At 38.9% G+C, this 72,089-nt stretch overlaps 1 protein-coding gene across 1 annotated transcript; it reads right to left on the minus strand.

The window, feature by feature from the left end:
• Positions 1-22,381: 22,381 nt before the first annotated feature.
• SLC10A2 (solute carrier family 10 member 2) lies at positions 22,382-44,678 on the minus strand. The gene is given in 6 exon segments (NM_001131608.1): positions 22,382-24,638; positions 27,660-27,817; positions 29,603-29,778; positions 30,967-31,055; positions 36,608-36,726; positions 44,222-44,678. Coding segments are annotated over 6 exon segments (1,080 nt in total). The 5' UTR covers positions 44,632-44,678; the 3' UTR covers positions 22,382-24,510.
• Between the last annotated feature and the right edge of the window lie 27,411 nt (positions 44,679-72,089).

Genomic DNA, 72,089 nt, shown 5'->3' on the forward strand with positions numbered 1-72,089 from the left:
GCACAGGGCACGAGGCCAGGGGTGCCAGCCTGGAGAAGTTTCAAATCCTAGGACTCTGTGGGCCAACCTAGTTCTGGGCTGTTCTAAAATCTTGGGCAGGCCTAGAGTTTGGAGCCACAGGGACTTGCATGTTGCTAGGTGTGCCTGGTGCCTTTATACACAGGTGGGCCAATGATAATCTTGAAAGACACAATCTCAAATGCCATAATCTCAAATGTTTAAAATTCTGAAAGATCAAAATCCCAAAAATATAATTCTGAAAAAAATTAAGAAATTCTTTAAAAGACATTTTTTACATTTTAAAAGGCGATTTACTTTACAAACACATAAAAACATGACAGAACACTTCATAGGCCATTTTACAGAATAAAATAGAAAATAATAACTTACATATTATTGCAAGAGACTTATTGCAAGTGCTTATTGCAGCATAAGCACTCAAGTATACTACTGACAGTAGCATGAGTAGAACAGTTAGGAGCAGACAATCATATTCATAAAGAATTAGATCAAAAAGCTAAATGTATGAACACACATCACTATGGTTGGTAATTGTGTGCGCCCAGCTTTATAACTGCAGTGATCTAAAATATCATGATGAACAATCTAAGTCTTTTGGCAAGATCAATCAAAAACCACAATGGGTTACTACTGCATATGCAGTTGCCCAAAGAGCTGAGATCTCGAGAATTTTATATTTCACAAATGCAGGTGTATAAAAAAGGACATCTCTTCATTTATTGAAGGAAATTTCAATGCTTTTACGTTGAGAGTCAGGGAAGCTGATGGTGTTACTCTCAGTCCAAGCCTGAAAGCCTCAGGACCTAGGTGTCTGCTAGTATAAGTCCTGGAGTCCAAAAGCTGGCAAGCCTGGAGTTCTGATGTCCAAGGAAGCAGAAGAAAAGCCTTTCCCAGCTCTCAGAGAGACCAGTTCACCTTCTGTATTTGTTCTTCCTGGGACCCTTGCTGATTTGATGGTGTCCGTCAAAGCTGAGGGCAGATCTTCACCACCTAGCCCACACAGACTCACACATTAATCTACTCTGGAAACACTCTCACAGACACACCCCAAATAATTTTCTACTAGGTTTCTAGATATTCCTTAATTCAGTCAAGTTGACTCTAAAAGTAAGTCCACAAGTCTACACTTTGTCAACTCGTACCCATACATAGCTCCTTAAACCATACTCAACTTTCAAACAAAGGCAAAAACAAGATATATTTCATCTAAAATGACACAATTATCCTGTGATTGTGATGTTTGAAATTTTATTTATTTATTTATTTTTGTGACAGAGTCTTGCTCTGTCACCCAGGCTGGAGTGTAGTGGCATGATCTTGGCTCACTCCGCTTCCTGGGTTCAAGCGATTCTCCTGCCTCAGTCTCCCGAGTGGCTGGGACTAGAGGCGTGTGCCACCACAACCGGCTAATTTTTGTGCTTTTAGTAGAGTTGGGGTTTCACTATGTTGTCCAGGCTGATCTTGAACTCCTGACCTTGGGGGATCCGCCTGCCTTGGCCTCCCAAAGTGCTGGGAATACAGGAGTGAGCCTGTATTTTAGATGTTAGGGATTTTTGATATTTCAGCATTTGGGATTATGACATTCAGGATTGTATCTTTTGGGATTGTGGTCCAAACTTGCAGGGGCCAACCTGGAGGATGGGTCTGAGGGTGCTGGCCGAATGACTAGGGCTACAGGAACTGGCCTGGTGCTTGGGTGGACCTGAAGCCTGGGCCTGTGGAGCCCAGCCCTGTGATACCTAGTCCATCAGACTGGCCTGGAACCTGGGGTTGCAAGATCCTATTTGTGGCTGGTGCAGACTTAGAGGCTCAGTCCATGGTTACTGGCCTGGAGCCTATGGCCGCAGGGGCTGGTCTGGTGCTGAGAAAATCTGGTGCCTGTATCTCAACTGATGGGTCCCTGGCCTGCTGGTGTTGGTTTGATGGCATGGGCTCTGGGTGCCAGCCTGGTGCTGGGCCATTCCTGAATCCTGGTGCTGTGGGGGTCAGCCTGGTGCTGGCGGTGTTCTAGAGACTGGGTTGGCTGGGGTTGGCTTAGTGGTGGGGCAGTTCAGAGACTGTGTCTACATTACAGGCCTGGAGCTTGGGCCTATGGGATCCAGTCTGGTGCCTGGGTGGGCCTGGAAGTTTTGTCTGTGGGTATTGAGCCAGAGTCTGTGTCCATCTGCACCTGCCCAGTGCTGGGTTTTACTGGAGTGGGCTGGGTGTTGGGATTCAAGGCAAAGTCCTATGCTCTCCTTCTTTTCCTTCCCCCAAGCCAAAGGTATCTCCTCTCCAGCCTGTGCTGCCTGGACACGGGGGAGAGGTGACATGGGTAATGTGAAACTGTCCTTCTGACCCTCTCCAATGTGCCTTTTCTCATTTCTGTGCCACACCCAGGTGCTGTAATCTCTTACTTGGTTTCCTTGCCTCTTGTAAGGTATTTTCATGCATGGATAGTTGTTCAAATCAGTGTTTCTGTGGGAGGCATGAGTGCTGGAAAATTCAATTCCACCATCTTGCCAACATTTTTTCCCATAATTTTTCTTAATATTGCTAATGGTCTTTATAACTTTGTAATTGATTTATTTTCCTGTTTGGAGTGTTAAAATGTACAGTGATAGAAAATGATGGTATATTGGAAAGACTTCATCTAAAGATGTGAGAAATTAAAGGGAATTTTATGCATTCACCAGATATTAATTATATAGCTGCTCTGTGCAAGGTGCATAATAAATGAATATTTACCAAGGACATTTATATTTCAGAATGATCTAGATATTGTATGACATTGATTGGAATGTCGTTTATTTGAGTGGACATCATTACTCGAGCCATGCTAAAAAGATTTCCTGGAGAAATGAATCTATTGCTTGAGTTTGAGAAAAGCAGTCTTGATTTAGTGGAGATATAGTGGAAAGAATCATTTCTAAGAATGGGAAGAATGGCAACAAAATAGAGAAAAGAAAGTTTTAAAAGGGCTAAATCAAGCATGCACTTACAGCTTAGAAGCTTTGCCCTAATTGACTTTACATAAGACAATATATTTAATATCCTGAAAAATGGGGATAATGAAATAATGATGTTAGGGAGGCACTGTACTGAAAAGCTTTAAAGACCATGGCTAGGAAGTCTGATTTTTACACTCTTTTCTTTATGTTTAGACCAATCTTCTGTAGTGGCAATGTTTTCCTCTTTGAGTTGTTAATTAGATCATCTTGATTAAGGATCAAAAATGTGAAAGACAATATATAGTATTCTTAAGAAAAGCAATTGATCTACTCTCAGTGCCCAGTGAAGTGCCTGGAATGTGATATTTGCTCAATAAGCAAGGAATGTTCAGATGAATGGCAGATCCCGAGCAAGTTCAACTCTTCACTTCCCTGAGCATTTATTGCACATACTCATTGTTGATCATAAATTCCTCTTTAACTGAATAGTCACTGCTCCTTATATGTTGAAATCTCACCCTTGACCAACTCACAGAAACTCAGAAACTTTCCTACGTAGGAATAGTCCATTTGAACGGAGGTAAACAAGATACTAAAGTTTGCATAATGGAAAACAAATGATGCATAAAAGCTGTGTGCAATGACTTAGAACGAAAAAAAACTTGACAATTTTTAACCTACATCTGCTTCTTTAATTATTTTGGCATGTGAGAATCAGAGTCATGCAGGCATGCAAATATTAGCACATCAGAAGACTGCCACGTGTCTGCTCAGATGCCTTTTTGGTATACCTCTATGCTGCAGAATAGACTCAAAATAGCAAAAAGCAAGTCAGTGTTGTCATATTTGAAATGACTGAAGGTAGTTTTGAACTTTCTCACTGAAGCGACTGTCATGGGGTTAAAGACTTCTACTAAGGCGGCAATGAACCATAAAATCATCCCCACATCTGACATATGGTTCATAACTGAGGTTGAACACCCATGAAAGATTACAAAGTGATATTTGACAGCAAATACTTTTGTGATATCATTTGTTTGGGTTTTTAAGAGTGAACATATATATTATTAATATTTCCTTTCCTTTGTGTTTATTGCCTTCCCATACATTTTTTAGGAGTCTGAAAGAAAAACTTCAGAAAAATACAATGACAAGTGTCAATACATTTTTTGAAGAGAGTTTAATGACATAGTTAAGATTTTTTTTTTTTGATGGAGTCTCGCTCCATCACTCAGACAGGAGTGCGGTGGCGCGATCTTGGCTCATTGCAACCTCCACCTCCCAGGTTCAAGTGATTCTTCTGCCTCAGCCTCCCAAGTAGCTGGTATTACAAGCATGCACCACCATGTCCAGCTAATTGTTGTATTTTTAGTAGAGATGGGGTTTTGCCATGTTGGCCAGGCTGGTCTTGAACTCTTGACCTCAAGTGATCTGCCCGCTTTGGCCTCCCAAAGTGCTGGGATTACAGGTATGAGCCACCATGCCTGGCTGTGATGTGATCTCGGCTCATTGCCTCCCTCCTGGTTTCCAGCCATTCTCCTGCCTCAGCCTCACGAGTAGCTGGGATTACAGGCATGCACCAGCCCGCCCAGACAATTTTTGTATTGTTAGTAGAGATGGGGTTTCACTATGTTGGCCAGGCTGGTCTTGAACAACTGACCTCAGATGATCCGCCTGCCTCGGCCTCCCAAAGTGCTGGGATTACAGGTGTGAGCCACCATGCCCGGCAAGATTTCTTAAATAAAAAATTGTCTCTTGTCACAGACATGGATGTTCTTCCAGTTATTGAGTAAAAGGAGACTGCCGACACCACCACAACCACATCAACAATACTGACAACAGCAGAGAACAACCACATTTTACAGATGCAGCAAGTGAGGCTGGTGAAGGGTAAATAGCAAAACCAAGGTTACATCACTATGGCTAGTAAATGGCAAAGCTATGATTTGATTCCAGGATTTTCCAACTCTCTAGACTACTGTTGAGTTCCCAATTACGTCTTATTACATATACAGTTGTATATCTACTATTCATGAGGTGTCTATGGGAGATTGGTTCCGGGACCCTCCACAGATACCAAAATCCAAGGATACTAAAGTCCCTTGTATAATATGGTGTAGTATTTGCAAATAACCTATGTACATCCTCCTGTATACTTTAAATCACCTCTAGATTACTGAAAACACCTACTACAAAGCCTACACATGACTTCATTTATGTGGATTCAAAGTAGTACTTGGCATGCAGCAAATTCAAGTTTTGCTTTTTGGAACTTTGTAGCATGTCTTTTTTTCTGAATATTTTCAATCCATGGTTGGTTGAATCTACAGACATGGAACCCACTGATATGGAGAGCAGACTGCCTATGATGGTGCTAGTCTTGGTGGTTGAGTCATACAATATAAGACAGATCCCTGCTCTTTTGAGGATTATACTCTTGTCAGGAAGATAAGAAATGTTTAAACAGGCCAGGCGCCGTGGCTCACGCCTGTAATCCCAGCACTTTGGGAGGCCGAGGTGGGTGGATCACCTGAGGTCAGGAGTTTGAGACCAGCCTGGTCAACATGGAGAAACCTTGTCTCTACTAAAAATACAAAAAAACTAGCCAGGCGTGTTGATGCATGCCTGTAATCCCAGCCACTCGGGGGACTGAAGCAGGAGAATTGCTTGAACCAGGGAGGCGGAGGTTCCAGTGAGCTGAGATTGTGCCACTGCACTCCAGCCTGGGCGACAGAGTGAGACTCCATCTGAAAAAAACAAAACAAAACAAAGCAAAGCAAAAAAAAAAAAAAAAGAAAGAAAAGAAAGAAAAGAAATGTTTAAATAAGCACTCATCAAAATACAGGGCAATAAACAAGATGTGAAAACTTACAGAACTCTACACAGGAAAGTGGAGGAGAGAGTTAAAAGAATAGGTAGTCATTTTTGTCAAGAGAGATGTATGTTTTGGTCCAAATCAGTTGTTTTCTGTAATATAAAACATGCTATTATTTACCAGGACATGCAAATCTGCTTGAGGAGAGAAGACACAGCATTTGCCTGAATGTTACAGCTCTGTATAGTTTCAGAAGATACTGATGTGATCAGGGAGGGCTATACAGAAAAGGTGGGGCTTGAATGGGACCTTGAAAGATGAGTGAGATCTGGATGGGAAGAGGAAAATGTTCTGGGCCACTGCAATGGTTCACATAAAAGCATGGAGTTGAGTGTGTATGAGGAGTGACTGTAACACACTGAGTGAATTGGCCTTTTTAGAAAATAGGTTTTCTGGGGAAGTGGTACAAGATAAGACTAGAAACTTATAATAACCAACAGAGAACACCTGGCAGGAAGAGGGAAGCTGACTGCAGGGGAAAAAGAAGATACACGATTCATCTCTCAAAATTGCCTCGGGTTGGTTTTGTTTATATATTAATGTTTTTGCCTGAGATCTTTCCTCAAAAACTCTTATTTTACCATTAAGCACCAAAACCAAATGAATACTGAAAAAATTATCTGAAAAAAGAAGAAGTAAAAGTTGGGAAATTATTTCCGTAACAGCAGAGTATTTCCTTAGGTGAAAAAATATGAGTTATATCTTTTATTATTTTTAATACTTTACTAAAAGTAAAGTCCTTGGAGGGTCAAAAATAAACTCTTATCTTCAGTCATTCTTCTTATCTTTGAAACTTATCTGATAAGAGTATTTTCAACTTTTGAGTTGCAGGAACAAACATTCTTAATAAAATTATATGGTACTTTCTTTGATATCTGATTTCTAGCTCTGTTTATTGTCTTTCTTTTGGCATTAATATTACTATTACTGTGCTTTTAAAAACAGGTCATTCAGATTTGTTACTTTTAAGTACATAGAAAACCTTCGAATGAAATATTTTTCTAGACATTTCTTTTATAAGAACAGGAACAAGTGTATGTGCTTTTTCTCATTTTAACTGACTACTAATATGCAGTATTAGCAAGTCAATTTTGGGCATTTCAGGAAACAATAATAAAAAAAGTAAGATATTCTTATCCTGATATTTTCCTTTTTTTTTCTATTTCATGGTTATAAATGAAAAACATTTAGGGAGTTTTACTTATAAAGGTCCTCTTGAGTTATATACTCCTTGTTAATAAATTGATGTAGAACGTGCTTTTCTCTCCTTTCAGGAACCCGTTATGTGTAGATTTTGTTCTGCTTTAAAGTTAGTTTCCCTTTTTATTCTTCACAGGAAGTATACAAAGGCAAAATGAAGTATGTAGACATTAAAGAAATAGCCAGTCCTTTAAATCATTGCAGTCAGTCAAGCAAAGACCTTAAGACACAGTCTCAGGCCTCCCAGATTATGTAAATCTCTCTGAGGGAAAAAGACTTATGTGCAAGAAGTTGTGAAGTGACATTGCAGATAGGATGTCAAAATTTATTACTATTATGTAGAGAATATTAGAAGAATTCAGAGAAGATGAGAGGCCAATGAGCAGCACAAGTCATTCTTGACCTATTCACGGAGGTAATAGGGCAAATTTTACATATATGAAAAGTGTGAGAGGTGCTCTTCAGGGCTAGAGAAACTTGAGTCTGGACTGATGCGGGTAAACTACCTGGGACAGTGGGGTTCGTTTAGACATGGTGGACAAAAGTTGGAGTCAGGTTATGAACAGATTTGAAGTCTAGGTTGAAATGTATGGGGGCAGACATCCCCTGTGATAAATTCAGCATCTAAGGCATGTTATATGGTGCAACATTTATCCATTAAATAATTCTTTCATTTATTCATTGAACAAATAGTACTTGACCCCTAATATTCACTGAACATGTAGTCAAGTATGGGGTGTATAAGGCTTTAGAGAAAGGAGAGACTAGAATAAGAGAAACCAAGATGCTGATGTAGTTGTCCAGATACGAGAAAATGATAACTATTACTAGAATAAAGTAATGAAAACAAAGAGGAAGAACTGGATTTAGGAGACTTTTTGAACTAGGATTAAACAGATCATTTTAACTGGTTGGCTATCGGGCATAAAGGAAAGGAAAGAGTAGAAGACAGCTTCAGATTTTCAGTGGGCTGACTGAGAGAATCCTATTGATAGAAAGAATGGAATTAAGTAAGTGGATCCAATTTTAGTGTGAAGAGGACAGGTATCACCTTAAAATACTAGGGTCTTGTATGCAATTAGAGATATAGGACTGAAGCTTAAATTAAAGATCAGGATTGGAAATAGATATTAGAGTCATTAACAGTATAAAGTTAAGGTCAATACATCTAATTTAATAAGGCAAATTACTTATTTTATATGCTTGATATCACAGAGGCAAGAAATAAATATCACACATGTTCACAACTGCTAGGAGAGACCACAGAAAGATGAAGAGAAGACTTACAAGGGGCAGAAAAATGGGAGGAAAATGGGAGCAGCCAAGTGTCACATGTGTTGAGGTTTTCAATATTAATTTTGATAGACTTCATATTAACAAATATTGTTGCGTGTCTACTATGAGCTAGGTACTATTTTAGTCACTAAGCTTATAAGACTGAGTATAAAAGTCCCTGACTTTATGGAGGTCACCTGTCGGTGGGGTGAGTGCAAGAGAGGTTGAAATACTATAACATTGTGTGATACAATACACAGGCATTTTAACTAAATGACATAGATATGAAGATTCATACTATGAGTGTAACCCGCAAATAGTATAAAATATATTTTAAAATGGAACATTTTTCCTCTTAGGTTTATGATTCAGTAATCTCAATGAAAATAAAATAGAGTCAGAAAATAAAGATAAGATGAAATGTGGAATGAACAGAACCTGAGGTGTATGACTTACGCCAATCACCGTCATATATAACACAGCTTCTTTCCAAGTCTATACAGTGTTCAAGTCCTTGAAAGAGGGGGTCGGTAAAGGGACAGGGCAGGACTAGGCACTTGAGACGTGTTTGTTACTCTGGGGAATGAAGCTGCTGACAGACCTTTTCTGCATTGTTAGAAAAGTGTGTAATAAACAAAGGGAAGAAGCTTCAGTAAGCTGGACAACACACACAAGTGATAATCAGAAGGTCTGTCCTTTTCAAATACACATCTTGCTTTTGCAAGGATAGTGTTGTATCTCATGGAAAACTGTGTAAATATCAGGATCCTGTTTATACTAGTTAGACACATGAAACATGCTTGCACATGCTCACATACATACACACAAACACAGTCACACAGTTGGCTCTTGGGTAACTGTCATCATTTCTCATAAGTTTTTCCATGGAATTGATGATAATTCAGGTAATGGTTAAGTATGGCCCTACATAAATGCTTGCTTGTTTAGCCAGGAAACATTTGGTATGAACAGCAAGGTGTGACTGTGAAAGGGTTGCTGATATGTATTTGTGGAGTCAATGTATATTTCATGAGTTAAGAGATGATTTGTTGCAGGGCTAATGATATTTTGAAAGACAAGAATAAGATACAACACTATCCTTGCAAAAGCAAGATGTGTATTTGCAAAGGAGAGACCTTCTGATTATCACTTGTGTGTGTTGTCCAGCATACTGAAGCTTCTTCCCTTTGTTTATTACACACTTAGTTCTAACAATGCAGAAAAGGCCTACTCAGCAGCTTCATTCCCCAAAGTAAAGAAAGAAGCTGTATTATATATGATGGTGATGGGCGTAAGTCATACACCTCAGGTTCTGTTCATTCCACATTTCAACAAGAATAAGAATGGCTTTGCTAGGTGGCATGGAAAAGGAATAAAGACAATTTGAAACTTTTAAACGCCTATATGATAGGTCTCTGATACAGTCATTAAAATCATCACTAATTTACTGAATAGTCATCAAACCATAACTATTTATGAAGTTTGGAGAGGGTGAAAGAAAACTAACAAAATAAGCCTTTGCAAAGTGCCAAGTGATAGCGCAGAAAATAAAAATTATGGGAGTTTAGAAAGGGTGGAGAATAATGAGATAACCAAATACGAAAAATAATTGACAGTATCTTAATCAGTATGGTTGTGTGTCATGTAAGATAAAGTGAATCCTGTAGAGATAGCAGTTCATGCTGGACAAGTGATTTTCTTCTCACCTCCTTGGCCCTAGGGAGGTGAGAGATTCTTTTGAAGGGAGGCTGGATTTAGGGGCAACTTTAAGCACAGGACCTTATTGAGTATTAATAAGATACATCCTCAGGGAAGTATCAGTGTTTGGCTTGAGGGAATTTCTCTGTTCAACAGTAGACTTTTCAGGTGAAGAAGAAAGAAACCAAATTTCCTAGTATGAGTAGAGAGGCGAGAGCTGAAAATGTTGGAAGAGACAACATATGGGGGATTTCGTGACCAAAGGCAGCAAAACCCTGCAATGCTGGTGATTCATTCATGGTCCTTTATATCATAAGAATTAACACCCAGGCTATAAAGTTAATTATATTATATCACTTGAGCATTTGGGAGAACATAATTTGACACAGCACATTAAAAATCCCTGGCATAATGAATATATTACTCTAGGATTCTAGCAAGGTCTAACGAATAAATATTTAAAGTTTAAGCACATTCCCATGAACTTAGTCTAGATTCACTTGATAAACTACATAAGCTTACAGTTAATGAATTTGTTCTGGTTGACTGAGTTAATAATGAGTGCTTAAAACTCGCCTAATGCATATTTACTCAGAAGTCTTACGAAGGTATGAGTGATGACTCTATGTGCAGTTGGAAGCCCAATGTAATAAATACGTATTCAAAAGCTTTAAAAACTATTACTACACGTTAGAATTACATAATTTTTATTTTGTTTTCTGCTCTCTACCCCCACCTAATTGCTATATGGCAGGACTTTATTTTTATTACTGCAAATAAATAGTGTAATTATCCTTTAAAGAAATTTGTAACGGTCTGGTGGAGAATTAATAAAAATCATTATAATTGCACTGTGTACAAATGAAATATTTTTAACACATAGCTTGGCAGTAACTATTTGGAAATTTAACAAGTAATTTTTATTCTCTATCTCTGCAACTTCTATGTTTATTACTTTTAAATTGAAGTCTATGGGGAAGATTCTTTTGGCTTGGAAATGAGCAACGTTTTAAATATTCTGATTCAGGGCCAATATGAATATAAGTATGCAATAAGTTTCCTTTGTGATAATGAGAGATATGGCAAATCAAATGTTGTAGTCATCGTCTTTATGGAACTTTCCACCTTGTTGTGCCCCAAGCCAAAAGCTGTATGGAGAGACTGCCTTGATATTCCTCTTAGCCTTTTAAGTTTTCTGTTGTTCACCATTACTGATTCCTCAGGCATTTTTGTGGGTACCTTACACCTAAGGAAATTCCAGTGACAGGGATCAACAGGTCTGTAAATTAGGAATCCTTCTAGCTGCAAGTGATAACATATCTGGGTAACAACAGATTAAGTAAGTAGGTGTTTGTTTTGCTTAGTTGTCAAGTTTACAGGCTGGCAGCTGTTGGCTTTGCTTCAGTGGCTCAACACTGCTAGAGCTGGTTCTGTGCTGTCCTATAGTCGCTGTTGCAGCACCAGGCAACCCTTTGTCTTTAAGGCAGGAGGAGGTGGGAGAAGGGTCAATGACGGGTGTCTCTATTACCTCGATAGCAACATCAACAAAAAATTACCAAAGGCTTTGCTAGAATCTTCCTGAAGAGATTTCCGCTTCTATGTAATTGTCTAGAAAGGTGTCACATGGCTACCTAGCTGCAAATGAAGGTTGACATGTGAGTTTTTAGTTGAGGTGGGAATCAGAGAGGGGGTTGGAAATGAGTGCGTTAACCAGACAATAGTATCTGCTACACCTGAAAAGCCTGTGCCTTACTGGTGAGGGGCAGAGATTCTTAGGGCCAGTGGGAAGGAAGAAGGTACAAATGGCAGAAATTGCAAGACCAATGGAGAGGTTCATTTCTCTCCACTCCATCCATACTCACCAGACCCGTACATTGACCCTGGGGAAGCCATGTTAACCCTTGAAGCCACTTTTAATATTTCTTTCTCTTGATTTTATTGTCTGATATATCATATGATAGTAAAGAAAAATATTGAAAAAGCAACCTCACAGTCTCATTTCCTTAAAAACCCCTTTAATGTTTCCCCTCCTGTTTATTCCCTATCATTTGCAAGGATTGCAATATAAATATAATTAATTACCAATTTGCTTTTTTCACTTTACATGATTTCATAACCCTTTTCCTTCTCTGTCTCATTTTGTTCTTAATGAATGTCTGTATTGTCTTCATTGACTCCTTTAAAGGATTGACATTAGCGATACAGCGTAGAAGCCTTAGCCTTATGTTTCTTATGCCACGAGGCATAAAAGAGTCATTATGTCCCAGTAGCAAAAGGACAGAATCGTATTTGTTATTTTTCAAAGCTATTCTTTTAAAATTCTTCTGATTTGAGAACAGTAACCACAATGACTTAAGAATTCACTTATATTGTATAAATCAATCAATCAGCTGAAAACCCTACTGGTTTGACATGCAAGTAATCTTTGTATTTCAACATCCTAAACTACTATTTTTAATTTTAAATGATGATACTGTCTCTCTTATTACTTACATGTATATTTGTTGGTATGTACTTATTCCCAGCAAAGGCAATGATCATTTCTTAGAATTAATTTTTCCGTACCAGCTTTATAACACCGAACAGGCTTTTAAATGTACCACTTAGCAAATTAATAGAAGGTCAAACCACTGGAATTTAGAAAAAAAAGAAACTTGATTATATAACTCCAAATAATTTTTAAAACTGATGTATACTTTTTACATTCTTAGTTGATATTTAACATTTGTTATCATAAGGTTAAATAATTACAAGTTCAATTTCTGACAAAAGCTGAAAATACAATTTGGTAAAAATGGAAATTTAAAATTAAAGTGATACGTCACTTTTAAATATGTCCATTGAAATCTACACACCTCATAGATATTTATTACCAATTTTTAAAAAATGAGAAGTTCTGCCTTCATTTTTGAGAATTTTACATTGTTTTTCTTTTGACTTGAATTTATGTTAATCCATTCTCCATTATAGAATTTTATTCTAATGTAATGTATTTATGAAAATTTGGACACTTTGTGTATTTTTGGATAAATATTATATAGTTTAGTGCTGTGGTCAACAGTACAGAATATATAGCTAAACTTCTGGAGTTCAAGTTTCACCCTTTGCAAGCTGAGTGACATTGGGAAAGTTACTTAACCGTTCTGTGCCTAAGTTCCCTCAATTGTAAAAGTGGGAGAAATATTACATATCCCGTAGAGTTATTGTGAGGACTAAATGAGTTCACATGTGTAAATAACTTAGACGAAAGCCTGGAATGCAATACACACTATCCTGTTATCATTAGACTGAGACACAGCAACAACTGTTTTGTGTCTGTTTTTTATGGATTTAAGTGCTTATAAACCTTGTTTACATAAAGAGGAAGATGATAACGAGAGGATTTTTGGTATATATTGTCCCTCAAATTTCCAAGTTACACACAAAAACAATATCACATAGTGGTCTATCATCAAAACTTTTTTAAAATACAAGGATTAACAACTTGATGGGATCCTCTTTCAGTTTTCTTGAAAGTAAAGAATTGGAGGGGGAGGAGCCAAGATGGCCGAATAGGAACAGCTCCGGTCTACAGCTCCGGTCTACAGCTCCCAGCGCGAGCGACGCAGAAGACGGGTTTCCATCTGAGGTACCGTGTTCATCTCACTAGGGAGTGCCAGAGAGTGGGCGCAGGTCAGTGGGTGAGTGCATCATGCGCCAGCCGAAGCAGGGGCGAGGCATTGCCTCACTCGGGAAGCGCAAGGGGTCAGGGAGTTCCCTTTCCAGGGGTGACAGACGGCACCTGGAAAATCGGGCCACTCCCACCCGAATACTGTGCTTTTCCGACGGGCTTAGGAAACGGTGCCCCAGGAGAGTATAGCCCGCACCTGGCTCAGAGGGTCCTACGCCCACGGAGTCTCGCTGATTGCTAGCACAGCAGTCTGAGATCAAACAGCAAGTCGGCAGCGAGGCTGGGGGAGGGGCGCCCGCCATTGCCCAGGCTCGCTTAGGTAAACAAAGCAGCCTGGAAGCTTGAACTGGGTGGAGCCCACCACAGCTCAAGGAGGCCTGCCTGCCTCTGTAGGCTCCACCTCTGGGGGCAGGGCACAGACAAACAAAAAGACAGCAGTAACCTCTGCAGACTTAAATGTCCCTGTCTGACAGCTTTGAGGAGAGCAGTGGTTCTCCCAGCACGCAGCTGGAGATCTGAGAACGGGCTGACTGCCTCCTCAAGTGGGTCTCTGACCCCTGACCCCCGAGCAGCCTAACTGGGAGGCACCCCCCAGCAGGGGCAGACTGACACCTCACACGGCCGGCCAGGTACTCCAACAGACCTGCAGCTGAGGGTCCTGTCTGTTAGAAGGAAAACTAACAGAAAGGACACCCACACCAAAAACCCATCTGTACATCACCATCATCAAAGACCAAAAGTAGATAAAACCACAAAGACGGGGAAAAAACAGAGCAGAAAAACTGGAAACTCTAAAAAGCAGAGTACCTCTCCTCCTTCAAAGGAACGCAGTTCCTCACAAGCAACGGAACAAAGCTGGACGGAGAATGACTTTGACGAGCTGAGAGAAGAAGGCTTCAGACGATCAAATTACTCCGAGCTACGGGAGGATATTCAAACCAAAGGCAAAGAAGTTGAAAACTTTAAAAAAAATTTAGAAGAATGTATAACTAGAATAACCAATACAGAGAAGTGCTTAAAGGAGCTGATGGAGCTGAAAACCAAGGCTCAAGAACTACGTGAAGAATGCAGAAGCCTCAGGAGCCGATGCGATCAAATGGAAGAAAGGGTATCAGCCCTGGAAGACGAAATGAATGAAATGAAGCGAGAAGGGAAGTTTAGAGAAAAAAGAATAAAAAGAAATGAGCAAAGCCTCCAAGAAATGTGGGACTATGTGAAAAGACCAAATCTACGTCTGATTGGTGTACCTGAAAGTGACGGGGAAAATGGAAACAAGTTGGAAAACACTCTGCAGGATATTATCCAGGAGAACTTCCCCAATCTAGCAAGGCAGGCCAACATTCAGATTCAGGAAATACAGAGAACGCCACAAAGATACTCCTCGAGAAGAGCAACTCCAAGACACATAATTGTCAGATTCACCAAAGTTGAAATGAAGGAAAAAATGTTAAGGGCAGCCAGAGAGAAAGGTCGGGTTACCATCAAAGGGAAGCCCATCAGACTAACAGCGGATCTCTCGGCAGAAACCCTACAAGCCAGAAGAGAGTGGGGGCCAATATTCAACATTCTTAAAGAAAAGAATTTTAAACCCAGAATTTCATATCCTGCCAAACTAAGCTTCATAAGTGAAGGAGAAATAAAATACTTTACAGACAAGCAAATGCTGAGAGATTTTGTCACCACCAGGCCTGCCCTAAAAGAGCTCCTGAAGGAAGCGCTAAACATGGAAAGGCACAACCGGTACCAGCCACTGCAAAATCATACCGAAATGTAAAGACCATCGAGACTAGGAAGAGACTGCATCAACTAACGAGCAAAATAACCAGCTAACATCATAATGACAGGCTCAAATTCACACATAACAATATTAACTTTAAATGTAAATGGACTAAATGCTCCAATTAAAAGACACAGACTGGCAAATTGGATAAAGACTCAAGACCCATCAGTGTGTTGTATTCAGGAAACCCATCTCACGTGCAGAGACACACATAGGCTCAAAATAAAAGGATGGAGGAAGATCTACCAAGCAAATGGAAAACAAAAAAAGGCAGGGGTTGCAATCCTAGTCTCTGATAAAACAGACTTTAAACCAACAAAGATCAAAAGAGACAAAGAAGGCCATTACATAATGGTAAAGGGATTAATTCAACAAGAAGAGCTAACTATCCTAAATATATATGCACCCAATACAGGAGCACCCAGATTCATAAAGCAAGTCCTGAGTGACCTAAAAAGAGACTTAGACTCCCACACATTAATAATGGGAGACTTTAACACCCCACTGTCAACATTAGACAGATCAACGAGACAGAAAGTCAACAAGGATACCCAGGAATTGAACTCAGCTCTGCACCAAGCGGACCTAATAGTCATCTACAGAACTCTCCACCCCAAATCAACAGAATATACATTTTTTTCAGCACCACACCACACCCATTCCAAAATTGACCATATACTTGGAAGTAAAGCTCTCCTCAATAAATGTAAAAGAACAGAAATTATAACAAACTATCTCTCAGATCACAGTGCAATCAAGCTAGAACTCAGGATTAAGAATCTCACTCAAAACCGCTCATCTACATGGAAACTGAACAACCTGCTCCTGAATGACTACTGGGTACATAACGAAATGAAGGCAGAAATAAAGATGTTCTTTGAAACCAATGAGAACCAAGACACAACATACCAGAATCTCTGGGATGCATTCAAAGCAGTGTGTAGAGGGAAATTTATAGCACTAAATGCCCACAAGAGAAAGCAGGAAAGATCCAAAATTGACACCCCAACATCACAATTAAAAGAACTAGAAAAGCAAGAGCAAACACATTCAAAAGCTAGCAGAAGGCAAGAAATAACTAAAATCAGAGCAGAACTGAAGGAAATAGAGACACAAAAAACCCTTCAAAAAATAAATGAATCCAGGAGCTGGTTTTTTGAAAGGATCAACAAAATTGATAGACCGCTAGCAAGATTAATAAAGAAAAAAAGAGAGAAGAATCAAATAGATGCAATAAAAAATGATAAAGGGGATATCACCACCGATCCCACAGAAATACAAACTACCATCAGAGAATACTACAAACACCTCTATGCAAATAAACTAGAAAATCTAGAAGAAATGGATAAATTCCTCAACACATACACCCTCCCAAGACTAAACCAGGAAGAAGTTGAATCTCTGAATAGACCAATAACAGGAGCTGAAATTGTGGCAATAATCAATAGGTTACCAACCAAAAAAAGTCCAGGACCAGATGGGTTCACAGCCGAATTCTACCAGAGGTACAAGGAGGAGCTGGTACCATTCCTTCTGAAACTATTCCAATCGATAGAAAAAGAGGGAATCCTCCCTAACTCATTTTATGAGGCCAGCATCATCCTGATACCAAAGCCTGGCAGAGACACAACAAAAAAAGAGAATTTTAGACCAATATCCTTGATGAACATTGATGCAAAAATCCTCAATAAAATACTGGCAAACCGAATCCAGCAGCACATCAAAAAGCTTATCCACCATGATCAAGTGGGCTTCATCCCTGGGATGCAAGGCTGGTTCAATATACGCAAATCAATAAATGTAATCCAGCATATAAACAGAACCAAAGACAAAAACCACATGATTATCTCAATAGATGCAGAAAAGGCCTTTGACAAAATTCAACAACCCTTCATGCTAAAAACTCTCAATAAATTAGGTATTGATGGGACGTATCTCAAAATAATAAGAGCTATTTATGACAAACCCACAGCCAATATCATACTGAATGGGCAAAAACTGGAAGCATTCCCTTTGAAAACTGGCACAAGACAGGGATGCCCTCTCTCACCACTTCTATTCAACATAGTGTTGGAAGTTCTGGCCAGGGCAATTAGGCAGGAGAAGGAAATCAAGGGTATTCAAGTAGGAAAAGAGGAAGTCAAATTGTCCCTGTTTGCAGATGACATGATAGTATATCTAGAAAACCCCATTGTCTCAGCCCAAAACCTCCTTAAGCTGATAAGCAACTTCAGCAAAGTCTCAGGATATAAAATCAATGTACAAAAATCACAAGCATTCTTATACATCAATAACAGACAAACAGAGAGCCAAATCATGAGTGAACTCCCATTCACAATTGCTTCAAAGAGAATAAAATACCTAGGAATCCAACTTACAAGGGATGTGAAGGACCTCTTCAAGGAGAACTACAAACCACTGCTCAAGGAAATAAAAGAGGATACAAACAAATGGAAGAACATTCCATGCTCATGGGTAGGAAGAATCAATATCATGAAAATGGTCATCCTTCCCAAGGTAATTTACAGATTCAATGCCATCCCCATCAAGTTACCAATGACTTTCTTCACAGAATTGGAAAAAACTACTTTAAAGTTCATATGGAACCAAAAAAGAGCCCGCATCGCCAAGTCAATCCTAAGCCAAAAGAAAAAGCTGGAGGCATCACGCTACCTGACTTCAAACTATACTACAAGGCTACAGTAACCAAAACAGCATGGTACTGGTACCAAAACAGAGATATAGATCAATGGAACAGAACAGAGCCGTCAGAAATAATGCCACATATCTACAACTATCTGATCTTTGACAAACCTGACAAAAACAAGAAATGGGGAAAGGATTCCCTATTTAATAAATGGTGCTGGGAAAACTGGCTAGCCATATGTAGAAAGCTGAAACTGGATCCCTTCCTTACACCTTATACAAAAATCAATTCAAGATGGATTAAAGACTTGAATGTTAGACCTAAAACCATAAAAACCCTAGAAGAAAACCTAGGCATTACCATTCAGGACATAGGCATGGGCAAGGACTTCATGTCTAAAACACCAAAAGCAATGGCAACAAAAGCCAAAATTGACAAATGGGATCTAATTAAACTAAAGAGCTTCTGCACAGCAAAGGAAACTACCATGAGAGTGAACAGGCAACCTACAAAATGGGAGAAAATTTTTGCAACCTACTCATCTGACAAAGGGCTAATATCCAGAATCTACAATGAACTCCAACAAATTTACAAGAAAAAAACAAACAACCCCATCAAAAAGTGGGCAAAGGACATGAACAGACACTTCTCAAAAGAAGACATTTATGCAGCCAAAAAACACATGAAAAAATGCTCACCATCACTGCCCATCAGAGAAATGCAAATCAAAACCACAATGAGATACCATCTCACACCACTTAGAATGGCAATCATTAAAAAGTCAGGAAACAACAGGTGCTGGAGAGGATGTGGAGAAATAGGAACACTTTTACACTGTTGGTGGGACTGTAAACTAGTTCAACCCTTGTGGAAGTCAGTGTGGCGATTACTCAGGGATCTAGAACTAGAAATTCCATTTGACCCAGCCATCCCATTACTGGGTATATACCCAAAGGACTATAAATCATGCTGCTATAAAGACACATGCACACGTATGTTTATTGCAGCATTATTCACAATAGCAAAGACTTGGAACCAACCCAAATGTCCAACAATGATAGACTGGATTAAGAAAATGTGGCACATATACACCATGGAATACTATGCAGCCATAAAAAATGATGAGTTCATGTCCTTTGTAGGGACATGGATGAAACTGGAAATCATCATTCTCAGTAAACTATCACAAGAACAAAAAACCAAACACCGCATATTCTCACTCATAGGTGGGAATTGAACAATGAGAACACATGGTCACAGGAAGGGGAACATCACACTTCGGGGACTGTTGTGGGGTGGGGGGAGGGGAGAGGGATAGCACTGGGAGATATACCTAATGCTAGATGACGAGTTGGTGGGTGCAGCGCACCAGCATGGCACATGTATACATACGTAAGTTACCTGCACGTTGCGCACATGTACCATAGAGCCTAAAGTATAATAATAATAATAATAATAATAATAATAATAATAATAATAATAAAAAGAAAATAAATTAAAAAAAAAAAAAAGAATTGGAATTACCCATCTTTCAAAATATTTTTTGAACTGAAGTCATTTGCCGCCTCATTTTCTGGAAAGTGTGCTACCAAAGGCTTTGCTAGACGTATCGAAGAGCTCTAGACTCTGTTATTCTTCTACTTAGAGTCTCCACATTTAACTCTATTCTCACAAAAGGGTGGGGAAGATAAAAATATTAGATACATTTCCTGCTACATCTTGGGCAATAAAATATTTGATCAGCTTTATTATAATAACATTTACATAGAATAAGAGTCACTAGTTTTAAAAGTACAGTTCTGTGAATTTTGACAAATGTACAAAGTTGTAGATCCACCACCAAAGTTATGATAGAGGACATTTCTGTCACTACCAAATGGTACGTCATATCTTTTTGCAGTAATTGCCTCCCCAGATGCTTGATGCCTGATTGGCTTTCTGTCACCGTTTTACTTCTGGTTACCTTGGGTAAATACCTAGGAGGGAGACTGCTGGGTCCCATGGTTAGTGTATGTTTAGGAGAAGCTGCAACACGTTTTTGAAGGTGGTCGTACCACTTAGCAGTCTACATTCTTGTCAACACTTGTTATTGTCAGCATTTTTTTCTTTTTAGTTATTTTATTGAGCATGCAGTGGTACTTTATTGTGGTTTTAATTTGGATTTATCTAATATTGTCGTGTTGAGTATCTTCTCATGAATGTACCTCCCATTGCCATATGCTCATTTGCTTTTAGTACCATTTTTTGCTGAAGTGTCTATTCAAATTCTTCTGCTCATTTTTCAGTTGGGTTTCTTGACTTCTTATTATTGAGTTTCAAGAGTTCTTTGTATACTTTAGATCAATTATTTTATAATGTGCTTTTCATATGTTTTAAATATATTTTTTAAACCTTAGAGCTGCAGATTGAGCTCATGTAATTTACAAGAAATGTCTTTTATATTTCTTAATTAGCAGAGAAACCAGTCAATTACATCAGACTTTTTGTCAGAAAAAATTTTTTGACTTCTCTTTTCAATCTTAACAATATTTCAACATGGGCCTCTGTGTTGACCATTTCACATCTGAATTCCAACTTAAGAAAGATAGATAAGGCTCAGACATTTGTTATAGTTTGGTATCTCTTGGAGGAAAAAAAACCCTGTGTCCTCTTTCAATGTCTCTAACCAATGCTCCTTTGTTTGCTCTCACAGTTTTACTCTCAAGGGTGATGGCTTTTGTGGGTAAATATTGGGATGAAAGTGCTGGCATGTTAATGGAAAAGTGTCTTCTCCCCTAGTCCACTTTATAGTATTTATATATTCAAAATGTTCCAACACAAGCCCAAATACTTCATTTCTAAATCATGAAATACATACCTATACAAATATTCCAACACGGGCCCACATACTTCATTTCTAAATCATTAAATACATATCTGTACCATTGGGAAAGACAAGCTTTTCTCAGATATCAATATTTTGAATTGTTTGCTTGGTGTTAAAAAGTGCTCCTATCCTTGACCAATGTACCGTAGTAAGATTAGGTCTGAGAATAAGGCCTGACCATGGGAGAGGAGGTGGAAATGGAGAACCCAGGACAACTCAAACACTGGGCATTTCAGGCAGGGCAGTTTGGGGAAGGCATACATCTGGAAGTTGAAGAAATGGAAACTCACTCCCTATCCATGCCTGCATACCCTTTGAACAATTTCGTGAACTCCTAGAGGTAACCACACCACAGTTTGAAGACTGTTGTTCTGAACTTATGTGGTTTTTGAAAAGGTGAAGGATTGAGAAGCAATGGGGTACCAAATATTCCAAGGAGACAAATTGTTTCCTGCTGGAAGAGAGTGAGAGTTTCCTAGATTGAAAAGAGAATGATGTCTTTGAGGAGGAGTCAAATGAGGTTGATAACCTGAATTTCTTCAAGTCTCATTTATGAGAGATTTTAATGCAAGAGCTCCATAATTCTTTGTGTGTATATGTGTATATTATACATATGTCATATATATAATATATATATGACATACATATAATATATGTGTATATTATATATATGACATACATATAATATATGTGTATATTATATATATGACATACATATAATATATGTGTATATTATATATATGACATACATATAATATATGTGTATATTATATATATGACATACATATAATATATGTGTATATTATATATATGACATACATATAATATATGTGTATATTATATATATGACATGCATATAATATATGTGTATATTATATATATGACATGCATATAATATATGTGTATATTATATATATGACATACATATAATATATGTGTATATTATATATATGACATATGTACAATATACATATATAATTTACCACCATTTTGTAGGAGGTGAAAGCTTTATTTAAAAGTTCGTGAAATACTTTTATTATTTTAAATAGGCTATCATTGTGTATGTGTGTATATATACACATACGTGTATATATATGTATATACATCACCATTTCGTAGAAGATGGTGGCTTCGTTTGTAAGTTCATGAAATACTTTCATCATTGTTTTAAATCAGCTATCATTGTCAAACTATTTTTAAGAGTCTTTAATTAATGTTCCCCCTGTATGATTTTCTGGAGGAAAATCCCAGTCAGTATCAGTGGGAGACCGAATTATGAAAGTGTTTAATTAAGAGTTTCTTTCAGGCACCTTTCAAAGAACAATTTAATATCTGAGAAACTCCACCTTATTTGTATCTCTAGAACTGAGCAGTGAGAAAATCTTGACACAAGTCACAAAGATTCAACTAGACCAAACATTACAAAAATCATTTTCATTTATTTAAGCCTTTAAAATAAAATATTCATTTAATATGATACTCAGAGGCAATAAAATACATAATTTAATCGACTTTTCAAATTCATTTAAAAATAGAGAGCTATCATTTTAGAAAGCTCAGCTATTTTTCTTCCCACTAGCACATTAGGGAAAAAGACACAAGTCACAAGTTACCGCATCATGTAAGAAAGCCAAGTTCTATCTTGCTCACCTGTTTTAATCAACAGGGAGGAAAACCCTGCTTGCTGCAGCTGCTGGCATCTAGGCCCTTGATGTTGGGTGTGTTAAAATTATGATAGGAGTTCTCAGGGTCCCTTTAGTGCACCTGTCTATTTTCTGATTGATGAGAAATGTGTAGGAGGTACTTAGCCGCTAGACTGAAAATCTTCCTTTCCACCATTGGGAGCATATTCTGTGACACTCTCTAAGAAGGAAGTCTGTACCCCTCTCCTCCACTATCTCTTAAAATTATTTAGTCCATTTTGTATTTGTCTAATGATGGAAAAATATGAAGTACTTATTCAAATGTAAATGGAAACCTTGTATAAAAAGATAAATGCTACGAATTTGAAAAGCAGAATCCCTCACACCTCTACTGGAAGAGCTAAGTTGAGTTCCTGTTCCCATAATGCTTGGGTGCACCAGCAGGATCTGAACTCAGAACATGCAAATGCAAAAAGCCCTTTCAGCCAAAACACTTGAAATAGACTCTATGAGGCAGTGAAAATACCCAGTGCAAGATGGAACAAAACCACTAAGGACCGAGTGGTTAAGATTGTCTATTCTGATTGCTGCAGAATGAGGGAAAGGAAATTAAATTCGATCTTATAATTGAAAGTCCAACACTTGATCAGTTATTTTCCCCTGGCAGCCATAAACCCCTGCTGCTGTATATCAGATAGTCCTGGCTTCCCTTGGCTACACCTACTTACAGCATTCAAACAACTTGCCTGGCTGGTGGGGCCCTTCTGACTTTTGGGCCCTGGGACACGTTCTCTGTTTCAAATACTGTTTAATACTCACTTCCTGATCACTCTCGGACTTGATTCTTCTTATACTACTTACTCCTGCACATCTAATTGACTCTAGTTAAGCATTTCAACCGGGTTTCTGTTACTTGTGTTTTCTATGTATTTTATACTATCTCCCATTGAATTAATTTCTCCACTAGAGTCTTGGTGTTTCTCCCAATACTTCTGTCTTTGCACCTCCTGCCACCTCCCTGACTTTGGTGCTTACTGTGGGTGGTCCCTGTCAACTGAATAGCTGTCATATTAGCTATGTGGACCCGCTGCACACAGGAAAACCTTGAGGAAGTCCTTCTCCCAGGTTTGAAGAGCTCTTTGCCAAATACACACCATTTGAAAGAATTATGTTTTTCCTTGAAAGATCTAGTGGGTATCACTGGACCCCTGAGGTAGAGCAATAGATGTGCAATATCCCTGCTGAGTTAAGAGCCTGCATCCAATATGGCTATTGAATTCTATTTCATAATAATTTCCTCTCATTTCTGCTTTTGGACTGTCACTGGAGAAGGCAACTTTTTAAAAATACAGAAGTCAGATATTTGATGTTATATTACAAAGTTATATAAATATATAGGTTGCAAAGCTTTCAAAATAATGATTAAAATGTCAGTGAAAGATGTTCATGTCAATTTTTATAATCATAAACACTGAAGAAAATCTTGACCACTATAATAATAATAATTAATTACATCTACTTTAACATACAGAAAGTCAGGTCGTCATCTCTGGGCTAGGAAATTCTGCATAAGAATTCAGTTTTGGTGTTACGATGTTTTCACTCTTGGTGTTCCCTATGTCAGGTTTAGTCTGAGAATATTTTGGGGGAATATTTCAATGACAATATATCTATATGAGCATACATACATATATAAAAATATACATATATATAGGAAACAATATTTGTCCCATTAAAGAATTGGGCCACCAGTCACTTGGTACTGAAACCAATACATGAATTCAAATGAAATTCAAATTTTCACTTTAACTCTTTTCTGCCAACTGTCCTACCAAAACAAATAATTAAATATAGTTACGGTTTAAGAATGTAATTTAGAACTCGTCTTTTTTGTCCACTTGATGTCTACTTTTCATCAGGTTGAAATCCTCCATTTGCCTTATAAAACGATGACTCTGGCTCCTTTTCATTTTCTTTGCTCTCTGGAATTTCTGCCTTGTTTTTTCCATGACGTTTCTTGTATGCCACATAAACTAGAAAACAATACACAGGTAGTTAAGTAAATTTTATAATAACAAACTGCAAAATTACTTTGCATAGAGATTATAACCTATGATTCACATGGCAGATCACATTTTCTGTAGACTGGAGGCTGCTTAGAGAAATAAATCACCGTTCTTAGTTGCGTGGCTACTCACGGTGAGAGGAATGACTGCACTTCAGGAAGACCTAGCATAAATCTTTAGGAGACATTTGCTCAGGGCAGCCACAAGCTTCTTCAGGCATTCAGCCCTGCACGTGCTACTCAACAATGATAAGAACAATAGGGAGGATTTATTCTGTACCGCCACATCCCAGTTAATGTGCTAGTTCTTAATAAATACACACGGTGCAGTGCAACCTCCAGGACCTTGGTTTGATGGTCCTCCATAGAAGGACTTGAACTAGAACAACATTCCCATTCCCTCCCTGCCTTCATTCAATCTTTCCCCCGGAGAGAAGAGACTCGGCTGATGGGTGATCAGCATTCCTCTTTTCTGTGGAGCTGCTGGTCTCTGGTAGCAAGCATTTCTCAGCTTATTTTTAAGGTCAGCTCATCAGGGTAGGCTCTGCCCTGCGAGGCAAGACGTGCAGTGTCTATGTATGTGTGAGTACATGTCTGCACATGTGTGAGGCAGTGGAGGAAAGGGTGGTTTCAACAAGCCCATTTGGTTGCAGATTCAAGTCATGTTTTCCAATTAAGTTTTGTCCATAGTTAAAGTGCTATTTTGTTATCTGAATATCTGATTTTTCTTCTACTTCCCAATTGGTCACAACGGCAAGAGGAGGACAGAAAATACTCCTTATAGGACCCCTCGAATTCTAATACCTCACATATAAAATGGCCATAATAATATTAGCTACCTCATAGGGCAATTGTGAACATTAAATGAGATAAAATTAAATGCCTAGCATGGTCTGTGAAGAATAGTAAATGCTCAATAAATGTTAACTTTCATTATGACACACAGCTGAGAGAGATAATGACTTGCTTCAAAGATCTTATTAACCCAAGATCAATATCTCCTTTAGATTGGTCCCTGAACTTCTAGTAATATATTATTTTCAAAGCCACTGAACCACAGTATTGAATTTAATTGAGCTTGTGGTCAATTTGAAGATCCGCCACTTGTTATAAACTGTTCTGAGTTGAGAGTCCCTCAGCTTAAACTTATGTCAATGATTTCATTTAACCAAACTATACCTCTTACTTATCCCTTTTTCTTTCCCTCCCTTCTCTCTCTGTCTTCCTCCCTCCCTCCCTCTCTCCCTCCCCCATCCTTCCTTTTTTCTTCTCTTCCTCTCCTTTTTCCAGAAAAATATTTAGAATCCTAGTCTTATCACCAGAATATGTTTCCAGGCATTGTATACACTTAACAAAGATTCCTCCCTTATTTTTATACTTACTGATATAACTGGGAAATTTCAAGACCGAGTTGAGTGCTCCCTTTTCCACATTCCTTCAACTTAATTTTTTATTAATCAATCTCTTTGGGGTTAGTGTTCAACTAGTGCATTACCTAATTGTTCTATCAACCAGACCACTTTCTCTGGCTTATCTAGTAGACATTATTAAGTAATTATTTGGAAAAATCCCACTGTGTGCCAAATTGGGCAGATCAAACAATGTTATTATACAGAAAACAAGGTAATTAGGCCTGGACTCCTGCTTACTGGAGCAGCGATAAATCCGTGGAATGTTAGTGGATTCAGAGTATTCTATTCTAGAAAGGACGTCTCTGCTTTGAGAATGACATTCAAGACAGTAGTGCAGAGGAGATCAGCATCACAGGGCAAGTTGAAGAGCTGATGAAGCTAAGCAGAAAAGTAAAGCAAAACCATATTTTTAGTAGAGATGGGATTTCACCGTGTTAGCCAGGATGGTCTCGATCTCCTGACCTCGTGATCTGCCCGCCTCGGAACCCGGTCTCTACTAAAAATACAAAAACAAAATTAGCCTGGTGTGGTGACGGGCCCCTGTAGTCCCAGCTACTTGGGAGGCTGAGGCGGGAGAATGGCGTGAACCCGGGAGGCAGAGCTTGCAGTGAGCGGAGATCGCGCCACTGCAATCCTGCCTGGGCGACAGAGCGAGGTGCTGTCTCAAAAAAAAAAAAAAAAAAAAAAAGAGAGAGAGAGAAAAGTAAAGCAAAACCAAACAAAACCAAACTATATCTCTGGACATTTTGTGACTTAACATTTACATTAGTTTTGTTGTGTGCCTTCACTTTATATTCCCCATTAAAATGTCATGAGGCTTTAAAAACTAGCTTTTTTATTAAAAAAATAGAATGTAAAAATAGAGGTTAAATATTATCAGCCCTTGGAAAGGAAAATGTAGAAGGAATTTTCAACTAGGTGAAGGCCAGTGGGTGGTGGGGCCTGATGGCAGACGCTGGGAGCTTCATGCCACAGGCAGGAGAAGTAAGAATTACTTAAACTACACCTAGTACTTTACATAAGGAACATTTTTGCTTCAACCACTTCAATTATATGGGTATTTAAAAAATATATATACATGCATTTACACATATGCACACACACATCTTCCTTGTAAGTTAGCCTGGTAAATTTTCTTTGTATACCAGTTTACCAGATAAATATCCTATATTTATCTTTGTATACCAGATAAATATCCTATATTTATAAAGCATATCAAGACAATGTTTTGAAAAAGATCACCAAATTCTGAGTTCCTGGGCGAATGCCAGAAGGCACACAATAAAATGGTCCCGACAGGTTCCTCTGCCTTCCTTATTACTGAGGAAAAGAAAGTCAATGGAGAGAATCGCCCTCCATTACTTTTCACTCAAAAATAATCTTTGCTAGAATCTTTTGGTAAAACTACCATCTTTTCATCAGCAATTGGAAAGTCATGACAATATGACGGTGGCTTTTTCCTCTCATATATTTGTACAATTCACCACCAGGAATGGGGAGTTTTTAAAAAATGTTGTTTTAGCAACTCCAGGATTTTTCAAAGATCATCATGAAATGGGATTGGCATGATTCCTTACATCCTAAGAATATTGCGGCAAAGGCGAGCTGGAAAATGCTGTAGATAAGCGGGAAGGTGAATATGACGTTGAGCTCCTCAGGAGTGAAGGAGAGCTGAACGATGGTGGAACATAGCTGTGTGTTCTGCATCCCCGTTTCAAAAGCAACCGTTCGGCACCTAAAGAAGATGTTAAGAGAGCACATGTTTTAGTTGTTGTTTTGTTATTGTGAAACATTAAAAGCAGATATAATAATAAGTACATATATATGCATTTTGTCTCTGCTTTTAATGCAGAGACATATATTTAAGATAGGCTTATGTGGAATATATATATTATACATCATATCCCCTATTGTATATAATATAAATAAATATATTTAATATGTACATATGAAGAGTTGGCTCATTTATCACAGTGTTTGGAAAGTGGCCAAGAGGGTTCATTTCACCCTTTTCAATTATGATTTTGGTAATAGTGTAGAGCACAGGGCAGCAGCTCAGAAAATGCTCAAGATACGGTATTTGTTGTCGCTGTTTTATTGTTTAATTTGTTTTATTTAGGCTGGGCTAAACAGGTGGCTCACACCAGTAATCCCAGCACTTTGGGAGGCTGAAGTGGGAGGATTTCTTGAGCCCAGGTGTCCAGGAGTTCAAGACCAGGCTGGGCCACATAATGAGACCCTGTTTCTAAAACAACAAAACAAAACAAAAAAATTAGGCAGGCAAGGTAGTGTGCGCTTGTAGTCCCAGCTTCTCGGGAGGCTAAGGCAGGAGGATCACTTGAGCTGAGGCTTCAGTGAGCTATGATTGTGCCACTGGACTCCAGCCTGGGCGACAGAATGAGACCCTGTCTCATAAAAATAAAAAATTGTTTTGTTTAAATCTTGACAAAAAGTCTATAAGGTAGAAATTATTGTCCCCATTCTACAGATGATAAGACTCAGAGAAAGAGAGAGTGCTGGGCCTGAGGTCCCCCGGTGGTGTGTGGTCGGATTGGAAGGCAAGCCCAGGTCTGCCTGACTCAAACACTGTGCTCTTCTTGCTGCCCATACCCACTCCTCTCTTTCCCAACTTCATACATGCATCTGTCCCTACACCTGTGTTCTCTCTGCCTGTGGATTCGATGGATTAGTCAAAAAGAATTGCTTTTGCCCAGTACCAAATCCAGAAGCATGAAACCCATTCTAATATTCGGCATCTTTGGAGGATGAGCTCACCCTGCTGCCAGCCGGAGGAATGCTTGTCTATTCCAAGGCAGCCCAACTGCTTTCATTAATGTCATTCCACTCAGAGAAAAAGAAAGCTTAGCAATGGAAGATCCCCATCTGCCTTGTAAGCGGAATGGTCCAGAAGACTTTGAGTGAAAAAGAGGCAGTCAGTATTTTCTTTCTGGGGACTTGCATGACTTCGGAATGAATGGGCCTATTTAGAATGACATATTCAGAAATAGGATGAAAGTGATTGATGAAAGGCTAAGGATTTTGATCCTGTCTTCAGTGTTTGCAGCTGTTATGGGTTGATTATGTCTCCCTTTCCCCTAAATTCATATGTTGAAGACCTAACACTCCGCACCTCAGGATGTGACCTTATGTGGGTACGGGGTCATTGCAGATATAATTAGTTAAGATGAGTTCATTAGAGGAGACCCTCATCCAATGACTGGTGTCCTTATCAAAAAGGGAGTCAGGCCACAGAGAGGTGCACTGAGAAAAGACACAGGAAGAAGATGGTTGTCTGCAAGCCACGAGGAAGGCCAGTAAGGGATCCCTCCATCATAGCCCTTAGAAAGAATCAATTCAGTGATACCTTCATTTTCAATACTAGTCTCTGAAACCATGAGACAACAAGTGTCTGTTGTTTAAACCACTCAGTTTGTGGTTCTGTCTTGTGGCAACTCTAGCAAAGGAATACAACAGATATTACAGATTACAATTCCCAATGTGATTTACTAAAATGCCACACCTGTACCAGGGTAGACCAGCAATTCTAGCCAGAAGAAACCCCAGGGAGTAACCTGCCACAGGAAATATTGTCCCTATAATCCACAGTTTGGGAGCAATGATCCAGGCGCTTTGGTACAATATTCCTCCAACCACAGCTATGAGCACAATGAGGATGGCACCCGCGATGGACCCAATCTGAAAAAAAAGAAATAAGTGAATCCAGCAATCATGAGTCAAAGCAAATCCAAGTATGTTTGTCAGAGACAAAACCTCAGCAGTCTCCTTGTCCTTGGGGGAAGTGGTGATAAAGTTGTCTTTCTATGTACTCCAAGCCAGGAGGCTGCAATCAGCCCACTGGAAATACTGACGCTTGTCCCATGCTTTAAGCTTTAAGAACACAACAGGACATGTAGCATCCATTTGCAATTAGTCTGAAGATTTTCTGACTTGAAAATTATCCTTGTCAGAACAAAAAGACAACCCATTTCAATGAAAGCCTGGAAGACTTGGCTTCCGGATTCAACTACTTCTATTCTGTTTCCTTCAGTAAATCAGGAACTTCCTGAACTGTAGTTTCTTTATTTGTAATTGGAGATAAAATCTCACCCCAGCTTCCTTTTATGATTGTTACGATAATGAGAAAATGGGTATAGAACTCTATACAACTTTAAAAAAGGTATAAGCAAATGAAAACCACTGTTGTTATTTTTTTCTCCTTTTCACATTTAAAACAAAATTTGGAGATTATAAACATTTTTTGTCAAGAGAAGCAAGGAATACAGTGGACTTACTTTGCTCCTGAGCAGCAGAATCTATCTATATTATCTACATCCATATCCAGATCATCTAGCTAGAATATAGTTAGTGAATGGGATTGCCAGGCAATGAAATGGCCATATGGATACAGACATAAGAAAGATACGTTCTATTTTCTAAGAAAGCCATTTAGATATATTGTATAACACAAACTCACGTCACAGAGATAACAATAATATGCAGTGAGGACAGAATAGAGTAAAATCAAGAGGTGATAGTTCAGTTGAGTGTCTTAAAGAATGGGTAGAAATTTTTCCTGTGACTGCAATAAAGAAGGGCATGCTAGGCGGGGCGCAGTGTCTCATACCTGTAATCCCAGCACTTTGGGAGGATCACTTGAGCACAGGAGTTCAAGAACAGCATTAGCAACATAGTGAGATCCCACTTCTCTCTCTCTATACACATATAAAGAAGGACATTCTAAAAGAGAAGACTTCATGGCTAATGACTTCAGGCCCCCACTCAACAGTAATCATATAATGAGAATGAAACCATTTCATGGATGGAAAACCCTGTCGTTTTGATTGTCACAGTGGAATATTTAATGGTGTGAACTGGGATACTTACTTTAAGTATGATCTTTGCTTTTTGGGGCCATTTGTGATTAACAAACATTCCAATGGAAACAGGAACAACAAGAGCAACCAGAGACGTACCTAAAGATGACAGAAGGGCAATGTGATCAGCAGAACAGGTGATACAGGAAAGAGAAAAACAGAAGAACAAGTAGCCTGAAGAAAGATTAGGTAGTATTTCAGTCTTCCTTCTTGAATACGCAAAGCAGAATACAGAATTACACATGCACACATGCACACACACACACACTCACTCAACTTCTTCACCCACTCCAGTAAATAATTTAATATTATTGGTAAATAATTGATAATATCAATGCTGTAAATTCTTTTACTAAATTCTGCATTAATTTTTTAGAGTTTCTATATTTTGCCAGCATATGTTAGTTTTAGTTTGTCAGAATCTTGGCTTCTTTAGTCTTTGGATCTTTATATCTCTAGGAAAAATAGCTCACCAAGTTTTGTGTGTATGTGTGTGTGTGTGTGTGTGTGTGTATGGCATACAAAGATGACATTTTACATTTGTCTGCTAGTTCATGGTAGTAGAAATAAAAAATAATTTTAAAATATTTTAAAATGAAAGAAAATTTCCAAAATTAGCTCAAGATCACCAGGTATTCTGACATCTCCTGACTTCTGGTTAAAACTAGCTTTAGTTATTCAAATTGACAGCAGAGAGATGAGAACAAAAGTTGAGAAAGCATGCTTTAAATTTTCCATGAGATAATATATTTGATGACCTCTCATGTAATTATAGTTCTTTGCAGTAACATGCTCACTGGGCCAGATAAAAGAGTCATATTTCAATTTCACCATGTTAAATTTACTGCTGTTCTTGCGACATATGGTTTGTTTTTCCACGTTATTTAACACTCATTTGTCCGATGGCTGAATTTCATATAATTTAGCACCAACAACTTCTAACTTTTCATAGGTTGTTTCTTTCTCAAACATCCTTTTAAGCAGTATAAGAAAGTGATATTGAACAGTGAAATTCTGAGAGTGGATGTTGCTTAGTATTGTTGAACTAGGTAGATTGAACTAAGACTGGAAAACAGATTCTAGAATCCAAGGCAATAGATATTAATTTAAAGTGAATGCAATAATGATGAAAACATAATTTCCTTGTAGTCTTCTAGCCCTCCTGGCAATATAATGGTCAGTGAGGACTTTTGCACAGAAATTACTCAGAAGAATTAAATAATGACTAAGGGTACTAAGAGCAGGAAAAAAAAGATAAATGATGGGGAGTAAGGAGGGAATAATGGAAAAAAGGATGTGAAAGAGTGGCGTTGACACATGTACTGCTGAGATGCCCCAGAAAAACCCCCCTTGGGTATCGTTGCATCCTACTGTTTTGGAAGTGATATGGTTTGGCTCTCTGTCCCCACCCATATCTCATGTTGAATTATAATCCCCAGTTGGAGAATTACAACTAAAGGAGGGGTCAGTTGGAGGAGGGGCCTGGTGGGAGGTGATTGAATTGTGGGGGAAGACTTCCCCCTTGTTGTTCTTGTGATAGTGAGTTCTCATGTGATCTGGTTGTCTATAATAGTGTGCACACCTCCTTCTTTGCTCTCTTCCTTCTGCTCCAGCCATGTAGAAGGTGCCTGCTTCCTCTTCACCTTCTGCCATGATTGTAAGTTTCCTGAGTCCTCCCCTGCCATGCTTCCTGTACAGTCTGTGTAACTGTGAGCCAACTAAACTTCTTTTCTTTATAAATTACCCAGTCTCTGGTAATTCTTTATAGCAATGAGAGAACAGATGAATATAAGAAGGAAACACCCTCTCCTGGGTCTTTAGACCATTGCCTAAGTTTTTGAAGTTTGTAGGTCTTAAAACCATCTGGATATAAGACTTGTTTGCGATGTGGTAGCTTAAATCTAGGTGCAAGTCCTGTGCTTGGAATGTTAGTGTGGTTAGGTTTTGGTCCTATATTTTAATGTGCTGAATCTGTTTGTCTCCTCCTGCTAGGAGTCTTCATCTCTTTGAGGCAGCCCAAGTCAACGGGATAACACAAAAGCAGCACCACCTGCCGAAATCCATGGCGGAATTGCTTTTCTTTCCTGACCAGATGAGGCCAGATGAAGTTTTTCAGGGACCTGGGGTTGACAGGGAAAGGGACTCTTTGTTTTTCTTTACACCCACAGTGTGTGGCTCCTGCTTGTAGAGGTGGATGTTGTAACTTTGGTCTCCAGTAGGCTGGCGATCTTGCTCTTTTCTTTCCCCAGGATCTGTGTGTTTTACGTATGCCTCATATGCCCATGTTTTCTCTGTAAAGTGCCTGTCTATGTAGATGAAAAAGCATCCACTCATGGTTACACATTGAATCCATAACTTGGTCTTTAATAAAGTTTACACAGTAGATATCAGAGGAAAGAAAGGTAGAAAGAAGAATGAGAATGAAAGAGAGTGGTGGTGAATGGATTCATGTGGTGGGACTGGGAGCCAGATAGATTTGGAGCTGAACCTTTCTGTATTCCCAAACTGTGGGAACTGTGCAAGTCATTGAACCCCTCTAAGCTTTGGTTTCCTCATTCGTAAAATGGGTGGAGTTATGTCTGCCTTACAGTGCTGTTGCGAGAATTAAATGATGAAATGGCTATAAGCTTCTTGGCACAAGACACTTACAAATGTGGAGTAGAGAGGACTAAGTACAACAATTTGCAGCAGTGGTTTTATTTTAGTGGTACCAGCTGCACGGTCTGCCTCCTCCCGATCCAGATGTCAGCATCTGAGGGGGCTCGCACGTGTTTACTGAATCACTGGAGCATGAAGTTGTACCAAACACATCTGCCCATAGAGCTGTGTAGAGAATAGACTGCAGGCTATTCCAGCTTCCTGGTGACCTTGGGCAAATAATTACCCTAAGCCACAATTTAGAAAGCAGTGATAACATCTTGTGAAGCAGTCAGTTCATTTATTTTCTATGTTAAAGAACTAGAAAAACCAACAGCAAAAAGGTGAGCTTGGAGGCCTGAGCAAACATGGTGAGCAGGGTTAATATCTGTAGAAAGTAAAAAGTTTCCTCTTCAAAATGTCCCTTTGTGTTAAAGGAAAATAATAATGATAATAAACATTAGAAATAATAATTTCTTTTAAAGACTAACTTCCTTCAAGCCTCCTTGCTTTGTGCTAGTAACTCTTTGTTAAGCCCTATTCTATGTAGCTGTTAGATATAAAGGAATAAGTACATTCTATGTCCTTGTACTTTAACCAAGATATTTGTGCTGAACATGCTCACAGGCACATTCCAGCTTGCAGCCCATGCCCCTTCCTTATTTGGAAATATTGTTACTCTTCTAAGTCCTTTCACAAGTAACGTCCTCTTTTCCTTTGTTGTCTATTGCCTATACCTATTTAGAAAAGTTTTAAATTACTAGCCAGTCAGGTTTTAGCTTAGATTGTGAGGTCTGGCTCCAGCCAATGGAGACAGGACACAGTAGCAGGGACAAGCTGCATAAGGGATATGAATTGCTTCCCTCCATTGTTCAGGCGTGCTCTCACCATTGTTCCATCTGCGAGGAGCACTCTTTCTGCAGAAAGTAAAATTGCCTTGCTGAGAAAACTTTTTGTCTGAATGCTGATTTTTCCTTGTGGTACTGAGGAACAAGCATTCTGTTTCTGAATTAATATTTTACATATAACAATATCTTTGTTTTTCAGACTTCTCTCTTTTTCCATTTTCTCTTTTTCTATTTTTCTTTTCTTTTCACTCTTGACCTGTTGTGATGACCTTTTCCTCCATTGAGGTGCTAATTGATTTTTCATTTTCTCCTTATTTCAAAATTTATTCACATCACAGAATATAGTATAAGTCATTCACACTGTAGTTAGAATTATTCAGTATTTCCATGAGTCATTTCCCAGAAGGGAATGTATATCAAAAGGAGAATATTTTATGGCTTAAATTATTAAATTATTGTGGTGAGTAATGTGGAATCAAAATTCCTAACTCAGCAGACAGGTTCTTTGAGAGGGATATAATGGTCACCACTCATGTAAACTATGGTTTTTAGCTCTATGGAAGGTATCCACTGAGAGAGCAGCCAGAGAGTCAAGCAGCATGAAGGCAAAGGCAGGTGGTTGTGGAGGGTTGCCCTAAAGTCTGTTGTCAGGAGGTTATATACGATATTAAGGTTCTCTCCAGGAGTCAGAAGAATCTTGTATATCAAAAACCCATACTGAATAGGGCATGTCAAGGAGGACGATTTTTTTTTGGTCTAATGGTAATGGTAAGAGTAGGAGAGAGAGAAGAGGCTACAAACATTGTAATACAGATCATCCCCAATTAGTATTCACAAAGTTTGTTCTAATTCAGTTGTATATTCCCTCAATCACCCTAAATCATGGAAGCAGTCTTTCTTGGAAATGGAAGGCATTTCAGCCCAGCTTCCTATCCCAATAGAAGTCCCTCTTACAAGCATCCAGGTGGCTCACCATTTAGCCTTTGCTTGGATGCTTTCTTCAATGGGAAACCCACACCTTTTTGAGGCAGCTCATTGGGATTTTTTTCCAAGGTCAGTGGGGAAAAAAAATCCAGGTATTTAGCATGTAGTGTACCTGGTGATCGTTACTGATGTACTATTTTGCCCACATCTTGTCTTTTATTCGTGATAGTTCTGTGGGAAATGCCTATTCCTGGTATACCAGGAACTCCCTTGTTCTTCCCTTGACCCTCATCCCTAAGTTACAACAATAACTTAATCTCCCACTATAATTTGTTTCCCCAGAAACAGAAAATAAGGTTTTTGGGATGAGGGTGAAATGAGACAGAGTCGTTACTAGTAAATTTGACTCCTGGAGCATGAGATACAGACTTTGCCATTAAATCAACAGTTGGGTCAAGGTGTGGCTCACAGTCGAGTGTTAGAAACAGTGTATTTCATCTAGTAGTTTTCTACTGTGACACTCTGGATTGCTTACTCAGTGCTCTCTTTTTAAACCATTATATGATTTTAAAAAGTTTCTTCAGGCTGGGCTTGGTGGCTCATGCATGTAATCCCACTTTGGGAGGCTGAGGAGGGTGGATCACTTGAGGTCAGGAGTTCGAGAACAGCCTGACCAACATGGAGAAACCCCGTTCCTACTAAAAATACAAAAATTAGCCAGGCGTGGTAGTGCATGCTTGTAATTCCAGCTACTAGGGAGGCTGAGGCAGAATTGCTCGAACCCAAGGGGTGGAAGTTGCAGTGAGCCGAGATCATGCCACTGCACTCCAGCCTGGGTGGCAGAGCGAGACTCTATCTCAAAAAAAAAATAAATTCTTCAATTCAAGTGTCTGGATGCAAAATCCTATGACCATTAACTAGTGACACTCTGGGTTAAGGAATAGGTGGAGGCTCCCATGTCCCCAAAGCTTAAGCCTCCTCAGTCCACACTGAGGGCTAGGGAAGGGGCTTCTTTCGCTGGTGATTCAAATTGAAGAAAAGACAGGTTCTCCCATAAGGTCAAGGTTTGGAATTTACATTCTGCCAACACTCTTCAAACACAGGGGTGACTTTATAATGAAATCGGGCAAAAACTCCTACTAGGGCAATAACGGTCAGGTGTGAGCCTGGTCTGAGAGCCTAGCAGGGGTAAGCAGAGAGTTTGAGGGTAACAGTCAACAGTCTTGCAGATGGATGACTTACCTATGTTATCATAGGGAATTACGATGCTCCCAGAGTCGACCCACATTTTGGTATAGATAAGGAGGCACAGCGGCATCATTCCAAGGGCAAGCAGTGTGGAGCATGTGGTCATGCTGACGCTGAAAGGCAATGGGCAGATTGATACATCCACCTGTGGTGTTCTAGGGAAGATTCTTTTTATTTTTATCTTTTAATTTAACTTTTATTTTAAGTTTAGGGGTACATGTGCACGTTTGTTATATAGGTCAACTTGTGTCATGGGGGTTTGTTGTACAGATTATTTCATTGCCTAGGTATTAAGCTTAGTATCCATAGTTATATTTCCTTATCCTCTCCTTCCTCCCACCCTCCACCCTCTAATAGGCCCCAGTGTCTGTTGTTCCCCTCTATGTGTCCATGTGTTCTCATCATTTAGCTCCCACTTATAAGTGAGAACATGCAGTATTTGGTTTTCTGTCCTTGTGTTACTTTGCTAAGGATAATGGCCTCCAGCTCCATCCATATTCCTGCAAAAGACATGATCTCGTCCGTTTTTATGGCTGCATAGTATTCCATGGTGTGTATGTACCACATTTTCTTTATCCAGTCTATCATTGATAGGCAATTAGGTTGATTCTATGTGTATGCCATTGTGAATAGTGCTGCAGTGGACATATGTATGCATGTGTCTTTATAATAGAATGATTTGTATTCTTTTGGGTATATACCCAGTAATGGGATTGATGGGTTGAGTGGTATTTCTGTTTTTAGGTCTTTGAGGAATTGCCACACTGCTTTCCATAATGGATGAACTAATTTACACTCCCACCAACAGAAGATAAGTGTTCCTTTTTCTCTGTAACCTCACCAGCATCTGTTAATTTTTGCCTTTTTAATAATAGCCATTCTGACTGGTGTGATATGGCATTTCATTGTGGTTTTGATTTGCATTTCTCTAATGATCAGTGATGTTGAACTTTTTTTCATATGATTGTTGGCTGCATGTGTGACTTCTTTTGAGAAGCATCCGTTCATGTCATTTGCCCACTTTTTAATGGGTTTGTTTGTTGTTTTCTTGGAATCTAATTAAACTACAGAGCTTCTGCACAGCAAAGGAAACTATCAGCTGAGTAGACAAACAACCTCCCGAATGGGAGAAAATTTTTATTTTCGATTCATGATAAGAAAGTCCTGCAAGAATCTGTCTCAACCTGTAGCATCGTCTGGCGTGATGAACAGTAATATACCTGTGCCTGAGTGTATTCAGGGCCTGGCCTTGAGCAAAATGGGCCATATTTGGTGTCTTTCCACTTTGCCTTGTGCCGTCCTTCTCTCCCCTGTTATTCTTAAGGGTCAGAAACAGTATTAAACGATGGTTTAAAAGTCATCATTAAATAATGTATAAGGTTCGCTGGGTGTGCCATCCTTCAAACATTCAGTCAAAGAACAGCAAACACATTTAAAGCAGCTGACACCACCAAGGCTGCACGTGTCTGACCATGCTGAGATGGAATGGGTCTCCCTGGGCTCTGGAATAGAATGCATGTCCCAGGGAGGAGGCCTTGGTGTGTTGCCATAAAGCAGAAAAATTACTGCCCAAGTGACTCTAGCTTGAGAAAAGAAGTGGAAACTGACTTAAAAATCAAAAGAAAGCATGCAAGCAGGCAGGGTAGACCTAAATTCTTAGCACTGAGTGAGTCACTGGCAATTTAGCAAATGTGTGTTCAGAAGAACTAGTGTCTGGTATCATCCCTGCTCAGAGCGTTTGCATTTTAGTAAGAGGGTCTGGCTGAGTAGGCTTTCTACATGGAGACATTAATGCCAAATGATGCTATCTCTAGTACTAGGACAGTGGGTCAAAGGAATATTTTTGGGGAGTGAGTCTTCTGGTCCTCTTTGAAGTGATCTGTACACAGTGTACATTCTCTGCCTTTAAAGCCTGAGCTCTAAAGCCACACACTGTCTGGGCTGAAAGCAGGCGGTGCCACTTAGTGTGTTAATTTGAGTAATTTAGTTGACTTCTCTTTACCAGTTTCCTTATCTAAAATGGCTGTAAGGATAGAATGAGCCAATGGTGTCTGGCACTTAGAACAATGCAAAGCACTCTATTAAGAGCTGGTTGCTACTACCATTTTTTTTTTTTTTTTAATAAGGTCTCTCTCTGTCACCCAGGCCGGAGTACAGGGTCACCATCTTGGCTCACTGAAGCCTGGGCTCAAGTGATCTTTGCACCTCAGCCTCCCGAGTAGCTGGGACTACAGGCATGAGCCACTATGCCAGGCTAATTTTTAAATTTTTTTGTAGAGATGGGGTTTCATCATGTTGTCCAGGCTGGTCTCAAACTCCTGGGCTCAGGTGATCTGCTCGCCTAGGCCTTCCAAAGTGCTGGGATTACAGGCAAGAGTCACTGCACCCTGCATCTCTCTGCTGTGATCATTTATGTTACCATGTTTGTGTATTTTGTGTTCCACCAAATAGAATCAGGAAACTTAGAGAAATGAGAAATTTCTCTGAAAGGCCCTTCTCCCAACAGGTTGTCATTGAGGTTGTCAAGAGTAGTAATTTCTTAAGGGTATTATGGGTGAACTTGAAAGAAAATGCTAAATATTTATATTACCTGCCCCCCAAAACAACAACAACAACAACAAGACACTATACTAAGAAAGGAGCTAGCAATGAGAAATTTTGTTTTAAGGCACAGTTAAATTTGCACGCTTTGGCAAAATACAGAGTGGGACAAAGTTCATCAGAGAACTTAACTTCTCTAATAATATATTTATTTTTAACCAGAGTGACCTCATTTAAAATAGGCTTAAATAATTTAGATTAAAATACTTGTTTTAGTAGAGCTAAAATATTATAACAGAAACAAATGCTGTGGATGTATTTAAAACTTTAAGCAGTTCAATCTATTCTGGTTATAGGTTAACTTAATTTAGGTATAAAATGATGCTAAGGCAGAATTGTACACCAGACAAACAAGTTAATTTGTTATTAATAGTACTTTGTCCTACTTACAATGAAAGTACTGGAGTTTGAAGGTAATTTTTTTCTCTGTTCTTTTCTCTCTTCTTTCAGTGTCCTCTTTTTTATCTTTTATTTTTAAAAATATATTAGAATGGATTTAAAGTTGTCCCTATAATAAAATCACTTTTGTTTCTGTGCCTCCAATATTTTTTTCTAGAGTGTAGTGGGAATCTGGTGGGGAAGTGAGGAGGATTTATTAACTGGGTTCCAGTGAAGAGAAGTCTGAGAATTTTTGTTTTAAAATGTGAGAAAATGTTTAAGAAGGAAGTCTTTTCCTGTCTTTGTTTTTCTTTCAAAGACCCTTGCAAAACCTTTAATTCCGAATATTGCTAAGACAATCTATGATGTTGTATCATAATTTTGAGTTTGGTGAGAGCAGTTTCTTAAGGATCGTGATGAGGGACAAAAGAGGATTTGGAGAAGGAAAGGTTTAGACTTGTGAGCAGCCTTGACGAAGAGACCTTGCAGATGAATAGGTAGCTGGAACGAATAGGTAGCTGGAAGTTGATGCTATTTGAATGAATATAAGAACAAAATCAAATCACTCAAAATAAGATTCAAAACAATTCACAGGTAACGAATTTTAAGAAATAATATAGGAGCCCAAATTAGCAAAAGAAAATATCATCTTACACGAAAAAATCTGAGGTTCTATAAAAGGCATGGATATAAAAAATACATTTACTGCCTTGAATTTATATTAGAATGAGAGAAAAGAGTAAAGTATAAGAAAATTAAAAAAAAAATCTTGGCCTTAATTTTCACTTCAGCTCTATTAACTGCCAGGGAGATTTTCTTTTGTGTGTATGGAAATAAAAGAAAGAATAAATGTAAATGTAGTGAATGTTGAGGAATTCGTGAAATCAGTGTTAAGCAATGTAAAAGACTGTAATCATATTAGAAGTAAAATACCAAGTCTGAAGGCTCTAACGTAGTGTATATAGGCAGTGCTAGAAACTGGGGAAATGAAAAGTGATAGAAACAGTGTAGAGAAAGCTTATGAGCCTGCAAAGTGGTAGTGGGTAGATCTGGGTGATTCCAATTCTGACTCAGGCATACATCTCAATGACCTTGGTCAAGGTTATGAATCTTAACTTTATTATCTGCCAAATGCAGAAAATAATAGTACTAACTTTAGAGGATTCTTGGGAGGATGAAATACACCCACGTATTTTGAGTACTTAGCACTGCGCGTGGCATATACTAGTGTTTAATAAATAGTAGGTAGTAAAATCAATGCTACTGGAGAGAAACAATGTTTGGTTACTTTGAGGGAGAATAAAGGAAAAAGCCAAATGGTTTTGGGTTAGGTCTCCCAGAGTAGAGAAGAGAAGGACATTTATGGGGTTGACATAGGAAGGATTGATTGCTGTGAATTTGTGGTAAGCTACAGGGTCAGGTTTCTTGAATATCTGAAATATCAATGAACGTTGCACTGGAAGCTGAAAAATCTAACAGCATTTGCCCAAAGAACAAAGGATGTGGTAGGAAAGTCTATAAAACAATAAAAAGGAAAGTAGAAAGTAGGTGGCAGGGAAGGAACTGGGGGAAACTGGGAGAAGGACGCATAAGAATGGATTCCCCAAAGAGGAAGCCAAAGAAAGGAAATGAGAAGTCTTTGCATGGTGTGGCTGAGGCCATTAAGAAGGATGAAGACACCGGATATTTGCCTGTGTCTGGGGAGAGAGCAGACACAAAGGAGATAGGATGTTTCTGTGTCCCCTCAACTATGGGTTTTGGCCACCAGCAGATTCACCTGAAAGGTCACCGTCTCTTCTCCCTGATGCTTTTTGTGCATGTGATGTCCGTGGCACAGCTGCGACTTAGGTGAAACTATATGTGCACCAATCAGATTCACAAACTCCAGGCTGGGAGTGGTCAGAGAAGGAGCTGAAATAGTACTTGCTGGATTCCAATGATCAAGGATTATTGTGTATTATTTTGTATTTCAAAGTCACTAGAGATTGCAAAATGCGGTGGCTTTCCAGGTTCATAAGAGATGATAGGGTGAGAGGGAAATGTTTTGGTTTCTTCTCCCAAGAACCATAACCAAGAGAGTTAAAACCAGGTGGAATGGTTTTGCTTGCATTGTGTGGCATTAGCTCAATTAGTGTAGCTGCCTGTTAACATAAACAGTCATGTCTTCATGCCATTGCTAGAGTTCAAGTGGAGATGGAGAAGGTAAAATTCTAAGTGTACGCAACTGGAAATATAAATGTTAGATAGGATTGTATCTAAATAAATTATCAGGAGACTTTAGTTATCCAGTTCTTAATCCAGAAGAATAAAAAGTTTTGGAAAACTGTTACCCAATAGCTCAGATCTTACTCTTTTAATTAATTTGTATTAAAGAAAGACTGGAATATTGTTTTCCTAACACACAATGCATATGTCATCATCTTACATGGCAGTATAATTTAACCTCTTCTCAATGATTAAGACCGATCATGATAAACATGATTATCGGTTGTTCTAAAATACAGTGACATCTTCTTGTGTTTGTAGAAGAATAAGTGATACAGAGACCAGAGACTAGAATAAGTGCTACAGAAACCAGAGAGAATAATTGATAATTAAGAGAGAATATGTGATAGAGAGAATAAGTGATAGAGGATAAGTGATAGAGAGATGGCTGTGTGTTGTCAGTGTCTGCTTTGCTTTGTAGGCATTTGATCTTCTCTTTTGCCCTTCCTAACACTCTGCTTCCTTCCCCGCTTCTTATTTCTGAGAAATAGCACAACAGAGCTTTAAAATAAAAATAGTTAAGTTGGTCATGCATGAGGAGCGTTTATGAGATTAAGTGAAATTTATTTTGGGTGTGCAGTGTCTTTTATTGGATCTTGTTGAGCTCTGGATAGGTGAGGTTGCTCCATGTTGCGTTATAGGGCTTATTTTGACTTGCGGGAAGGATTCATTTGCACAGACTCAGCTGGAGGTTTCTACCAAGGCTTCATATTCTACTTTTAGTTCTTATTAAAAAAATAATTTATAGGAATTGTTATGCTAGGTGGACAGGATTACATAATCATCTCCTGTTTCAAGAGAAATAAGATTTCTTTAAAACCACAGAAAATTGTAACTTGGAGCTTTTAGGTTAGATCTTACTGTTTTTAGCTCACAGAAGAGAATTCATTTCAACAACCTAATAGTCCAGCACCACACACATTTTTTTCTGTCTTATAAAAGGGTTCCATGTGTGGCATTACATTGAGGTACAAAACTCCTCTGCATTAAAAGTTACAAATATTATGAGAAAGCTGTTTATTGGAGGTCAAGGCCCAATGTTCCATGTAGTTCACTTTTCTCAGTGTAATAGGTGCTGGCATTTAGAATTCTCACTTCTGTGTACCTGTGTCCAGGTCAAACTAAACTGAGGTCTAAAAAGACCTTATTGCTATATTGTGGTTCACAGATTAACTAAACCTGAATAGCACTTGCCATCCTATGTTGTTTTAAGGGGCTTTCCTTAAAAAAAAAAAAAAAAAAAAAAGCAATTGCAAGGTGGATATCATGTGTTTTCTTATGTGAAAGACTAAGCCATATGAAAGTGTAGGGTTTGCATGACTTTTCTAAAGCTTCTGGAGAAACCAGCACCAGTTGAAATGAGACAGCAGGTTCCTAATTGCTCACTGGGTACTCTATCAATCCACCGTTTACAATTCTACACTTTGTGCTTCTCTCCTCTGTCAATAGTAGCTGGGGATGAACAGAGCTAATTGCCTACTGTACAGTATTTAATAAGCACACGTTGCATTAGCACCTGGATGGCTTGCAGAAGGAAATGCATACCTTTCAAGGGAAATGAGGAATTGTGAGCTAAGGAAAAAGACATTTGTCTATTCAACTTTCAGCATTAAATTTCTCAGTCTAGTCACATTAATGCTTCATCTTATTTCTATTAGTTTTTTTTTCCAGTGCTAGTTCAGACTGGCACGGGATGAAATGGGCAAACATTGCAATTTAGATTACTCCGTAGGAAGTGGAGAAACCGTTTTCTGTTTATTTTGTAGTAAGGTAAGCATAATTTAAAAAAAGCTGCTGTAGGCTTTTTCCCCCACTTTTAATGCCAGTAGAGGTGAAGCAAATTTATGAATTCTTCCTTAGGTTTTATACCAGGAAAATGTTTGCCCAAAGAACTGGCTGTATTTGATGGAGTTGACCACTGTCTCACTAGAGGTTCTAATGTTTGACAAACAGTTTTATTTTATGATTGCACCCAGAGCTCCTCATCATTACAAAGAAAGTGTATTTTGCTTTTTTTTTTTTCTTGCTACCAACAGGATAAACCTCCTCAGCTGCAGCTTGTGGTTTGGAAAAGATTACTTTTTTAAAAAAACCTTTGAATCTTTTCCTAGAGATCAACAGCAATTATGCAACTCCCTGTTAACTGAGTTAGATTTAAAAACACAAACACAAAATATAAATCCCCCAATTCCAATAGCTAAACAGCTGTGCTAGAAGGCATGTGAATGCATTTATTCTCTCCTGTTTAATTCCTTAGTCATACTTTAGATGCGTAGCAAATCAGTTGGACATTCAGAATGCCATAGGCTTCTGGAAGGATTACTCCAAGGTGACTGCAGTAGTTAGAGGTATAAATAATCTTACCTCAGGTCCATGTCACCATCGACCCAATAGGCCAAGATATTGGAGGCAGTTCCTCCAGGGCAGCATCCTATAATGAGCACCACCACGGCCTGGAGGGGGAGGATGTCAAAGGCCACCGACAGGATGAATCCTGTGAGGGGCATGATTCCAAACTGACAGAGGAAGCCAACACAAATACCCCACGGCCGCTTTATGTGCCCTAGAAATTTCTTGATTTCCACGTTGCATCCCATGGAGAACATCACCAAGGCCAACAGGATGGTCAGCACCGTACTTAAGACCACACTTAGGACGTTATTGAAATTGCTCTCAGGTACCACACAGGATGAACCAGAGCAAACTGTTGCATTGTCCACACAGCTGTTCGGATCATTCATTGCTGGGTCGGCTGCTTGAAAGGCCAAGTCCATAGAAGCGCTGGTCCCTGGGCCCTGGCTCTGCTGCCGGTTGAGCTAAGCAATGTTTACTTCTACCCCATCAAACTTTTAAACCCCTCCTAAAAATATGTCACTTAGTGTCTCTTTTGAAAACCACCTTAGGGAAGTAATAAAAAACAATAAATGCTAGGATGTCAGTTTCAAGAGGTAGCATTACAACACAGAGCACTTTGTGAACCATAAAAGTCCAGCAAAATTATTGGTCAAGACAGAGAGTTACGATTAATCATTTATTGGCATGGTAATGAACCATGCCATATAAAAAGAGCCACGTTAATGTTTAATGCCACGAGGGTTTGTTGGATAATTTCATTTAAGTGACACTTAAAATCGACTCTGAATAGTACAGAATCTTATAGGGATTGAGCCATAGGAACACATATTGTTCTCTCATTTCCCTTTCAATAGAAGGGTTTAGGGCCCTGAATAGTTGAGTACCCTGTGCCTAATTATGTTGCAAATCAGGTGTCAGACTCTGAATTGGGACCCAGATCTCCATCCAATTTCCACTCCCAGTAGTTTTGCTACTGTATCAATGTTTCCCGGAATTGCTTTATAGTGTCCATAAAGTATATGGAAGTTTAAGAAACTTCTAGGGTCTGGGTGCAAATCTGAGAGAGTAACATTTAGGAAGATAGAATGTTTTCTGTGTTTTCTAGTGGAAAGGAGTCTGACTTGTACAGCCACCCTCAACTACTTACACATGCAATTATGTGTGCGTTGTCATAGTAACAGAGTACTTTATAGATGGAGACAATACAATTATTTAGAGGGATGAACCTCAGAGAATTAGGTCAAAGTGACAGGATCTCTTTGTGCTTGGAGTCATAAATTGAAATTCAATTTTTTTTTTTTTTGGCAGGGGGATTCCAAGAGAGATTTTTGTAAATGTCAAATAGTCGACCTCATTATTGGCAGAACGCTGTATTTCAGTATATAGGGAAGATAAAGAAAGAGGTAGAGAAGAGATTGTCCTGTTTTCAGGAGTTTATAACCCAGTTATTGAGTTAGGACACAGAGTAATAATAAAATTGAATATTCCGATCATGATTCCCAATTTGTAGGACAAATTCTAATTTATTATTCAACTCAATCATCTTAAATTAAGTAGGATTAGCACTCCCATTTTACAGATGACGACTTAAGGTTTGAGGAAATTGAGTGCTTTAGATAAGGTTAAAGGGAAATGAAAGAACGATGTGCTTTCCTACGGCTGGTATCTGGAAATACTGGAACCGAGCGTTCTGATTATGTGAAGAAAGTGGTCGGTTTGGCTTGTTGGGGATTGAAGATCTTAGAACAGAGCTTCTCAAAACTCAGTGTGAACAGGATTCCCCCGGGGGCCTTGTTAAAATGCAAATTCTGATTCTGGAAGTCTAGGGCGAGTTTTCTTTCTAACAAGCTTGTAGTTGATGGCGATGACACCGATCTGGGGTCACACTTTTAGTATCACGGCTTCAGAATATCAGGGTGACAACAGTTGTAACCCATATTGGTGACAACGGAACTTACCGGTCACAACTGAAAGCAGCTTTTGCAGAGAAACTCAATATGGGAAAATTAACCTTTTTCATAACTTGAGTAAATGTGAGCTGTGGCTAGCAGAATGGGCCACTGAGCAGAAGAGCTAATAGAGTGAAATGCCCAAACCACTGGTGGGAGTGCCTAGGCATTGAGCTACTGGGAAAAACCTGAGCCATTTCCTTCCAGGGCAACCGCGATTTGTACTTGTTGATGTGGCTCCTGGCCCAGGAGAGAATATCTGAGCGGTCATGTCCTGCCTGCCTTTCTAGCACAAGTGGGGGCTGCCATTACCTCTGACCTGGCTGCCTGCCAATTCCTGGGAGAGCCTTCTGTCTTTCCCACCTCCTTCCCCACCCCAACAGCTAAATGATAAACCAGGTAATTCCCAAAGATGCCTCCCCTCCCACTCCTAGGTGTATCATGACTTGGCCCTACCCTGCTGGCCGCTCCAAGCATTTCCTGGGACTGACCTCTGGCCTACTTCTGTCGGGAGCTGGCCCTCCCCAGAGCAGATGAGCCAAGTGCACACCCTGCTGCCACACCTGAGCATCTGCACCTGGCCGCTCACACCTGGGCACCTGCACCTGAGCACCTGTGGCTGGCTCTTCCCCCCACTCCCAAAGCTGGGTGAGGCAGATGCCCATGCAGTGTTGACCAGTTTACGGTCTCTCTTTTCTGATTTCTCTTAACCTCAAACATTAGGTGAAAGGCAGAAAGCTAGCCTAGGATTGAAGGGCAAATAGCCTCTTCACCAGGTCTGATCTGCAAAGGAAAATTTGAGCCCTGCAGGTGGGAAGGATTTGGATTCTGAAATTTCTCTTAAAGTTGGAAGGCTGCAGCACAAGGCCCAATGCACAGGGCTCAAGACAAGCATATTTAGACACCCTCCTTTGAACTCAAATGGGTTTCCCAGGGCGGGCCTCCTGTTTTGGGCCATGGCTATTTCTGGGTTGGCCAGGTGTAATCCATACTTAGGCTTTTTGCCCACAGTACTGGAAGCAGGGAAGAAAAGTGAAGAGAGCAGAAAGCAGGTTCAGAACAAAGCTCTTCTCAAATTTCAGATGACTTGCTAAGGAGATTTTAGGCTCCCAGGGGCAGAATGCTTTGCATATAGACAACTTGCAAATGAGCAGTCTGTTTGACTAGACAGAGTGCTACAGTTCTGCTTAAAAAAAAGTGCCAATGCATTTCTAATTTTCACATTGTTTTTACATAAATTTGCACATTAGGCTCGAGAGGTTTTATGTTCAAGTATTGGAATGATTCACAATTAATTAGTACCCTTAACTTCAGCTATATTCAAATCCAGACACTGAAAGTATGTAAATATATAAAAATCATTCTCTTTAATTGTAATACGGAATTGGGAACAGATACACACCTGAGAGGGGTAGTCAGGAGGCTGGAGCTTCGTTTTCATCGTCATCCTTCTCAGTCTTTTCTGCTACATTTTGTCACACCCTGGGCTCACATGCAGGCCACCCTCAAGAAACCAGGAGCCAGTTCCTGCTTCTGGCCGCCTGGGCACAGACATGAGAATTTGACATCTGAGGCTTCCCTTTGGTTCCTGTGTATCAATTTGAGGAGGCCAGGGTTTAATAGCTTTCTAGCATGTTTGCCCTGAAGTTCACATGATAAAAGATGAGCTTCCTATCTTCTATTGTGTTTCATCACAAATGGCTCTATTCAGATCAATGGCCCTCTTGGATTTGATTGACTCTGTTAAGTACTTTCCCGTGACTGAAGTTATCTCCCTCTCTCCCCTCTCTAGTTCCTTTCTACAGATTGATCTTCTATGAAAACTGAAAGTCCCACAATTACAGCTCTTTGGACTTACCACTGACCCTCTTTAAGGCAACAAGTACCCTGGGGAGAATGCCCCGTGAATGACTAGCTATTCATTCTTGAGTCTTTGGAGGAAAAAGGCAGCATAGTATTGAGGAGAAGAAAGCAGGATAGAAGAACCTGGAATCTACTGGATGGAAAATGCACTAGGCTTGGAATCAGAACTGGGTTCTAGATCTGTTTCTTTTGAAAATACTGTGCAGACTATTCAGGTTTTTATGAATGAATGCGAATCCTTATTAAACATCTGTAGGATGGTCCCACCACTTTGAAAAATGATTATAGCTAAATGTCCATATGCCCTCCGACCCAGTCATTCCAGTCCTAGGTTTCAATCTAAAGAAATCTATAGATTAAGTTCCCCAAGAGACATGACATAGAATGTTCACAGTGACTCCATTCATAATAGCGTCAAACTGGAAGCTATCCAAGTGTCCATCAAGGGTAGAATAGGTAAATGTATTGTGGTATATTCACACGATGGACTTCTATACATCAGCTGGATTAGCAATCTACTACCACAAATGTAATGTTGAGTGAAAGAAACCAGAAACTAAAGAACACATACAAAAACAGGCAAAGCAAATCTATGGTGTTAGAAGTTAGGATAGTCGTTACCTTGGAAGTATGGAAGATCAGAGACTAGGAGGGGTCACAAGTACCAATACTTCAATATAAAGTAAACAAAAACAAAAATCAACCTGACACATATGATAAGAAGAGATTGGGGAGTGGTCTATGCCCAGGCCTCGAGAAGGTAGGACATGACACTGAACTTGAGAAGAAGTCAGGAGAGAATAAAGGCTGGGAGGAGAGATGGCAGGAGAAGTTGGGGGATAGGGCTAGGAGGTGCGTAGGTGGATGGCTAGTTCTCCTTCATCATTTTAGCAAGGGTTGGCTCTGTTAATTATCCTGTGTCTTACTCATTTTGTTGTTGTCAGTCAAACATTTTCTAAGTATCTGAAAACATTAAGTTCTCTGAATCTATAATTAAATACTTTTTGGTGAATCAGTCCCAGATAAAGCTTCAAGCAAATCCTCTTCGTAGACAGCAACTTTTTCATGCTTTCTGGTTCACTGGTAACACGTGATCTTAAAGTAGAAAATTAATTGATGTATTTTGCTAATAGCTCCTGTTGTCTCTTGCAAACATGACAAACATTTTGTTACTCACATTTTTTGTCTTTGATTTTATAACATGGATGAATAGCAAATTCCTGTAAATCCATGACCTTGCGGTGGCTGATTGTGTTATTGCTCTCAGTTAATTGCTTCCAACTTCTCTGTAATGGGATTTTATAGCCACAGCTGTTGAAATTGACTTGCAGTGCTTCCCTGTTGAAGGAATGGCCAATTTTTTTTAGCTTTTTTTGTGGGGTTCGGGGGACAGAATCTCGCTCTGTCTCCTAGACTGGAGTGCAGTGGTGTGATCACAGCTCACTGTAGCCTCCATCGCCCAGGCTCAAGCAGTTCTCCCACCTCACCCTCTCTGCTAGTTGGGACCACAGGCATGCATTACCATGTCTGACTAACTTTTAAGTTTTTTGTAAAGATGGGCGGGGGTGGGATGGGGTCGGGGGTGGGCTGGAGGGAGTCTCACTATGTTGCCCAGAGTGGTCTCAAACTCCTGGGCTGGAGCAGTCCTCCCGTCTTGGCTTCCTAATGTTCTGGGATTACAGGCATGGGCCACCACACCTGTCCAGAATAGCCAATTGTTAAGTGTTAGTGTTGAGCCATGGGATTGCTTTGGCCAAGTAAGCAATAGTGATAGTGATGGGTATGCTACCTCCAAGCAGAAACTCCTAAAATCATGCACCACATTTTCCCCACTCTTTCCCCTGTGTGTGGGAATGGCAAATCCCAGCTAAAAGCTCTTCCCTCATCTGTTCCTAGAATAAGAAGACATATGGAGCAGAGCCATGGAACCACAGAAACACGAGGTTGTGCTATAAACAACAGGGAGCGTGGGGGCTTTTGTCATATAATATAAAATAGTAAAAACTGACTGTTACTTATCTGCTGTGATTTTCAAGCTAATCAGATCAGCACTGTCTGTGAGTTACTGTAATTGCTGATTATAGGTTGATTGTGTCCCCACAAAATCATGAATCAGAAGACTTAATCCCCGGTACCTCAGAATGTAATAATATTCGGAGATAAGGTCTTTAAAGTGGTGGTTAAGTTATAACGTGGCCATTAGGGTCGTGTCCTCAGAAAAAGAGGAAATTTGGACATGTTGAGTGACACCGGGAATGCCTGCCAATCTATCTATCTCTGGTGATGTTTTTGTCTTAAAGTAAATTTTATCAGTTTTAAAAAATATAACTGTACTAGTCTGTTCTCCTGCTGCTAATAAAGACATATCTGAGACTGGGTAATTTATAAAAGAAAGAGGTTTAATGGACTCACAGTTCCACATGGCTGGGGGGGGGAGCTCACAATCATGGCGTAAGAGCAAGGGACGTCTTACATGGCAGCAAGGCAAGAGAGCATGTACAGGGGAACTCTCATTTATAAAACCATCAGATCTCGTGGGACTTATTCACTATTACGAGAATAGTATGGGGGAAACTGCCCGCATGATTCAATAATCTCCACCTGGCATCACCCTTGACACATGGTGATTATTATAATTCAAGATGAGATTTGGGTGGGGACACAGGACCAAACCATATCAATGACTACAGCAGATTTCTCTTTGTTGTGCTTGTGTGGCATATCTTTTTGTATCCTTTCATTTGTAATCTTTCTTTTTCTTTAAATTTAAGATGTGTGTGTTTTTTTAATAGCAATGTAGAGTTTATTTATCCTGAAAATTCCTTTCACTTACATTTAATATGATTTATTCTATATTTGGGTTTAAATCTTTAGTTTTACCAAATACTTTCTATTTGAATACATATTTTATATTCCCTTTTTCTTTCTTGCCTTGTTTTTAATTTATTATTTTCTATCACATTTGTCCTATGTGTTAGATTGGGAGTTTTAAACACTGTTGCTATCATTATTTTACTGGTAGCATTAGACATTACACCACGCCTCCTTTACTTTTCAAGCCATAGTTTATTTTTGTCTCATTCTCAGATAATGCAAGAACCCCTATGGACACATGTCATTAATGCCATGAATTTTGTCTCCCTAGCTTAAATTAAGAAAAAACCATTATTTTCATTTACAAGTCAATATTCATTACATTTATCCAAATACTTCTTATTTTGTTGCTCTTTATTTTTTTTAAATTTTTTTTTGCATTTCTGAACAACTGTTTTTTTTCCTCCTGAAGACAATACTTAGCATTTTCTTTAGGGAGGGGCTTCTAGCAGCATTTTTTTTTCAGTTATGATTTGCTATCTCCGTTCTTGTAAGATATTTTAAGTATGAAATTATATTTTAGGAGTGATTTACTTTCAGCTCTTTGAAGCTATAATTACATTTTATTCTGAATTCCATTGTGTCTGTTGAGTGATTATCTATAAGGCTTATTATTGTTCCTTTGAAAGTAACTTATCCTTTTTCTCACCTCTGGCTGATTTTAATATTTTCTCTTTGTCTTTGGTTTTCAGCGTTTTTATACAATGTACTTACGTATACTTTTATTTTTATTTATCTTTCCTGAGCTTCATAATGATTTTAAATATATTACTCAATATCTCGTCTCAATTTTGGCAAGCTGTCAGCCACTATCTTAGCAAATATTACTTCTTTTTTTTTCTTAGACACAAATTGTACATACTTTAGGCTTTCTCCCTGTGCCTTCTGAGTTTCTCACTCTTTCTTATATATCATCTATAATATTTTTTCCATCCTTTATTTTGAATCTATTCTTCTGGTCTGTACCAATTCACCAATTCTCTTTTCATTCAGCTGTGTTTATTCTGCTGCTGAGCTGATTTATATGTTTCTAATTTCATTTATTGTACCTTTTATTTCCAGAATTTTTAGTTTTTTAAGTTGTCTAGTTCTCTGACAAAAATTTTGTTTGTGATCTTCTTGAACACAGTAAGCAGACTTCCTTAAAAATATAGACTCTCCAGTATCTGGAACCACCATGGATCTGATTCCATTGCCTTTTTTCTTTTTTTTTTCATACTGGGTTTCATTTATGTTGGCCTGTCTCCTTGATGATTTTAAAAAATTATGTACCAGACTCCAGTCACTGTCTTCTATTCCTAAAACAATGTCAGCTGTGCAGCTAATTCTCTCTATTGTCTCTTATAGTATTCCAAGAACAATCCTTTGGGAAAAATGGCCTCCACTGTTTGTTTAACCTCCTTGGATCTCTATTTCCTATCTTATTAGCTCTCTGTTATCTGCAAGCAGATTTTTTTAAGGTTTTTACCCCTATTTTCATCTCATGAAAATGTTGGTCAAAAATGCTTACTCTGCTTTAACTTGGGTACTTCTATTTTGATGAATTATCAAATGTTTCTTTTCAGTGTTACTTTTCTTTTGTCCTTTTATTGATTGGCATTCATATGTGAATTTATTTCTGTCAATGAGTTAGTCAATCAGAATTTGCAATTAATGTGGAAGCTTTATTTTGAGAAAAATGTGGTATTAAGTCATACTAGTAAGCACCATCTCAAACCTTACCATGTAGTTTATTGCTGGCTGCTGCCTGTCTTTGATTTTTACCATTGTATTTTGTTTTATCCTCAAATAGTCACTAAATATTGTAGGTATGACTGTACTTAGAATTTATTTTAGTTCATTCCCCTTACTTGATAGAAGTGGGGGTTACTATTGCGTATCTTGAGGAATATTCTATTTCTTTTTTTCTCATCTTTAAAGATAATCTCTTCCACGAAGCCTGATTTCAACCTGCCAACTGACAGGAAAGAGGGGCCAGGGATGGAAACTTCTCACTCTTATTATGAGCTGATTGTTTAATCTTCATACTATGTAGTCTTCCAGTAAACTTGCCTCTAAAATATGTTGATATGTACAAACTACCACAAGAAAATTTAATTCTCAGGGTTCTAAGAAGAGACATTAGAGATGTAAAGAGGAGTATGATATGTAACTAAATGCAATAAAGAAGAAACATTTTAATTTTTATACATCAATTGTACTAAATATTGTCACTATTGACAACTCCTCTGGTATTTGGGACATATTGATTGAACTTAATTATAGAATGAATGAAGCTGATGATACTATGTGGGAAAGTCTTGTAAAACATCTGAGCCTTGTCTGTACTAAAAATACAAAAATTAGCTGGGCATGGTGGCACACGTCTGTAGTCCCAGCTACTCAGGAGGCTGAGGCAGGAGAGTTTCTTGAGGCCAGGAGGCAGAGGTTGCAGTGAGCTGAGATCATACCACTGCACTCCAGCCTGAGTGACAGAGCAAGACTCTGTCTCAAAAAACAAACAAACAAAAATTTGAGTTCTGGTAAAATGTATATTTTGGAAAATAAATGGGTGTCAACTCCCATCAAGCATCATAAAGCCCCACAATTTACTCACATATGGGCTTGATTTTCCTGTGGCATATCTTATTTCCACAAACAGCAAATCTCATTGATTTGGAAGTTATTAATCAGAACACCCTTCTCTGTTACTGAGTGCTGAAAAGGAAGAGCAGAGCTTCTCAGATGTGGTTGGAACTCCAAAATTCTCCACTATATCTTGAAGAATATTACTCTGGAATTTTGGACTGTCTGCAAAGTTGCTGCAGCCCCAATAAATGTTTAAAAATTTAACTACAATTTATTCCATCTGTTTCATGGAGGGTTTTCTTAACATTTGATAATTACTGAAGAGAACATTTTGAATTTTTGCTGCATGTGTGGTAGAATAATTCTTTGAATATTATTATTATTATTATTTTTGCTGTAAGAATTTCTTTTTATTCCAAGCAGTTGGTCACTTTTTGGGTTTCTATCACTCAGGAAGTGGTAGACGGATTGCATAGCTAAGCAAGAACAAGGATAGGGTCTCCCTATGTCTTAGCTTCTGGTGTGCTGATACAGAGTGGTTGGAGTTTATCAACTTTCCAATGACTGATTCCTTAAATCAACTCACAAGACAGTGATATTTGAACCAAAATGCCAAATAATTATTAATTGCAATGGAGAAAATTTGTTTCTGGTGGTCTCCATTCACATACCTCCTTTACAGTGTCAGTGTACCTTAGGGGTACTCAGAATTTTGCTTGCTAAAAAGAAGAAAGGCAGAAAGATAATCTTAAAATCTGTTTTTTTTTCCAGGCTATGTAAAATCCAGAGAGCTCTTTCTGCCTTCCAGATTTCCCAACTCTAGTGAGCTTTAGAGAGAACGGCATTTCTGTCCCTGATTCAGTCTTGCTTTCTTCTAAATACTCGATAAACAGAGAGGAATTTCTTTGCTTTGCACTTGCCTTTATTTGACCTCTGCTGACCTTGATGCTTATGTATTATTTTTTCAGAATAATAATTCCACTGAACATTTTCTTGATAACTAGTTTTTTCTGGGCTAGTCTGCTCTCATGCTGCTAATAAAAACATACCTGAGACTGAGTAATTTATAAAGGAAAGAGGTTTAATTGAACCACAGTTCCACATGGCTGGGGAGGCCTCACATCATAAGAGCAAGGCATGTCTTACATGGAGACAGGCAAGAGAGAGCTTGTGCAGGGGAACTTCCCTTTTTAAAACCACCAGCTCTTGTGAAACTTATTCACTATCATGAGAACAGCATGGGAAAGACCTGCCCCCATGATTCAGTTACCTCCCACCAGGTCCCTCTCACAACACATGGGAATTGTGGAAGCTACAATTCAAGGTGAGATTTGGGTGGGGACACAACCAAACCGTATCATAGCCTCTGCTTTTTGAGGATTTTACCTAAAAACATTGTCTTTCTGAAGACTTTTGCAATAAATCTATCTTTTCCTTGACACGTTTATTTTACTAATTTAATTTGCAGAAGATAACCATCTTAGCTATTTGGTGGGCATTATCTAGTTAATAAATTATGTTCATAAGTTAATATACACAAACATATTTACATGTTTCATATCAAGTCTCTCAAAATAATACTTTTTACCCCTAAAAACATCTAAATATTGTCTCAAATGAAAAAGGAAGAAGATCACTCCTTCGAAATAAAAATTGCATTTGTGTAGTTGGGAGGCTTTCTTGAATGATGTCTTGAAACTAAAATGGGAAATAATTACTAAAACGAATCAACATTTATTTCCCGTCCAAATGTAGTAAGCAAAGAATGATTGGTCTGTGTTTCATCTTTGTAGCAATGTGTGAAAGGTGGTATAGAAAGGCTTGGTTTGGTCCCAGTAATAGTGTGAATCTGTGTAGGAGAAGCCAGTGGCAGGTTGTCCCCAGGTGTCCCTGGATCGATTAAAGAGCCTCTACTGGGAAGCAAGAATTGGAAGAACAGGCAATTGAAAAGAATAAGTAGCAGTATGGTTAAATAAGAAGTCTTGAGGTCCTTAAAAAATGAAAAATGGAATTACCGTATGATCCAGCATTCCCACTTGTGGGTATATATCCAAAAGGGTTGAAAATAATATCTCACAGAGTTATTTGCACATTTATGTTTCATTGCACCATTATTCGCAATAGCCAGGAGGTGGAAGCAACTTAAATAAACATGGACAGATGGAAGGCTGACGAGATGTGTTGTATATATATGGAATATTATGGAGCCTTGAAACTGAAGGAAGTCCCATCATGAGCTACGGCATGGATGAACCTTGAAAACATTCTGCTAAATGAAAGAAGCCAGTCACAAAAAGACAAATACTGCATAATTCCACTTACAGGAGGTATCTAGAGTAGTCAGACTCTTAGAAACAGGAAGTAGAAAAGTGGTCACCAGGGGGTGTGGGAAGGGAAAATGGGGAGTTGTTGTTCAGTGGGCATAGAGTTTTGGTTTTGCAGGATGGAAAGTTCTAGAGATCTGTTGCACAACAATGTGAATATAGTTAATACTACGCACTTAAAAATGGTTAAGATTGTAAATTTTATGTTATGTATTTTTTCAACCACAATTTAAACATGAAAGGATAGTCTTGGATCATATGGCTGTTTCTCAGCTTCAGACCAATGCCAGGACAGTTGCCACCTCCATCAGAGCCCTGCACTGTCCCACGGACCTTCACACTTTTCCTGGCCTTGCTTTCATTGCACGTGGATTTTCCTGTCCATGGTTCTTGGTTCACCCCATGGTGCTTCCTCGAGCATCTACATTCCCCAAGGGTTAGGAGGCAAAGTGCTGAGAGGTTAAGAGGGAGACAAAAGTATTGCTTGTTGTGGGAGAGGGGGAAAATAGTTGCTTTCAAAGTCCTTCCTGATCTTGGCCTTATTTTCTTGTTCTTTTCCAATAAGTCCCAGGGATAATGTTTGGGTGGACACAGAGTCTGTGAACTCTTAGGAGATACTGTCCAAGCACCCAGGCTCAAGTTTCTGGAGGAGATAATATAGAATGTATGAGAGTGGGATGGGTGAACTAGATGAACTTTAAAGTTCTTTCAACCTCTGAGATTCTTTTATTCCCCCCAGATCTGTTTGTCTTTTATTGTTATAAACACAGGCTTTTGTGATGTGTTTACTCAAGATGTCCCTGTTGACATTTTATATTTTTCTAAATGTCACTCTCCTATCAATTATATATGAAATTCATATTAGTTTCTATATGGGACAGTTTATGCAAAATAAGAGGGCTTTGTATGGTTTTGAGATTCTGAAACTTGTGATTTATATAAGATATTAAACAGAATTTTCTACAATAACTTCCAATTTCTGCATTATTTTCCGACTTTGAAAGTGAAGGAGGCCATAAACTATATTTTACAGTTAACAGACCTTTAAAAAATATCAGTGGAGTCTTAGCTTTGGTATCAGAATGCCATGTAGGGACAAACAGGTCTATCCCGACAATTTTATTTATTTTACTTATCTTAACACATAATTTATTAGCAAAGACTCCACGAAGCTAGCCTTCTCCTAATATAACGCATTAATCTAAGTGGGACATAAACACTGAGGCCAAATCACAAGAACCTGCACTATTCAAAGCAGGACAATTATTTCCTGAAGATGAAAGTCTGTTTATGAGCAGTGTCAATTCTTCATCTTTTCCCACAGTAAAAGTGGTTTTTATCTGGTTCCTATTGGTATCCCAGGTAGCTAATGTTTAAATCATGACATATTTGTGAGAAATCCTATCTATCAAGAAGTGGGAACAGGCAGTACTGTGTTGAGAGAAAGGGGACTTGTAGTGCATCCAAATTAATCTGTTTATGTTTTAAGTATCCTCATTCTATACAAATGGAAAATGGATACTTTTAACATTCATCAACAGCTTCACACAGAACACATTTTGGAAGTCACTTAGACTTTATAACATTCAGGATATTTAAATTCGAATTTTCATAGATCAGGCAATAAAGTCACAACACTCAATACCTGGGACTTCTCTTTCTCCTGTGTTACGTTTCCTCAACATTTCTTAGTGAATGTTTGTGAATGTTTTCATTTATTTTAACTCCACAGTGGCCAACCTTAAGTTAAACAGTCACTTGGAAAAGCTTTCATGACTCTACTTTCCCAGTGACATCAGATTTGCTACTGTCCAGTACTAAGCCATATGGGTGGGTATGGAGTTGACCCTTGGAATCAGACATTAGACTGCAGCACAGACCAGAATGATTTGCATTGGCTGCAATGAAGGAAAATGCAATGAACAAACAAATGCTTTCATTGTGTTAGATGGCACAGTTTTGGCTTCCTTTTCCTTAACATTTCTTCCTCTTGAATTAGAGAGGAATCTATCTGGTTCATTTGCGGATCATCAGAAATATAATAAGGATAGCTCTTTTAAAATATGAAATTAAAAAGGAACATATTAAATGTCTACAGAAAATTCCAGAAGCTTATTAATTTTAATTTTTAAAGTCACCTCTGTTACTTATTACAGAGTGGCAACAGAACATTCTGGAGCCAGACCGCTCGTCTGAATCTCAGCCCCACCTTTCCTACTCATCTGACTTGGGGCAAATTGACGGAAGCATTTTGTGTCTTTGTTTCCTCTTTAGTAAAATGGGTTATAAATAGTACCTAGTTCATGATGACAGCATGAGGATTAAATGACTGTTCAAAGAACATGGAGCAAAGCTTGTCACATTTAGCTTATTGGAAAAGGCAGTTTCTTACTTTGGTTAAAGAGAAACAAACCAAACCCAACCCTGTGGTTAGCTTTCTAATAACTCCAGTGAAGGGTAAGTGAATGGAAAAAGCCCTTCATTATATGAAAACAAATAAATATTAAGTGCCTACCATAAGCACCGTAGTATACTAGGGAGAAGCTTAGAAGTGAAAGGTGTAGCTCCAAATGCTGATGTGTGATGCAGTCAGACAGGAGACAAGAGGGAGAGGCTCACTGAGGGTCTCCCATGGTGTCCCGTGCACCTTTCTCATACCTCTTGTTCCCCTGTGTCCTTCTTGCTGGTTTCAAGGGTACCCTCTGCCTTCTAACAACAGGCTCTTTGTTTTAGCCCTAATGCCTAACAGTTTCTGGAGGACACTAAATGTTCAACCCATATTTGTTGATTGAATGAATAAATGCATGAATCCTTTTGAAATAAAATGGCTATGAAACTATTCACTAAAAAAATGAGATTTGATATGGGCTTTGAATGATGGGAGAATTTACATGAGAGTTGCCAGATCAAATGCAGGGTGTCCAGTTAAATAAGAATTTCAGATAAACATCAAATTTTTTTTCAGTGTAAATATGTTTCATGCAATATTTGGGACATACTTATACTGAAAATGATTCACTGTTTACATTTCAGACAGACAATTTTTTTTGTGTAAGTATATACAAAATATTGCATGGAATATACTTTTACTAAAATTTATTCATTATTTTTCTGAAATTCAAACTTCGTTTGATGTTCTGTATTTTTATTTGCTAAATCTTGCAACCCCAATAAGAGAAATAGGGAATAGAAGGAATTTTAATTTAAGGAAATGGCAAGAGAAATATACGTAGGCATTTTGTTTTTCAGAAAATTAGGTTTTGAGTAGAAATATCTGAATGAAGAATTGGGGTGGGAATAATCCCTGGAATAGTACTCTTTCTTTCTCATTTTTTTTTTAACTGTATATTTCTGAGCACCCTCCCCTGACCCCACCTTGATGTTCCTCGATCCTCCAGCATAGATGTTCTGTATAAGGTAAAGGGCAAAGGGTTTGCAAGACACATAGCCTTTTGGTCATTCAACCTATAAAGTTACCTTAAATGCTACCGCCTGTATAAGAGATAGGTACATGACTGTGTGTTCAGGAAAACAGTGACTCACGATAAACATATATTTAGACATTTCAAATAGATTTATTGTAGCTCTTTAATGTAAATAGAAACTGACCGTATTGTTTTCTTTAGATAGACTCAACCCTGGATTTTGACAGGTGCTTCGGTAAGTTAGCTGAAAGCCTTCCCTTTGCTCTTTCAATGTGCTTGTTATGAAAGACAGCCTGGGCTAACTCTCCCAATATCCGCATTCCTTTTTCTTTTCTCTTTCCTTCTTTCCTTCCTCTCTTCCTTCTTTCTATTTCTCTGTCTTTTTTTTTTTTTTACTGGTTCCGTGATTCAGTACTTTTTTTAAAAATCGGGAAACAAACAAACTGTATTGGCAGTTTTTATGTTTATCACATAGTATTAAATACCTAGTGTTCATCATAATTTGCTGGGCTATGAGAGCCTTGTAAATATCTAATAAATAAAAACAACATATTCTTCCCGGTGCTCCTGTTGAAAAACAAGACAAAACATTTGACCTATCTCTTAAATTAACATTCTTTTCCTTAAACTACTTAAAATATTGACTATAAAGACATAGGACCCAATTGTGCTCATTAACAGTAAATTTTCTCGTCTTTTCTACCTTTCAACTTTTAGACTTTAAGGCATTTAAAAGGCGCAGATCCAGAAAGGCAAAACCACAGAGACCAAGCAGCAAAGCGAAAGGAAGATAAGAAGATATTTATTTTCTATCAGCATTCATAACTTTGTATTATTCAACCTAATTTCATTTTTCTGCATATGTGAAGTGAATTGTATATAATGAGAAAAGGGAGAGAACACTAAATTTCATGGGATGAAAGACTCTTTTAAAGATAAACCAAAGGGCAATTGAGAAGTATGGTCCCAAAGAATAATAGTAGAATCTTGCCTTTTAAACTTTATTTTATTTCAGTGACTCCATGGCCTGGTGCATTATGCGGTCACCTGAGAACATGAAGTACTGGTGGGCTTTCATCTGGAAACTTTAAATATAGTGCCTGGTTCTCTCTTCTCTCTCTCTCTCTGTCTCTGGCTTTCAGTATATAGACACAGCTATGGAAAATATTGTTCACTGCCAGTAATAGGAACAGAAGGGAAAAATAAATGTCAGGTTGATATAGTTACTAATATTTGCAAAATAAAATAAATTTAAATAAATATAAGGTAAATAAAGGATATTTCTCCATGATACGGTATTCAATTCAATTTGAAAAATATTTACTCAGTGCTTTCAGCAGGCCAAGCTCTGTTTTAGGCATCGGAGGAAATGTAATGATACAGTCTTTATGCTCAGGCTGATTATGGTTTGATGGTGGCAAGGAAAAAATTCAATATGAAAGTGATTATCATATAGAACAGAATGTAGTAAGAGCCTAAGGAGGGCTATACCCACAGCAACGAGACATGTGTGATGGAGAAGAGATTACGTCTCGTTGTGAGAGCAGGAGGATAGGGTGATTGCGCTCAGGAAGGAAGGAAAATTTGAAATGGAAATTGACTGGGGGAGAAATGGGAGATAAGTTTCTGGTGGATATCAAGTTGCAAGTCATTGAAAAGGATCACTGAGAAAGATCTGGCCCTGCGGGAGAGTATGGTGTGTGTAGGCAGTTAAAGGAGCACAGGCTAGAAAGTGAGGTTGGGGCTAAACTTCTGAAGGGCTTTGAATGCCAGAATGCGTCTTTTCTACCTAATGTGGCCGGCTGCAAGAAACCATTTAAGATCTGAGTGCAATAATCAGATTAATTTGGCATCCATTTGAAAAGTGCTGTGGATCAGAAGGAATTTGCGAGTAAGAGCAAGAAAGACTTGGAAGCAATTTAGAATCCATGTGAGAGGTGATAAGACTCTAAAGAAGGTTGGTGGCAGTAACGGTGGATCTGAGGAGAGCCGAGAGCGTCAGTTGTGCCTGCTTCTGTCTTTCAAAGAGGCTTGGCTAGACCAAATCAATCAGCTCCCCACTACTTCTGGACTTAGATGTGTCTCACTTTCCTTCCTAAGTCCTGGGCTTTCTAGGTTTGCCCAGGAAATGGGAACAGGGGGATAGCATGTGCAAAGGTTGCTATCTAGTTGACGGCAAATTTTCTTTCCACTTGAGTATCACGAAAGCAACATTTAAAAATGTTATTTATCACTCTATAAACCACAAAGTGATGGAAGAAAGAGTGAGCTGAAACAAGCTCCAAAAATGCACTTATACTGATTTATCCAGGCCTTGCTCAAGACACTGTTTTCCAGTTCATGCCCTTGAGCAGCTCCCTCTCACTGCACAGGTGCCTGTTTATCAATGTTCAGTTACCCTGGGAAGGGTGTTGGGAGGGAGGCGTGGGAGGATAGGTATTGCATCCATACTTTCCAACCAGGAAAGACTGGAACCAGAAGACAAATACAAAGCCTGCCTACTTAAAAGAGGAAAAGTCTAAAGTCAGGAGTCAGCTTATGATGAGAACAATGTTGATGAAAAATGACTGAATAAGATAAAAATGCCTAGGATTGGTATACCTGGAACATGGTCCTATTGGGTAGTGGGCCCAATAATAATAGGCAATATTTATTTAATATTCATTATATAAGAGTGAAGTTGCAGATATTGTAAGCTGCATTTTTTCCCTCTCTCCGATGGTGATATTGAATCTGAGAATGGCATGCCTCAGTTCTGTGAGGTTTCAGTGTATTCATATTCAGTTCTTCCACCAGCTTTATGAGGTGGGGTCTGTTTTATCTGCACTTCATAGGTGAAACTTCAGGAGGTAAACTTCAGAAGGAGGTGAAGTGACTTGTTCGAGATCACATAGCCTGGAAGTGGTGAAGTTAGAATTTAGCTTAAAGAGAAAAATAGGAAAAGAAAAATTGAAGGTAAGTAGCCTAGGAAAGTTAAAAAATACTAAGTCCAGTGTTTCAACAGTAAAGTCATAGAAATTTAGGTAAAAATTGCACATGGATATCATCTAGGGCCCACTAGAGTAACCTAAATAAATGGTACTTAGATTAGGTACTTACAACATTAAGATTTGGTCTTCAAAACAGATTTTTTTAAAATTAAAAAATTATATTTATTTATTTATTTATTTATTTATTTATTTAATTTTTCCAGGCAGGGTCTTGCTATGATGCCCAGGCTGGTCTCAAACTTCTGGCCTGAAGCAGTCCTTCCAGCTTAGCCTTCCAAAGCATTGGGATTACAGGTTTGAGCCACTGCATCCAGTTTTTATTTTTTATATTTTACAAACTGTATCCACAACAATGTTAACATTGGAGTAGGAAGACTTTGGTGTAAATTTATTTGGCCTTGTTAGTTTGTTGGCCTTGTTACTTTGGTTGAAATCATACGCAGACATAGACTGTAAAGATATATTTTTCATTTTCCGGTTCCCACTCTGCTAGACTTTGCCTACAGTTCTGTGATGGGAACAAATGCATTTGTCTTTACAATAAATGGGCTCCCAGCTACTCGGCATTTGGCTGGAAGGACATTCCAGATCTTGGGCACATCAAGTGTGGAGGCCTTTTGCATCTGTCTGAGTCAACAGTCAACCCTGTGAGGGCAATGTACTCATTAAAGAAATGGATGCTAAATAAAGTGTTAGCCTGGTGACAAAATACACCTGGGGAGCTATGTGCTGAGCGTGGGGATCAACTGCATCTCCAGGATGTGCTATCATCCTCTGTCCCTTGTGTCCTTGGTTTTGGGATCCTTTTCAGTATGTGCACCATATGAAATTGGCACATGAGTTGAAAACTATTTATTGGCCTAGTTATAAACATAATTTCTTGGTCTAAGGGCATATCACTTACAATTACCATGATACAAAGATTTTTCCCACTCTGTATTTATACCTAGAAGTGCATTGCATTCCCATTTGTTTGAGGAATGAATATTCATTTTTAGGTATACTAAGATCTCTGCTTTTCTTCTTCAGGTTGACCTATTTTGACTCTTCTCTGCTTATTAGCACTTTATAAGCATAGGTAGAAGAAATAGAAGGAAATAAAACACATAATTTAAGTGTGGTAGACATTGTAGTAAAGAGAAAAGGGAAGGTTTTTGGAAGATAGGAGACAGTTACTGGCTCATTAATTTCAATTATGTTGTTACTTATTAGCATAAATAATTAACTGTACATAGGAACTTAACAAGAGACCTAAAGATATTCGATGAGTGGCTATAAGGCTTACCTTTATGTGTGTTCAAAACATTCATTTTAAATAATAATAATACATAGAAAGTTGTGTCTGTGGCCAGCAATTAGCATTTGTTTTCAGTTAAAATTTTAATTGTTTCAATAGCTGAGTGGATGTATCTTGAAGTAGGAAACTAATAACATAAACTACTATCTTATTGAATATGCAGGGCAATAATAATCTCATTGAACCTGTAGTGTAAGTGAGATTCAATTTCACCAAGGCCAAAGTGGTAGACAAGGTATATCAAAAGTATGGGAAGAAGATAGTTAAGCAGAAATACCCAACCTGACATGTCATTGTTTTTATATGTTTTATACCAACAAAATATCAGATGAAAGAGGCAAGTTACTTATCACCATGTAGGGACAGAACAAATTTGGGTTATGTGATCTGCAAGAGTATAGTTGTAGTGACTCAAGAAGCAGCAAGGTAAGAGCTATTAGCTGATAAATAGTTTTTTTAGATTTCTTTTGTTTTGATTTAAAGGAGAACATTTATTGACCACGCACTGTGCCAGACAGTACTCTATAGTCATTTTTCATTTGCTAACTTACTTGATTCTTCTAATAACCTTGTTATTACTGACAAATGAGAAGATTTATTTTTGTTAACATTCATTACCAATAGTAGATGTGGTCAGTATTGATCACTTGTTGGGATGTTTATCATAAAATGCAGATATAGGTTTGGAGGACCGAATAAAGAACCAAGAAAGGCTGAACCAAAATGATTTTGGGATGCTGACATCACATATTACATCCTAAAAGAATTTTGAATCATTTATGATAGTGCAGTACAGCAAGACAGCTAGTTAGAACTCTGCAAAGTGTTAGTGGTGGCCATGAGTTCAGTTTTTTTTTTTTTTTTTTTTTTTGTAGAATCATTAGCAACTCTATTTCAAGCTTGTAGACTGTAACCCTAGCAATCTGTCTTGTAAATATATATTCTTAGCAACTAGAAAAACCAGGTGTGGTAATTTAAAATTCTGTCCACACTCTTTTCTTTAAAAGGTAGAGACTAATTCTATTCCCTTCGAATGTGAGCCACATTTAGTGACTTGTTTCTAATGAATAGGATGAGGCAAAAATGATGGTGTGTGACTTTGAGGTCATAAAAGGCATTGCATCTTCCTTGTTGCCCTCTCGTGGAACACTCATTCTGGAGGACACGTAAGCAACCCTATGGAGAGATACATGTGGTGAGGAACTGAGGCCTTCTGCTAAGAGTTAGTGAGAAACCAAGGCTTCTGGCGATAGCTGTGAGTGGGCCATTTTGGAAGCAGATGGCCCAGCCCCCGTTGAGCTTTCAGAAGGTTGCAGCTCTGCCTGTTATCTTGACTGCAACCTCTGGAGAGACCTTGAGCCATAACTACCCAGCTAAGCAGCTTCTGCATGTCTTACTTATGCAAACCATGAGATAATAAGTGTTTCTTGATTTAAGCCACTAAGTGTTGACTAATTTGTTATACAACAATAGATAATTAATATACAAAGACGGAGAACATATATGTCAGCACAAATTAAGTATTATTGGAATAAAACAAGTTCGTTGCCGAAAGAAAACAGAGCCTCAAGTCAAGCTTGTGTGCTTATGCTTTACTGGAGAATATAATTGGAGGGAACAATAATGAGGGGAAAATAAAGCAAGGCAAGGAAGACAGGAAACAATTCAAAGTGGTGCCTAGTAGAGCAGGCTACATCTTTGCAAGATGACATGGTTGGTTGCTCAGTTACTGGGGCTGTATCTAGAGAGTTGGAGAGGTGACATGGAATCACTGTGTCTTGGAGCAGTCAAGTAGGAAGGAAGGAAGAATAATTGATCTCCTGGCTTCTTCCTGTCTATCAAAGGTCACATTACTTTCCATGAGGCATCAACTCCTCATCCTTCTTAGCAGTATTAACTTGTCACTCTGGACATCTTGTTGAATAGCTAGACCATGGGTGGGTCCAGTCACATTGGATCTGGGCTTTGAGATGGTTGTATTTCCTGCAGGAAAGAGTGAGATAAAAGCCAAGACAAAGCCTGACTCTTATCCTCTAGGGAGACTGAGAAAAGTGATGGTGTTATGAGATGCAGAGAAATGATTGCAGAAGCTTCTGTCTTTACTGCAGCCATTGTGGCCAGAAGATGAAGCAAGTGGCTGGGACCCAGGGGGCAGATGGGGCCTGGTGGATTTGGGGTGATGATAAAATGGTCTGGCATCCAATTCAAGGCACATGATATAAATGTATGAGGACTATTCTGCTGTCAGGAAACATAAGAACATCCTTGTGGAGGCAGCATCTTGTGGTGGGCAGGAGTTCCAGCTCTGGAATTTGAATCCCAGCTCCTGAATTTACTAGCTAGGTGACGTTGGGCAAGTTTCATGTGCTTTATGGGCATCGGTTATCTCATCTTTATAGTAGAGAAAATAATAGCACCTACCACCCAAGGTTGTTGGGAAATTTAAATGAGTTAATAGATCCACAATACTTGCAACAGTGTCTGGCACAGACTAAGTGCCAGATAAACGTGAGCTATTGCTGATATTACTGCCTACTAGGAGCTTATGTACATGACGAACTGATAGACAAAGGCATAAAACACAGAACTAATACGTCAGCAGACAAAAACTCTCAAAGTGAGTATGGGTCAAAACTGGATTAAAAATTTTGCATGTAAAAGGCAAGGTAGCTGTGTAATTGGGTTGGCAAATTAACTGTTGAGTGTTTTTGTTAACTTGTATTTGGGAATGGAAAAGTTGTGGGTCTTTTGATGATTTCTGTGTTGATGAAGGCTGATAAGCGAGAGTAGGAGAATAACAAAACATTGATTAAGTACCATTTATGTGTTACCTGATTTTTTGGATATGTATTACCACATATGTTATCTGATTTTCCTAGGCCTGCTAAGGGAGGAAGCTTACATCTTTCCCTTTCTCTTACTAATTTCGTTGGATTTGGGATACCAAAAATCAAAAATCAAGTCAAGAAATAAATAGGAATCAGGGTAGATTTACCTGACTTGGCTTAAATTACATAGTTCTGCACCTGAATTGAAGGGAACAGAGAGAATAATGGGGGAAACAAGGTTCATGAAAAATAAAATTAAGTCAGCCTGCCAGTACACATCTGGGAGACTGGAGGCCAGAGTTGGGAGAGAAGAAGAAAGCACATATTCCACAAACATTTTACGCCAATGTTCATTATATGCCAGGCATTTTGCTAAATACAGGTTTCATAAATATGAAAGACAGAAGTTCTTGACCTCAAAGTGTTTTAGCAGGGTGTTGTCGATTAATTTTAAAAAGCTATAATTCATTTGACACATTGTATATTAAATGTATGTAGAAATACATAGAGATTTTCAACTATGAAAGAAATAGGGGCCAGGGACAGTGGTTCAGCCTGTAATCCCAACACTTTGGGAGGCCAAGGCAGGTGGATCACTTGAGGTCAGGAGTTTGAGACCAATCTGGCCAAGAAACATAGCAAAAACCCATCTCTACCAAAACCACAAAAAAATTCAGCTGGGCATGGTGGCACATGCCTGTAATCTGAGTTACTTAGGAGGCTGAGGTGGGAGAATCCCTTGAACTTGGGAGACAGAGGTTGCAGTTAGCCAAGATTGGGCCACTGCACTCCAGCCTGGGTGACAGAACAAGACTCTGTCCCTCCCCCTCCCCAAAAAAAGAAAAAAAAAGAGAAGGAAATAGGTAATATAGGACTCATTTTTCTCTGCAATCAACTGCAATGTTGGCTGATATATAGGAAATAACTTTTCAGATATTTGGCAATAGGCAGCACAGTCTTCTAATGCCTGAGAAAAGGGAAACTAATAATGTGAGTCCTATAGTTGCCTCAGATTTCTCCCTGAAAACACTTTTTGGACTGTGATATGAGGAGAGGGAACACAAGCAGAGCATAGTGGTTGCACTGAGCTGAGAAGACAGAGAAGGAGGAGGCTGGAATTTGCAGGGCAGAGTACTCAGGAGGCTGAGGCAGGAGAATTGCTTGAGCTCAGGAGGTTGAGGTGCAGTGAGCTATGATCACACCATTTCACTCTAGCCTGGGCAACAGAGTAAAACTCTATCTCAAGACACACACACACACACACACACACACACACACACACACACACACAGAGTAGCAAATTGAATTAAGTGATATATAGAAACCATATTATATTAACCATTATGTTAGTATAATGATTACATTGTTGGTTTATTTCCAAACAATAAACCAACTTTGCATTCCAGAGATAAACTCTTGCTATAAAAGAAAAACTTATTAACTCTTACTCTAAAAGGAAACTCATGTCATCTTGATAGTTGAGGAAAAGAATTTCACAAAATACAACATCCACTCATGGTAAAAACTCTCAGTAAACTAGGAGTGGAAGAAAATTTCCTCAACCTGGTAAAGGGTGTCTATAAAAGAAACCTACTTCAGTCATGCCTACTGACGTTAGGCACCTAAGACAGAAATAAGACAAAGCTAGTCATCTTCATCACCTAAACTCAGTATTGTAACTGAGGATTTTCTATGCAGTGCAATATGATAAGGAAAACAAAGACTTTAGATTGGAAAGGAAGAAGTGTCTTTATATATGGATGGCATGAATTGTACATATATAACCTTAGAAATCTACAGTTTACAAAGCAGATACTAGAACTAATGAGTGAGTTTTTTTTTTTTTTTGACGGAGTCTCGCTCTGTCGCCCAGGCTGGAGTGCAGTGGCATGATCTCGGCTCACTGCAAGCTCCGCCTCCAGGGTTCACGCCATTCTCCTGCCTCAGCCTCTGGAGTAGCTGGGACTACAGGTGCCCGCCACCACACCTGGCTAATGTTTTGTATTTTTATAGAGACGGGGTTTCACTGCGTAAGCCAGGAATTAGTGAGTTTTTGGTAAAATGGCAGGATATAGGCTTCATGCACAAAAATCAGTTTTGTTTCTATGTATTAGCTATAAAAAATACAAAAATAAATAAAAATGCCATTTCTCTAGGACACATCTGAATCAAATTGCTGAAAAACAGTTATAAGAGAAAAATCTTAGAAGCAAGAGAAAAAAGCATGACACATAAGAGAACAAAGTTAAAAGTCACCACTGATTTCTCATAAGAGACAATGCAAACCAGAATTACAGTCTTAACACCTTAGTGAACATAAATTCAAAAATTCTTAGCAAAACACTAGTAAATTAGAAATAACCATAGAAAAACATAAAGTCTTTTCTATAGCATATAAAAATGTAAACAACTTAAAAATAAATTAGACAAAACATGCACTCTAGTTTGAATGATTTGTCTCCCCAAAATTTATATGTTGAAATCCTAGCCCCCATGGTGATGGTATGAGGAGGCTGGGCCTTTGGGAAGTAGTGAGGACATGAGGGTGAAGCCCTCATGAATGAGATTAGTGCCCTTATAAAGGAAGCCTGAAGGAGCTCAGCTACCCCTTCCACTGTGTGAGGATAGAGCTAGAGGGTGCCATCTATGAACCAGAAAGCAGGCCTTCACCAGACACTCAATCTGCTGGCATCTTAATCTTGGACCTTTCAGCCTCCAGAACTGTGAGAAATGTTTCTGCTGTTTGCAAGTGACCCAGTCTGAGGTGTTTTCTTCTAACAGCCAGAATGAACTAAAACGGTGTGTGAAATCTGTGTACGGAAATCTACAAAAAATAAACAGAGAGAAGTTAAAGATGATATAAATAAATGGGACTTTATTTATATTTTAGGACTTGATCTTAAGCTATGAATTTTCCCCATTGACCTATGGATTCTATGCAATCCCAATCAAAATCCTAGAAAGGATTTTTTTTGGTAGAAATTTACAAAGTGATTCTAAAATTTCAATGGAAATGCAAAGAACTTTATTGTACAATATGGTAACCACTAGCCACATGTAACTATTTAAAGTCAAATTTAAATTAAGTAAAATTAAAAATTTAGTTTCTGCTATAAAATCCAAATTTTTCATGCTCTTAGGTACATGTGGCTTGTGGATATTGTATTGGATAGCACAAATATAGAACATTTTTATCATCACAAAAATTTACATTGGATGGTGGTAAAGAATAGCTTAAAGTTTTTGAAAAAGCAGAATGAACGGGAATCTCTTATACTGCTTGATTTCAAAGTGTATTAGTCCATTTTCACACTGCTGATAAAGACATACCTGAGCCTTCTAATAAAGATATAACTAAGCCTCTCACAAAAGAGGTTTAATATGGACTTATGGTTCCAAGTGTCTGAGGAAGCCTCAATTGTGGCACAAAACAAGGAGGAGCAAGTCACGTCTTATGTGGATGGCAGCAGGCAAAGAAAAAGAGCTTGTGCAGGGAAATACCCTTTATAATACCATCAGATATCGTGAGACCCATCCACCACCATGAGAACACCAAGAGAAAGACCTGCCCCCATGACCCAGTTACCTCCCACTGAGTTCCTCCCACAACATGTGGGAATTCAAGATGAGATTTGGGTGGGGACACAGCTAAACCATATCTTTCCACCCCTGACCCTTCCCAAATCTCATGTCCTCACATTTCAAAACCAACCATGGTTCCCCAACAGTCCCTCAAAGTCTTAACTCATTTCAGCATTAACTCAAAAGTCCAAGTACAGTCTAAGGCAAGCCTCTTCTACCTATAAGCCTGTAAAACCAAAAGCAGGTTAGTTGCTTCTTAGATACAATGGGGGCACAAGCATTGGGCAAATACAGCTGTTCCAAATGGGAGACATTGGCCAAAACAAAAGGGTTACAGGCCCCATGCAAGTCTGAAATCCAGCAGGGCAGACATATCTTAAAGCTCCAAAATGATCTCCTTTGACTCCATGTCTCACATCCAGGTCATGCTGATGCAAGAGGTGGATACGCATGGTCTTGGGCAGCTCTGCCCCTGTAGCTTTGCAGGTTATAGCCTCCCTCCCAGCTGCTTTCACAGGCTGGCGTTGAGTGCCTGGGGATTTTCCAGGCACATGGTGCAAGCTGTCAGTGGATCTACCATACTGGGGTCTGGAGGATAGAGGTCCTCATCTCACAGCTCCACTAAATGATGTCCCAGCGGGGAGTCTGTGGGGGGCTCTGAACCCACATTTCCCTTCCTCAATGCCTTAGCTGAGGTTCTCCATGAGGGCCCCTCCTCTGCAGCAAATATCTGCCCGGACATCCAGGCATTTCCATACATCTTCTGAAATCTCAGGTGGAGGTTCCCAAACCCCAATTCTTGACTTCTGTGGACTGGCAGGCTCAACACCATGTGGAATTTGCCAAGACCTGAGGCTTGCACCTGCTGAAGCCATGTCCTGAGCTGTACATTGGCCCCTTTCAGCCATGCTGGAGTGGCTGGGATGCAGGGCACAAGTCCCTAGGCTGCACACAGCATAGGGACCCTAAGCCTGGCCCATGAAACTATTTTTTCCTCCTAGGTCTCTGGGCCTGTGATGCGGGGGCTACCTTGATGACCTCTGACATGCCTTGGAAACATTTTTCCCATTGCCTTAGGGATTAACATTCACCTCCCTGTAACTTATGCGAATTTCTTCAGTCAGCTTGAATTTCTCCTCAAAAAATGGGATTTTATTTTCTATCACATTGTCAAGCTGCAAATTTTCCAAACTTTAATGCTCTGCTTCCCTTATAAAACTGAATGGTTTTAACAGCACCCAAGTCACATATTGAATGCTTTTTGCTTAGAAATTTCTTCTGCCAGATACACTAAATCATCTCTCATACATTCAAAGTTCCACAGATCTCTAGGGCAGGGGCAAAATGCCACTCGTATTTTTGCTAAAATATAACAAGAGTCACCTTTGATTCAGTTCCCAAAAAGTTCCTCATCTCCATCTGAGACAACCTCAGCCTGGATTTCATTGTCCATATCATTATCAGCATTTTGGTCAAAGCCATTCAACAAGTCTCTAGGGAGTTCCAAACTTTCCTACATTTTCCTGTCTTCTTCTGAGCCATCCAAAATGTTCCAACCTCTGCCTGTTACCCAGCTCCAAAGTCACTTCCACATTTTTGGGTATTGTTTCAGCAACACCTCACTCCTGGTACCAATTTACTGTATTGTCTGTTTTCACACTGCTGATAAAGACATACTTGAGACTGAGCAATTTACAAAAGAGTGGTTTAATATGGACTTACAGTTCCAAGTGTCTGGGGAAGCCTCAAAATCATGGCAGAAGGCAAGGAGGAGCAAGTCATGTCTTACACAGATGGCAGCGGGCAAAGAAAAAGAGCTTGTGCTGGGAAACTCCCCCTCATAATGCCATCAGATCTCATGAAACTCACCCACAACTGTGAGAACATCATGGGAAAGACCTGCTTCCATGATCCAGTTACCTCCCACTGAGTCCCTCCCACAATGCATGGGAATTCAAGATGAGATTTGGGTGGGGACACAGCCAAGATGAGATTTGGGTGGGGACACAAGGCTTAGCTGTGTTCAAGACTGATATCGGCCTAAGAAAAACACATGAAGCAATGAAACAGAATATTGAGTCTAAAAATAGACACATACATATGCAGTCAATTGATTTTCAAAAAAGGTGTTACAGTTGTTCACTGGGGAAAAATCATTTCTTAAAAAATAAATTGTT

The sequence above is a fragment of the Pongo abelii genome, chromosome 14 (genome assembly GCF_028885655.2).
Source record: "Pongo abelii isolate AG06213 chromosome 14, NHGRI_mPonAbe1-v2.0_pri, whole genome shotgun sequence".
NCBI classification, from domain to species: domain Eukaryota; kingdom Metazoa; phylum Chordata; class Mammalia; order Primates; family Hominidae; genus Pongo; species Pongo abelii.